Source organism: Paramormyrops kingsleyae, chromosome 11 (assembly GCF_048594095.1).
Source record: "Paramormyrops kingsleyae isolate MSU_618 chromosome 11, PKINGS_0.4, whole genome shotgun sequence".
In the NCBI taxonomy this organism is placed as follows: Eukaryota; Metazoa; Chordata; class Actinopteri; order Osteoglossiformes; family Mormyridae; genus Paramormyrops; species Paramormyrops kingsleyae.
The window spans coordinates 21,910,906-21,978,667 of NC_132807.1; the positions used below are offsets into that span (position 1 = coordinate 21,910,906).

General features: G+C 48.7%; 2 protein-coding genes and 1 long non-coding RNA gene across 3 annotated transcripts in view; all 3 read left to right on the forward strand.

Annotated features, from left to right (window-relative positions):
• LOC111832966 (uncharacterized) overlaps nucleotides 1-1,193 on the forward strand; it is a 4,884-nt gene extending 3,691 nt beyond the window's left edge. The window contains exon 3 of the long non-coding RNA XR_002835626.2: nucleotides 1,079-1,193. This is a non-coding gene — a long non-coding RNA (uncharacterized lncRNA). The remainder of the gene's footprint in view (nucleotides 1-1,078) is intronic.
• Nucleotides 1,194-22,108: 20,915 nt separating this feature from the next.
• acsf3 (acyl-CoA synthetase family member 3) lies at nucleotides 22,109-46,357 on the forward strand. Its single transcript, XM_072718242.1, has 10 exons — nucleotides 22,109-22,670; nucleotides 23,862-24,639; nucleotides 26,846-27,001; nucleotides 29,680-29,834; nucleotides 30,353-30,498; nucleotides 35,062-35,159; nucleotides 36,265-36,391; nucleotides 44,302-44,436; nucleotides 44,522-44,633; nucleotides 45,870-46,357. The coding sequence occupies exons 2-10, from the start codon at nucleotides 23,926-23,928 to the stop codon at nucleotides 45,985-45,987; spliced, it is 1,761 nt and encodes a 586-aa protein (XP_072574343.1). The 5' UTR covers nucleotides 22,109-22,670; nucleotides 23,862-23,925; the 3' UTR covers nucleotides 45,988-46,357.
• A 9,829-nt stretch (nucleotides 46,358-56,186) lies between these two features.
• Nucleotides 56,187-67,762, forward strand: part of cdh15 (cadherin 15, type 1, M-cadherin (myotubule)) — an 18,700-nt gene continuing 7,124 nt past the window's right edge. The window contains exons 1-7 of the mRNA XM_023790751.2: nucleotides 56,187-56,405; nucleotides 63,823-63,987; nucleotides 64,473-64,628; nucleotides 65,907-66,051; nucleotides 66,247-66,428; nucleotides 66,765-66,893; nucleotides 67,285-67,470. Coding sequence (XP_023646519.2) covers nucleotides 56,352-56,405; nucleotides 63,823-63,987; nucleotides 64,473-64,628; nucleotides 65,907-66,051; nucleotides 66,247-66,428; nucleotides 66,765-66,893; nucleotides 67,285-67,470 — 1,017 coding nt within the window. The 5' untranslated portion in view covers nucleotides 56,187-56,351. The remainder of the gene's footprint in view (nucleotides 56,406-63,822; nucleotides 63,988-64,472; nucleotides 64,629-65,906; nucleotides 66,052-66,246; nucleotides 66,429-66,764; nucleotides 66,894-67,284; nucleotides 67,471-67,762) is intronic.

The following is a 67,762-nucleotide window of genomic DNA, read 5'->3' on the forward strand; positions in this document are numbered from 1 at the left end:
CCTCCAAAACCTCAGCCAAACTCTTTCTATCGCTCCTGCTGAGACCCACATAGCGGTTATGAGGTTTTTGCAGCGTCTCTGGTGGCCTCCTAGTGGCAGACAGGACGCCTCCTTCTGAGCTTCAGGGATATCGCCGTCCTTTTTTGAGCCCAGCTTTTTATGGGGAACCCCAGCTCTGATCCACAGTCTGGCCTCACTAACCTGGCAAGAGGTACCAGCAGGTCCACAACAATCCCCCGGCCTCAGAGGTGCCGTCTCACCTGTCAAGAAAGGTGTCTCCGTGTCTAATTTGACACACCTCTTAGCAGAACAAATTAAATTTGTCAGCTGGAAGTTACAGCTGGAAACGCAGAACCAGCTTTTGGGGACTCGTCAATGTAATGATGTGAATTTTTTGTGGCACCCAGACGCACACGTGGAAAGAGGAAGATTTCGATGGTTACCTGTGCCTGCGCTTGTGAGCGTGTATGAGAGAGTGAGCGTCCAGCATGTCACCGTGCATGTGTGCGTCATTTAAGGCAGTGTTTCTCAAACCAGTCCCTGGGGACCCCAGGATGATCTACATTTTTGCTCCAGCCCAGTTAATCTGAACCAAACAGGCAAGAACAAACCAAGCAATCTAGAACGAACCAAACAGTCATGAAGACCTGGTTCAGGTGGGTTGGGAGCTGGGAGGACTGTCTGGGGGTCCCTTGGGAATGGGATGAGAAGCACTGATTTAAGGGGACATGTGTGCATGTTTCTATGTGTTTAATGTGCGTTTTTTTCACATTTGTTAGTGTGATGTATGTTTGTGTGTACACTACTGAGAGAGCATCACGCCTGTGTGTGCACGCATGTGTTTATATGTGCATTGGGGGCGGGGCTTGATGGTATGGGGCTCCACCATTGCTTCTCACTCTCCTGATTAAATCAGCAATTCAGATAAATTGTTGGTCTGTTTTCACAGCAGAGACAGCGAGTAAATTAAAAGCAGGAGCTGACAGAGAAGCATATGGTGCGAGTCTCTGCAAGAGGGGGTGGGGGGGGGGGAAAGCAAAGATTAATTGATAATAGCTGGCTCCTTCACCCCCTCCAGGAGGGTTTGGTGTATGCCATTGGAATTTTAACAGCAAGCCAGCGTGTGGAGACCCAGAGAGGGGAGCCGGATAAGAGGTTCGACACGCCAGATCCGCCGCTCCCGTCGGGACGGAAAATCTCCATCCGGAGAGCGACATCAGCCGTTCCCGTCAGAGGCGGCTGTGCCGGCCGCTTTGGGCAGGTGCTTTTCACTCTCAGAGGGGGGGACGGCACAGAGCTTTGGTCACATGCTTGCATTTGGTTGTTGGTATTTCCAAGCATTACAATTTACATTTTATTAATTTTGCAGATGCTTTTTATGGAAGCCGAGAAAGGCCAAGAAATATCATTACTTTTTAAGACTCTTTTCTCTTTATGGTGGACATTTTTTTTCCGAGATCTCAAGATAACAAATGCCGGTTTCTCATGATAATGGAATACAGTAATTACAAGGATTAACATATAGCCTAGTGCTCAGAATATTGCAGCCACAGCATATCATGGGTGGAGTCATCCTGTTTGAAATTACAATATATTGATCAGTACATCACATTTTTTTTAATCAAGGCTTGATGCAGGCTGAAATAGCTTTATGCTTTATTAACAGATCCTGTCTCTATGTTGCACCATGATACTGGGAGACTTAAATTTGATGTAAAGAAACAAACCATCACACCAACATTCAAATCTAAACAAATTGTTTGAATCGCTGGAGGTTATTCCTCTAAGCAAAAATGTGCTGTAGTGAATACTGTTCCATCTGCGCAATGGCGGACATACAGAGCAACCCTTAAATATCTGAACAGTGCCACATTTTTTGTTGCTTATGTTCTGCCCACCCAGCAAACTTGAAATGAAATAATGGCTCTGATGTTAAAGTATCAAATGTTAACTTTGCCTCTGCATTTTAATTGAACTGCGCAATTTAATTGATGCTTCTTGTTACTCTTCTATCATGAAAAAAACTACGCTCGTTTTCTCAAGATCTAGAGAAAATTATTCCATTATCATGAGAAAATGACGTTTTCGTTTTTTCAAGATGTCAAGAAAAGTCGTTCAGTTATCTTAAGAAAAGCGTATAAAAGAATAGTATTCCATGGCCTTTCCTGGCTTCTGTACCTTTCCGCCAAAGCAAAATACATAATTTTTGAGGAGCTGTTCATATGTTAATTTCATGTAATAAACAGGACCTACATTAAGCTGACACATTCCTCTTGTTTATGCTAAATTACTTTGTTTACATTTTTATCAATACAGAAGTTGCTTTTATCCGAAGCGACATTCCTTGAGAAAGTAGGACAGACAGTCCCTGGAGCAATTGGGGGTTAAGGGCCTCGCTCAGGGGCCCAATGCTGACATCACTATGCCGACCCTGGGATTTAAACCAATGACCTTCTGATCACAGGTATAACATCTCAACTCACTGACCGCGCAGGCTGCATAGAGATATAGAATAGCTACAATAGCCCACAGGAAATAACAGTGAGCACCTTGAGTGAGATATAATCATAATGAAAATAATCTGTTATAGTTAGTATTGAGGTAGAGGGCTTTTTAACAGGAATGGAGGATGTATGACTAAAGAATCATCATGTTAGCAGCATACAATGACATTTCGGGATGCTTCATGGGAACAAGGGGACACAGACCTTTGGCTGGGGGATATGCCCATGGAATAAGGCCAGACTGGGACGTCAGAAACTGGAAATAGAGGTGGAGATGGGGGCGGGGGGGGGGGGGGGCGGGGCGCCTCCACTGATGACCCGGGGGCGGTGAGTAAAATAAATGAAGGAGAGCAGAGGGGCTGCTGTCAGTGTTACCTGATAATCTCAGCATGAATGGCATTGTGGGTGATGGGGGGGGGGGGGATAACATGGCCTAGATGGACGGACTCTTAATTTGCACTGATGATGGATCGGAGCTGCTGGGTTCTCGAAGTGGGTAGAATAAATTTGAGTGTGGGAAAAACCCAGAATGGCGATGTTAAAGTGCTCCTCCAAGACCACCACCCCCCCCCTCCCCCAGACTGCCTGAGAGAACCTGCTTGGGGGAAATCAGAACACTCAGCTCATAAACATATTCATCATCAGGGCTGACAAGCGACTCACTGCATAAATATGAGCCTTTCCGCAGAACCACGGGTACAGAAGCAGGAACCCGGTCCAGTGGGTTAGAACCCCAGCTAAAGGCTGCGGGCCCTGCTTCACTGCCCCAGATGCCTGGATGGTAGGAGGTACTGCCCAACCTCAACAATGGAGCTTTTGCACCAGAGAGACACCCTCAGCTGTTTGCACTATGGTCTTTGTCATGCCGCTCATACAGAAAGCAGAGGAATGCCGGCCTTCCGGAAAACTCTTTGTACACAGCTGCTACTCGTTGTGCTTGGTTTGGTGACACAAAAACGAGGCTGGAACACAGAAGCGGGGGCATCCGGCCTGGTGTGCAGGGGCTGCGGGGAGCACCCAGAACCATTTGTGTCAGCTGGGAGGCAGAGCTGGCCCCCCCAAGCTCGACCCGGGAGCGGGGAGCACTGACGTCGTCAACACAGACCGCCATTTGGCGGGGGGGCTGGGGGCTGGCAGCCTATAATTAGGGCTCGCTCTAAGTACCTAGTGAAGGGTGCCGGGTGGAGGGGAGGGGAGATATTAAAATTGCACCCATAAAATCCCCCCCCCCACCCACAATCATCATGACATCTTACCATTTCCAAAAAAAAAACAAGCACCAAAAAGCTAATTTTCACATCACAGCCAGTCTCTTCACAGACATCACAGAGAGGGGGAGAGGAGACAGCAGGAGGGGGGGTGTGGGAGGGGCTGTGGGGAGGGGTGTATGGTGCGGGGGGGGGGGGGGGGGCACTGGTAGACATGGGTCAAGCTGCTCGTCCTGTGAGCTCCACGATAGACTCATACATGCACAGGTAGCCTGAGCAAGACCTATGTCAGGAGGCTGTAAATGAACATGGGGGGGGGAGCGGGTCAAAGTTTACGACGTGTCAGAAGCATCAGTGGTGCGGGGGGGGGGGGGGGGAGTAATAACGAAGTGGCCCCCGCTCTCGCCCGTTTGACAGGCGGCGGGTCGCATGACGGCCAACACGTGTGCGTACGCGCTAACGCCTTGCCCTTTGTGTGCCACACTGTTAATTAACCCCCACGCTGTCCGCATTGTTCCCGCTGATGTCTGCGCAGTGCAGTCGACGACTTGCATTTCACCCTCCGTCCTAGATAAGGCCATAGGTTACCGCCACCATGTGGCATCAATCCGGTCCGGTCTCCCGTTGCCAAGATATTCTAGAAAGGCATCGCAGTGCATGCGTTCACAAGCCCGTGCATGGGGAACACAAAGCTCCCTCGCAGCTCTGCAGGCTGACAGCCGCAGCTAAACCCACACAATCGACTGTCCTCCACGTTTAATAATATTATGTGTGTCATGCGAGGCAGCGCGTCTGTTTACGCGGCAAGACTGCCTGCTGCTGTTATCCATCATCAACACTGGCTCGTGCCACATGTGCCATAAGCATTATAATAACAGACCGTGTAGTCAGCCGGCAGTGTGTGTGTGTGTGTGTGTGTGTGTGTGTGTTCAGTTCACAGCTCGGTGTGTTACAGATGGAGTGTTTCATTGTCAAGGAGTATTTTGGTGAGTTTGATGGTGACTAGAAGCTGGCAAAAACGAGTGTCCCATCCTCCAAGGAAATCAGCATGAAGCTGTACACAGACACACACACACAGATAGATAGATAGATGGATGGATGGATGGATGGACGCTTCATTAATCCCAAAGGAAATTGCAGGTGCACAGTAGCTGAACACACATATTTAGACAGTAAAAAGACATTTAAATTAATATTCACCCGGGTGAGTATCTCAGCCTATTGTATATCACACTTCACTTCTACTCCTTCACTTCTACACCCCCCCCCCCCCCCCCGCCCCTGCACACATCTCCTTTGAAGTCCACGCCCAGCCCCTGTAACAACGCCCCAATAAATTATTAAGAATGCTGCATTCCTGCTTCCAGCAGGAGTCTGACAGGAGCGGCCTGTATGGCACCAGACAAAGGAGCGGGGAGCGAGAGGGAAGTTGACTTCTGGAGGCTCCCCCCCCCCCGCGTATAAACACGTCCTCTCCTTGGCCGGCAATGCCAGTACCAGTCAGCGCGCCGAGAAGGCCCAGCACATCAGCCACGGTCTCGTCACCTTCCGATTACAAGCCCATCTCGCGCATGAAATCTCCCTTGCATTCTTCTCCCAGATTGACGGCCTGTGACCAATTGGCCAGTAGGGGGAGTAGTGGTCATGGAACCCGACTTGTGAATAAAATGCTAGCTCCTAGAAAGGGTACTACTTTGTAATCTAAAGTGAGGACCTGCAGTAGAACATACAGATATATAAACAACTGTATAAAGAAAAATTACTAGGCAAAATTACAATAAAGAAAAGCAGTGTGCAAAGACATAAAGTAGAGTGTAAGCAAAGATCCTTTCCCTCTCGGTGTATTTTCCTTGAACTAGCAGAACAGTGCTGTGTGGCATAATGTGTTCTATGCAGGAACAGCTCCAGGCTCTCTCAGCCCTTTCTGCTGTAAAGACTTTTTCTCCAACTCCCAGATGCCCTATACCCGTGTCCTTTTGCGCCTCCCCCTCGACCCCCCCCCCCACTGCCCCCATCCTCTCCGCTCCCGGTCCCAGCTGGATCCTCAAAGACATTCCGGTGCAGCTAATGACAAGGGGGACCTCGGGGACGGGCCTGCTGAGACCCCGCCCTCCCTCCATGGGCCCCCACCTCAGACTCTGGGAATGACACAGACGGGGGAGGCGGGCTCAGGGGGGTGCAGGGGGGGCACTCCAGGTGGTGGGGCCGCAGAGGGAATTGCAAGTCATGAATATATGAATTCCAATATAAGTGATGAGGGGGAATGAATTCAAATTGAATTATGTCGGCTAAGCTCCGTACTGCCGTCCCCAGCGCTGCGCCGGGTGTTTAGGTCTCGGAGAACTCCGTCTCGCTGATGCGCGGCGATAAGACCGGCACCGCGGCGGACGGTGGACCCTAGATTCCCGGAGGCCGGGGTTAAGCGGGAAAGCAGGCCAATGAGAGAGCCTGGGCGGGAGCTGGGGGGGGGGAGTCACCACTGCTGCCCCCGTAGGCAGAACAAAGAAGGACGACAAGCAGGTAAGGACATCTAGAGGTGAGAGCACACACAGCTGTCTCTCTGCCCCCCCCCCCCAAAGACCATCCTGTTCCCTAATTGAGGGCGGAGGGGGGAAGGCGGAGCGGCCTCGGGGAGTGGGCCAAATACGCAAAGCCTCAGGCTCCACCCTTCTGCTACTTTGAGGCACTGGGGCAGCAACAAGGAGTGAGAGTGGGGGGCATGGGGGGCAAGGGGGGCTGGAATTAGAACTCTGAGGGGAAAATGTCTCTCCTCATGGGGGCATTGGTCCCCCATAGCCAGCGGCAAAACAGTAATGACTCCCCCACCATTGTTACAACGATTCCTCGGTAAACAATCAGCAACTTCCAGCCTGCTAAGCAGCGCGTGACAGCAACCAACACACCAGAGCCGGCCAATCAGATCGCAGCGAACGTGCATGCGGCATTCAGATTATTATTATTATTATTTTCCATCACCGCGAAGTGCCATTTAACAGATTGAATATCATTTCCTCGTAATTCCTGCTTTTTTCCCCTCCTTTCAGCTTTTCTGCTCTGGGCTGTTTTATTTATCCTGGAATAGTGCAGCGCCCTGGCAAACAGCCCAATCAGACGGAGGCGGCGGAGAAGCGCGCCGGGTTCGAGAGGAAACGAGGCGACGCCATAAGTTTTCATCAAACGGCGTAATGCATAATTGACAGGGGCGATATAACACGCGCGGAAGCGCCATGTATGGCACACTGCCTTAAGGCACCCCCAGACCCCAGACTTTCTGCGTTTATATGACTAGTTAAGATGATACGGATTAAATAACAGCCCGATAAGGAGCACCGGAACGCGTGTCGCTTTTAAAGATGTTATCTCAGCTATCTGCTGTTCAGATAAATAATGTTTCTTATGCAGGCTTATAAAAGCCCGCAAGCCCTTTAAGGAGATGTGCCTTCTAATGTTACGAAGGCCGACCTGTTCGTATAGGGGGCTCTAGCTAACGGTCTCACTGATGCTAACGGGATATGGCAACGTGAGTGATGTTTGGGGTCCAGATCATCCTGTATATATATATAAAATTATCGCATATATTTCCTATCTTTCACAGCAGTCAGGAGGATGTCGTAGTTTGGTATATCTAGATTAAAAATTACTTTTCAAGGGGGAATATAGTTTTTGTTTGTATTTTTATGGCTTTGTCATTCATTGATTAGCTGCTTTATTATATTATTAATTCCTGTATTTCGGACGTGTTAGTTTACCGTGAAATAGGCTGATATTTACAAAAATAAAAAATAAAATGCTACCGAGGCTCCAAAGCTTTTACGCCACCCTATTTACCCATTCATAATCGCAGCACAAAAACACCAGATGAAGGACACCTTCCCTGCATAGATGCTGGCTTCACTGTTTAAGAAATAATTAATTACGAGCGCGGTTGCCGTTCTTAACAGCCTCCAGACAATACAATCAAAATGAAATGCCAGGGTAGTCATTAGCGGAAGCTATGAGGGCTTGAAGGACTGAATGTTGCAGCGCTGCTCAGAATAATCGCTGGGATATGTATGATAGGACCTCATGGCTGCATATCCTTATTTCGTAAACGTAACTGAATAAATGCTTTTTTTTAGAGATAATGAAGCCTTTCACTAAGATTAAATAAAATAATTAATTTCAACAGAAAGGATGGAGCGAATTTTCTTTTGTTTAACATTTATCCTACTCTGAGAAATCGTAATAGATTTTAAAATATATATCTAATATTTTTGAGAGAAAATTTGTATTTGCTCCACTTGCATTGATAGAGCTGTCCATGTTAATACTCAAAAAATAACCATTCGCTGAAGAGTTGGACGCTTTTCCCTAACATCACGAAATTACTATGTGACTGACAGTTTATTCATTATTCAATCGCACATATGTGGTAAGACATACATTTTGGTGAGCCATGAGGCTCATACAATTGAGTGGGGACCATTATAGTGCCCTTAACAATATTTCCATTATCCCTGAGGCATTGTTTTTTCAGTTGTTTTCATCAGCCCCCAAAAGGCACATTTGGATACCACCTTAATGCTGCGTTTTATTAATATGGATCATTTTGAATGAATGAACTCTTATTGAATGTACTGTGTGTGTGTGTGTGTGTCTGGATTCTGTTTATATGTTTATATCTTATATGTTTATATTACATTGTGGGGACCAAATGTCCCCCACAATGTAATAAAAACCTGTTATTTTGACGTTGTGTGGACCATTTTTCAGGTCCCGACAAAGATTTGTGAATGCAATCAAAAAACTGAAAATGCCAAAAATCTTGTTTCTTGTTTGGTTATTTATGGGTAAGGTTAGGGCTGGGTAGGGGTTAAGGTCGTCATAGTTGGACTTGTGGTTACACCCATAAAAATGGATGGAGAGTCACTATACATATATAATTATGTGGACTGTGTGTGTGTGTCTGTGTGAGTGTGTGTGTGTCTGTGTGAGTGTGCGTGTGTCTGTGTGTGGACATAGTAGCTTTTAGGGCAGATGTGTCCCCACAATGTCAAAATCAACCTTTATCCGTTGCCTGGAACCATTCCACTTAAGGGATACAAAAATGTTTTGTCATTTTAAAATGTTTTGCATGTCAATAAGCGAAGGGATGCAGGTAGCAGGGAGGCCATGTGGAGTGAGGAAGACTGTGGTACTGCGCTGAGGGGAGAGACGAGCTCGGGGCTGGGGTGACTCGGGGGGTGCAGATTAGAAGGTGCGAGACAACAGATGGGTATGTCTAAAAACGGCATCTCCGCACAGACCACAGGACGACGATTGGGGGAGAGACCGTCCTTCTTGGCTGGTGGGGGAGGGGGTGTAATTGGAGGGGGAAGGGGCTGGTCGTTAGAGTTTAGCGAAAGTCAAAAAGGAATCAATTCATTAACTGCAAAGGAGGTTTACAGTGTCACTGCAATTACTTTAACAAACAGAAAAAAATGGTCTCTGAGATGTTTGGGGAAGAAAGACTCAAATATTTTTCTGTGTAAATGTAGAGGATGGCGGTTGCACTATGATTAACCTTTACTGGTAATTTACATTTACTTTCCATCTTGTGTGGTTTACTTTTTTCTGGGCAGGGGTTGTAAAACATGCATAGTAGTGTTGACAAAGGGGGGAGAAAGTCATGAAACAGAAGCCAAATCACTGGTGGGGGGGGGGGGGGTCACCCATAGAACAAAAGCAACAAAGATTTATGCAAATGACAGAGGGAGAGGCGATCAATTTTAATTTGAGAAATCATGCTTTAAGGATCACCCTTTTTTTTTTTTTGTTGAGATGAGGACAACATTTTTTTTCAGGGTCTTGCCCACATAGCCAGTAAACTGCCCTGCTTTTGACCAGATGCCAGTTTTCTTGACAGAAAGGCTTATCACATTCAAAGCACAAAATAATCTATGGGGATATGCACCCTCCCTTCTGCCAATACCCCCATCCCCACTGTACACTGATCCTAAGTCACACTGTATCAACTGAGCTCCATTGAGCATAAATGTGTTTAGAAAGGCATTCTTTGCCTAAAGCCAGAGAGAATGAAAAACCAGTGAGGTGTAAATGGTTGCTTACAGAACACAATAGGGGTGTTCTCCCTCTGTTTGTTTCGGCGTCATTTTATTACCTGCGTCAAAATTTATTGACTACCAAATTCCGTCTGAGTGACTCTATGTTTCCCAGCCCTTGGGAAAGTTGTCATGCTATTTTGACATCTAGTGAACCTTAGCAGCCAAGCCCTGGTTTTACTGATGGCTAAAGGAAAGCTTAGCATTCTGGTGTGGGGGAAAATGGCATGAGTCAAAGACCATGACATTGGAGCTATGAACTTGACATTCGTGCTCGTTCCCTCCAGCTAATCACCCCACGATGCATGGCACCCAGTGCACAGGTGTGTGCCCAGTAAGTCCGCGACATTTGAATGCGTCCGCTATACCAGGGCTGTTCAATCCATGCATGTGTACTGTCACTTTTCTGTTGTTCTTGGAAGTTTTTTTTTAATGCCAATTCCAGCAAAATGCAAAAACAGGTGCAAACTGATGACTAAGAGGATGGCACTTTTTTAAGTGGATAAAGTTTCTTGGGTGGATACTGATTTTGTGGGGACACACATGACATACGCGAATGCAGAGTGGCACCCAGTATATTATAAGTGATGGATTTTGCTGAGTGCTCTTATTCAGAATTAATTAACAGCAGTACATGTTTGCATCAGAGGTCCAGTTAACTGTTTATGCACCAGTGTTTTCCTGCTGACATCACAAGGTGGGTGACCATCCATGGCAGGAGAAACTGCAAAAGAGGGAATACATTTTGCATGTGCTGACATGGATACAGTTGGGGATTGCAGTGCTTCACTGCGTCAGTGCATCCGCTCTTGAAGCACATGACATTGATTTGGGTGGATTGTATGGGCCTGTTCCATATATCAGAGTACATGCTTTTGTTCTCTATTTCCGGGCTGGGACAGCGTGTCGTGGGCACCATGGTCCTTGGGTCGGTGGGGGAGGGAAGATGGGAGGGCATGTCTCGGGGGCAGGGGCACGCAGACGGTGCAATCCTGCACCACGGTGTCTCAGCTTCCAGATGGGCCTCAACCCAACAGGTGCTCCCAAGGGTTGGGGGTGGGGGGGGGGGCGAGGGGTCTGACATCTGCTGCCCACACACTCCTAACCCCTTCCCGGCTTGCGCAGACACACGACACATGTAGACGCACAAACACATGCACGCAGCAGAGCTAACCTACACCCCCAATCTCCCGAAATGCAGAGATGTATTCAGACGTTTTACCCAAAAGTTCCGCTCAAATAAGCAGGGAGTCACTATCAGCTATCATGCATGCGGTAATTCCAGCATACAAACAACTGCTGCCTGGCACACGCGTACATACAGTAATTAGCTAATGCACATTATCCCAGTCAAATGTGAAGACCTGTACTCCAACGTAAACAAACATTTACAAATAAGCTAAGTCATAAACACAAACACGCAGGCCGTACTACTCAACACCGCAACCCATGTCACCTTCAGCTATCGGCATCAGGACTATGCAAACGAACCAATGTGTTTGTTTGTTTTCCATGCCACTAAAAGCGGAAGCATTACGGGCCCCCCCAGGGATGTAAAAGTGCGTAGTTTTTGCATAGCTTTTACATTTCTCATTTCCACAAAGCACCGTTTAAAGTATGACAGGTTTGATGTCACACCCAGAGTGCTACATCAGTTCTTTTGTTTGTGATAGTCTCACAAAGTGCACAAGTCACAAGTGCACTGTTGTTTTGCACATGTAGTTTTTCGGTGCCATGGAAAATCAAATCATCCTCTTGGATCACAATTTAGGCAGCATTGTCAATTAGCTTGGTAAAATATTTGACATTAAATACGTTCAGGACCGTTTACTGTAATCTGCATTTAGAGTAGAGAACCTCCAGCTACATTTTTTGTGTCATACTAACATCTAGTCCAGTTACTGTAACCCCAGAATGTCAAGAAGATGAAGCTCCTTTAGGAGAAGTTTACATAATATTCAGTTGTTTGTAAAGTAAAACCAACAAAGGTGGCTGGGACTGAGGAAAGGTACCTACTGGATGTTATGGGTTCAATGTCATGACCATTATACCATGACCATTAGTCCTTCAGTTGGCAACTGCCCCCCCCCCCCCACCTCCACCACTCAGGAGACCGGAGCTCATTGTATCTACAGTCCAATCCCAGGACACCTTCTTCATTTCTTACCAAGTGTGAATTAAGGGGCGTTGCCGTGGATGATATCTATGGTCTTTTGTGGACGGATGATTCAGACTCAGTTCTTCAGCTGTTCTCAGAAACAGTTTCCTTTTCTTCTCTTCCATGGTACAGCTTGCAGAGCCAAAATCACATACATATGCATGAAGAATGTACAGATTTACCATGGAGCAGACGGTGCTGCTTCCACATATGTTGACTCCTTCATTAGCAGTGTGAGGCTACAGTTAAATTGATGCTGTCTCTCCTGCTATGAGATGATCACACCTGCTCTCCAGGGCCCCGTGCTCAAGACAGCTGTCCGTCAACAGCACTGCTGGAGCCCTGGGAGAACAATACGAGGCCGGAGGTCCGCCCACTCAGCGCAGAACCCCCCGGGTGCCGGAACCGCTCGGTCGGTCTTCAGCCCCAGGACCACTGGTGACCCATCTTGGGGATGCCGTGCTTTCTCCGCACGAGTCGGATGGCTAATCCCCTCATTACAGGACTGCAGAGGGGCTACGTGTTAGGGGGGGGGGGGTTAGGATCTTGAGGAGGGGGGTGACAGATGGCATGTGGAGTGTGTTCTGGGGTGGAGGGGTGTACACAGGGAGAGAGAGGTTTTAAATAGACCACACTCATGCCTAGACCTTTTGGCTGGAATTACATTAACCAGATCAATAGCACTGCTGTCATGGGAAATGGAAAAAGAACCTAACACTATAGGTAGAGTTCCTCAGGTTCCGGAACCCCTAATTCCTGTGCCACTTTTCCTGAAAACTCAAGTTGAGTGCAGGTCCCTGTATTGGTCCATATTGATCTGTTGCTAATTGAGCTGTGGTTTGGGGGAGCTGTGTGCACGTCCCCCAAGCCTATGGAAACAAGGGGAGTGCAAAAATAGAGACATCACGGGTCAGGGGGTCATGACCTTAAGCTGCGCGCTAGTGCGGGAACCCTTGGTGTCACTGCACCCTCTGGTACCAGCTGCCCAGGCCGGATGGCCGGCTGACCTCTGGGTTGTGTGACGGGCGGGCAGTCGCTCCCGCACCGGGGCCCCGGAGCCCCACGCTGGCCTACTCTCTGCCGGCTTTGGCATCAGGATCTCTGGTTCACATTCTGGGTCACTGGGCTCTCGCTTTGGACACAAGGACAGCCCCGGTGAATGTCATGCCAAGAGACAGAGAGAGCCGGGCTTATGACCGATGGCGGAGTGTGTCGTTTATGATGTCACTGTCCCCAGACTGACTGAGGACATTATCTGAGAACACAGAGCTTGTGGGTGGGTCTTATGAGAGGAGGAGGAGCCATCGCATGATACAAACAGCTTGTGAGGATGGGAAGTAGGGCTGCCAAACACGGTATTTTCAGAGTAAGGGAAAACACCAGAGACAATTCAGTTATTACTATTTATTAAAATGTATTAATCATGGTTGAATTTAGTTTATTTACCCTTCACATTACACACTTGGGGCCCCGGTGAAAATGAATTCTTAACGGTACATTTCTTTCAGTAAATTTCTTAATTGTTAATATGAGCTTTAAGTGGAGCAATTTCACTAAAATTCACTGACATCTCGAAAGGTTACCCGGGAGACACAGAAAAACACACCAAACACGCAAATTAGAGGAGTTCAACAAAATAATAAAATAACGGTATTAACATCATAACACAGCATCCAGTTCACTGTCACCCAGCCCTTGTGGTCGTGTGTTTGTCATCTCTTCCAGCACACTTGAAAACATGATTGCGATTCTGGAGCTCACAGCTGGACATCCGGCAGAAGACGAGATCTGACCGTGAGAGGACTTACCAGTTATGTCTGGGAGTCACTTATCCTATTATGGACAGTCCCTGAGGCTCATATCAGGCAACCAAAACAGCATCTACACTTCTGCATGTTTATGCCCCAAAAAGTAAGATGTGGCTTAAATCTCCTGATGATCTTCCTACAGAGGGAATTAGCCGTCCAGACACACAAAACTGTATTTCAGTAAACTTGGTGTTTCACTGGTGTTATCTGTGGTTGTCAATTTATTCCTTGGTACAGTGTGAGAATGGTCATTGTCTTTTCACTCACGATGCGGTTCCTGGTAATTCTCCAGAGGGGGATGTTGTGAGGTGCTGCTTTGATCCATGAGTAGGCGGGAATCAGATGTTTGTGAAACGTTGATTTTATCACGCTTTGACTTGGAGGGACATCCTTAGAGGACTCTTGTCAAAGAGTACCCAGCTTTGAGAAGCTTGAAGTAATGGCAGCAAGACTGGCATTGGTTTATAGAACAAGACTAGTCGTGTTATAGAACAAGACTAGGTCTCTCTCTGTTCTGACTATTTTAATCAGAACAATAGGGAATAGTGTCTATTCAGGCCAAGGAGCTGGTCATTTTCATCAGAAGAATACATTTGGAGGATGAATTATGGACTACATATTAGAACTAGGCATCAGCTATCTATCACCATCCAGGATACTTGTGACGGTTTTATTGATCGATCCAGTAATGATACTACTCTATTGTAAGACGTCTTCCATGCAACCGCATACCGCAGAGTTGTCGTAAAACATGATCAATGCAGGACTGGGTTGGCCGACGACGATGCGAAAGCCGCAAGAGCTTAAAGTTAACATCCTGCGCGGCAGGAGTTCACGGAAATACATCCAGCAGCGGCGGGTGCTTCAGACAAGCAGGTCTGCCTACAAAGAGGAGTGCAAGATCCTCGGTGAGGATCTACGTACAGTGTTGTTGGGGCAACATAACCCTCCTGCTGCAGCGAGCAACAACAATCCACCAGACTAGCTAGCCAAAGAGAACCACTTCACCTGCGGTCAGAATCGTGCAGGCAGGCCCTAATTTCCCTTGTGTCGTGGCTCTATCATTCTCTGTTCCCCCCCCCCCCCCCCCATGAAAAACACATATATCCAGGTGCTCTAGATATTGACCATATGTCACCAATCCAGCATAATGAGAATCATCTCAATGTTCATCGGGGATACTATATGTTCCCTTGCTATGCCTAATCTAATTCATGTGCAAGGCATGATCTCTGTCTGCTAAAAATCTGCCAGGAAATAATCACCTCTGCCAGAATAATAGTCATGCCTCGCACATTCATGACAAAGTAGAACGGTACCGGTTCATTTCCTTAACATGGCTATTCTTCACGTCATCACCTAATTGCAAATAGTTGGGCTTCAGAAGACTGAACAAAGGTCTGGGAATGACATCTCGCGTGTTCAGTGGTTTCCAATGTCTAATAACTTGATTTAGACCATGAGTTTCAGCCAGATTCCAGTAACATCCTCGCCTGTGGTCCTATTTGATGTATTTGATCTATTCTGTTCTTTCATAGTACTCATCATTTGTTAGTTGACGCTTTACGTGAAAAATTTGTGAACACTACTACAGAAAAGTTCCAGAAATCCAATTTAAAGCTGCTTAAAGTTGTTTTCTGGGTTTAAAATATTTGTCTTTTGTGGATGGAGACCACAAAAAAAAAACATTTCCATCAGCTGTGGATGACAGCAAACCCTTTGCTTTTAAAACTGAGATTTCGATCGTTATTATACAGCACGCAGGGGTGGCACTCTTAAGGTGAACTTTACACAGACAGTCATCATCTGGAATGCAGATGCTAACGCAGAATCTGCATTTGGAATTCATCTGGCGGGGTGTTTTTTTTTTTCCGAAGTGCCTTTAATGACATAGAGGAACAGCTCTGTGGAAGTGACCTTCCTCACCAGCGAAGCCAAGCTTTTAGTGGCAAGGGAGGTTCAGCCGAAGCCATAACATGAAGAATCCAGGAAAACAGCGAACTGCAGGCCGGGGGGGGACAGCACGTTTCCTCTCTGTATCCGTCTGTTTTGATAGCCGTATTGTTAGTGGGTGTCTCATTGTCCTGAAGGCATCTGGCAGCGCTGGGCTATTGTGCCACGGCTGCGTCACATTCGTAGGTTTCCTCCAGAACGGCGTGTTTTATGTCCCCGGCACGATTCTCCAGTAACAGCACCAGCTAAGCACATGTTACGCTCTTTGAAGGGTCAATAGCCAAACTGCTCTCAGATTTCACACACTATAAATAGCTTACGTTCTGCAGGTCTTCTGGAAAACAGAATCGGCGTCACGTTTAGCAGGATGGGGGGGGGGGGGTACATATAAATACTTAAAGTGTCGACAGATGCATAAGTAAAATGTCTGAGAAGACCACAAATGCACCTGCGTTGCCCCACCTCCCCCCCCCCCCCGACACGCAAGGCCGCCGCTGGAGGCTGTCTCCATCTCTGGGCCGCTCATTAGCGGTCCCCGAAAAGCCTCCTTCCGTCCTGGGTCCCGCCGTGACGCTTCCCCTCAGCAGATCCGCTCGCTCTTCCGGGCGACTCGTGGGACACGACTGATGCTTCTGGACTGGAAATGGAGATCCCCGGTGGGCGATCTGCGGGTTCGAGAAACGTCATGCGGGAAGTGCAGAGTGGTGGTCGTGTAATGAGAGGCCAGACCGTGAGCTGGAACCAGTCTCCTCAAAGAGGAACCATGCGGTTATCCCGGCTCCACATGCAGCCCAGGGGCCATTCTAGGATTTTTTAAGCTGGGGGGGGGGGGGGGCATAACAAGAACTATAAGTGATACAGAAGGGCCAGCCTTACTGTTAGATAATGATATGTTTAGAATCGGTGAGTGACAGGGCTGAGGGGACCCTGGAGACCAATCAGCTTTCAGGTGGGGCCAGTGTCCTTGTGGCCCCGCCCCTACCCCTGACAGAGACAAGCGGGCACTTATATGGGCAGACTGGGAGCAGGGTGACGCATGGGGGCAGCTGACCTCACAACCTCTGAATAACAATGGACTTCAACTCAACTTGGCCCTTTGACCTTTGACCCTGTCTCTGGAGCACTGGCCTATACGATCGCATTTACAAGAGACATTACGACATTTACCACACTTAATGGAACCAAAAAATAATTAAATCCACCATTAACTTTAAAAGCTAGGCCGCTACTTATTAAAATGGAGAAGAAATTACTTTACCCTGGTGTCGTTCTTCTTTTTTAGATTTTTTTTTTGCTTAGCTATGTACATTGCATTAAGAAAAAAATGACAATAAAATGAAAGTAAAGATTATTCTAATCATCATAATCATGACAAATGGTTGCCGACAGTACCTTAGAACAGGAGCGTGCAAATGTATTACCTTGCCGCACTGTAGAAGCAACTCTTAATCTGCTCACAAATGTCACGGCTTAAGAACCGCAGCTAATTAACCACACATGAAAACAGGAATACATTTTAATATTGATCTTTCCCTCCCACTCCCCAGCGGATTCAGGCTGTGCGTGTATGATTATGAATATTTTAGAAGCGCATTTAACACGGTGAAGACAGGCGGCCTCAGAGGGGGATTTGGGCCCCACTCTTCAGCTAATGACCCAGGGCACTTCCAGCAAAGCCTCTTCATATTTTAAAGGAAGTCAATAAGCAGTGGAGCCCCGTCAGCATCACTGGGATTCATGCAGACGCCACGAGACCGGAACAAAAAAAAAATTAATAACACGCGTGCCTAACAATTCTTCCCGAGACTTAGCTGCGCATTAAAAAACCTCCTTGCTTGAAATGCAAAGTGGCGACATAGACTAGGGAAAGACAACTTTGGAAACCCCCCCCCCCCACTAAGTAAACGCAGAGAAAAACAATGTTACAAACAATAAATTCTGTTATCACCCCCATCTTTTTTTGGCATTGGGAAGAAGGCTTGGGGTGAGATGGCAGCGCCAGGTCCAGACACAACACTGCCTCTTTTCACCCCCTCTCCCCCCCCCCTGTGGTGAGCTGACATAAGCCACGCCCCCATGCCCTCTGACCACAGGACCGTACTGGGAAAACCTCAAGGCCAGCTGGGAACTGGGGTCACACCAGCCCCACAGAAACCTCCGTGTTTCATAAAAGGGGAACAAAAGGATCTAGATTTGGTGCATTGGCTATGATATATATATATATAAAAATCAAGTTATTAGACATTAGGACACTGTGCCTATGATTGGAAAGTCACCGGTTCTAACTCCAGGGTTGACATAGTGATGTCACCATTGGACCCTTCAGTAAGGCATTTAACCCCCAGTTGCTCTAGGGACTGTCTGACCCTACATTTTCAAAAATGTATGTTGCTTTGGATAAAAGGGTCTGTTAAATAAGTGAAATGTAATGAAACCTAATGGCGTTGGGGAAACGGCATGGGGTCCTGATGCGAAGAGGGGGACGGATGTACCTGACCCCCGAATTGGCCCCGGGCCCCGGGCCCCGCGGTCTTATCGCTGGCGCTTCCCAGGGAGCCCAGACAGCATATGGCGCCGTCTCCGTGTGAACACACCACCAGCGTAGTGTGACAGACCCACGCTGTCGCTGTGGAGACAGTCGGTGGGGGAGGGGGCGGGAAGGGAGGGGAGGGGAGGGGGAGCAGGGTTGCAGGAGAGACTGACAGATGTCAAGCTGTGAGCCCGAAGAATAGGAAGTGCTGGGAGGGAGCAAAATCAGCCTCATGTGCGGAAACAGATGTACGGGGTCTGGCTGCTTTATTTTGATGCCGGAGACGGCAATTCCCCGCACCACTCTCTGATTGTTCAGAAAAACACGATCACATGCAGCACGAGGTCCCCGTAAACAAAACGCGTGCATCGCAACGTGCAGCTTTGGCGGACGCCTAATGAGTCTGCCCCGCCACCGAACACATTTCGTAACAGAAAGGATGGATTATATTAAAGCATCAAAACGAACATCTGGATGCAATACAAGACGATTAAAAAGAATTAAAGTCTGAAACGTTTCCAAGATCTAATCTTCTGGGAGCCCGCAGTAATGTGCTATTTCTTAAAAAGCCGGCGCTGCTCAGTTCATTTGGTCTAGATTTTCTGTCATCTCCGATCCACTTTGTACGTCTCCGCGGAAGATTAAGGACAGGGGTTCAATAATTCATCGCGGGGAGAATGAAAACAAACCGCGCTGGGCCGTCTTTAGACCTCAAGTAACCAGGTCAGGGCCAAAAGGAGAGAGGCCATCTTTGCAGGGACAGTCAGCCTCTGCCTCGGGGCACTGTGGTAGCCCCGGCCTCTCTGGTTGGGGGAGGCAGCGCTTAGAAGCGAGGTCAGAGGAACAACCATAATGTCGGCAAACATGGGTGCCAGGGGCTCGCCTCGTTGCAGTTCTCCGCTCATTAATAACGCGGCATCCATATGGCCACCACACGGCCCCTGGCCCCAGTGGACGCGGCTGCATCCATTCCCCGTCCAAAACGAGGTGTCGGGGAAACCCTGCCAGCAATCGGCGCTCTTCAGCTCTCCAACAATGAAAGGTCGGGCGGTATCCAGCTCTGGTTCTTTGTCATAAGTCGTCCAGGGCAGCAGCTGCCCCCCACCCCCTACCCCCTCGATCAACGGGGCCAAAAATAAACCAAAAAATACAGCACCTGCAAAATCCTGCTGGCAGTAGCGAGCGGCGTTCCTCCACAGCCCTACCAGGAACACGCCAGAATTCTCCTCCCACACGTCTACCTCCGAGGTGTGAATCCGGGGGCGTTCTTGACGTTCTCCGAGGGAAGAGCGCAGCCACACTGCGGGTCCGGTGTCATATCGGCAATATGTGTTTCCCAGTCCCGCGCGGCGATGATCGCTTATCCCCCCGCCAGCGCACATATGTTCAGGACACGGAACAGTTGGACGTGGCCGTGGGCTAAACTGGGTCAGCCTGCCACAGATGGAACCAACTCCCAATGGGTCACTCTTTGCTGGAAAAAAAGCTTCTCTAAATCTTCACTGCAATCATCTGTTTGCCTACAAAAATCTGTTTTATTGTTAAAAAAACACCAGTTTAGAGGCCTAATTAAGTCACAGAAGCATTACTGCAAGTCTAGCCAGGGGTCCAGAATTTTTTTTTTTTTTAAAAAGATAAATCATGGAATCCATTTTCTGTGGCATCCGTGAATTTCCATGTCATGTGCCAGGAACCATGCAGGTGACAGAACTCTGTGTTCAGGTCCTTTTGAAAAAAAAAAACCAGGCTCATCTGACAGACAATATCTTCATAACCAAATTGTATCCTTGGAGGCTAATGTATGTTTTATAATCACCTTAGGAAAACTGCACACCCAGGCTTGGCAAATTGCAGGCTTTGGGAGTTCTCCCAGAAAGGCAGCATTTGGGACTCTAACAGCAGATATTTTAATTAACAGTGTGGTGTAAAAATCACAGGTTTTCGCACAGATGGGTTACATTATGCATCACTGAAGTCCCGTTCAAGTCTCGTCAAGAATGTAGAGCAGTCCTAGTCCAAGCATCGTGAAGCATATTTCAGACTCTGCAAGACCTCCGCTGGAAAGAAAGGTGTGAAATCGTTGTACTCCAAATGTAGCAAATAATATATTTTTAAAAAGTCCCTCAGGCTTGAATTATATTTCAAACTAACTGCTGTTTTTGTTTTTGAAAGGGCAAAAAAAGCATTTTCCACATGGGTAAAATTGTGAAGATATCACCCCTTTTTAGAAAATCGAATCCATTTCAAAGCATTATTCAAGCCGTCATCGCAGTTGACTGTAGAGTAGTCCCAAATGCAAATCATCCAACAAAAGACTGCGTGAATGAGGCTTCTGTTTGATGCAACCTTGGCAGTGCCAGGCAGCAACTAAACCGGTATCCAGTAGCTGCACAAGCTAACAGAAGTAGCGTTAGCTAAGAGCAAAAACACCAGCTATTGGCTTTAGCACCAGCTATCGTAAAACAGCAATCGGGGGTAGCGGCAGCTAGCAGAAACGACAATATCTAACAGCACTGGTTAACAGTGATAGCATCGGCTAACAGCGACGGCAACCTCGAAAACGACGACAGCACGCACGGCGATGCCAACTAACAGCGGCGGCGGCTAACAGCAATAGCGGCAGCTTGTTAAACACACGGGTGGCACGAGACAGCCCCCGTGTTTACCGTACTGTATCTCTTGGAAAGATGTCAAGTTTGCAGCTGCAGTACAGAATTATTCATCGCCCCCCTGCCCGCCCGGGAGAGCCACAGGTAGTTGATGAAGTGGCAGTGCCAAGTGTCCCAACTGGCGAAGATAAAGCGCAGCTGCTGAGAGTCAGCGTGGCCAGATGCCGCCCGACGTGCCATGTGTTCCAAGCAGGGCACGGGGGGAGCGGGGCGCTTGCCAAGACACTCTCATCTGGTGCCAAGTCGACACATGTTCTGGCACTCCGACAGTTTCCACTCCCGGCTCCCGTTCCCCTGGCGGAAGGACGGGCTTCTCTCTCCCCTCCCGTTCTTGCCGTGTGCTCCATCCTAGCTGGACCGGCGCCTGGCACCCGCTGCCCTGCCACACAGTCTGCCTGCTCCGTGGTGCTATGCGGCAGCCCGAAAAAACCGGGTGCCAACCATCAGATCAAGGGGTCGCTCCCTGCCATGCGGGCATGCATTCCCGTCCGAGTCCACCCCGGCGGGTCCGTAGACACCATCGGGATGCCGAAGCGACAGATCTTCTGCCTGCTGAGGTTCTGCCGCACAGGTAATAAGCAGATCTCGGTAGCCATTATACAACCATGCGTTTCTCTGGTCATTTCGAATGTAAATGTTGATTAGCAGATTGTTCAAGCACTGCGAGGAAAATACCACAAAAGGGAGAATCCTTCAGTCCTCTTTTGGGGGTAATATCGTAGCGCGACGTAATGATATGGTTAGTTTTAGCACTAACCGTGGTGCCAACGTTGCCTTTTTTGCGCAGCAATCTCTGCAAGGAGCGAGACTGTAGTTGAAGATGCTCGCCTGCGTGGCGCGTCCCTGCTTATGGAGTGATTGCTCTTTGACGATACTATTTCTCCACTGCAGGGGAGTTTCCGAGGGAAAAAAGAGCCAGGTTCACAGGAACATCCCATCCTCGCCTGCAACATGGGGGTTCGGGGACGTGCAAACTTTTTGAACGAGTGCCATGTCTGAGCAATCCTTATCTGAGGCCCGCGAGTGCCAGCTGGCGGCTGTGTGTGCCCGCACCGCAAGCCGGTGCCAGAAAGCGCTGGCGTGCCTGGGTCCTGGCAGGAACGATCTGGCAACAACCCGCTTCCAAGGCACCTTCCCGCTCATGCCTAGCTCTGCTGTTCGCCGTTTCCGTCGAGGTGACATCTTGTTCACCACAGGACAGAAGATGCTCTGTGGCTCCAATTTACTTTGTTTCAAAAAGTACCAGGATTAGGGTACTTCAACTTATTCTTCATAATAAATGTGGTTTCTTGGGTATTATTGCAGAAATGGTAAAGTAATATATTCAGATGTCTATCAGTAAGAATACCTTCTTGTCTCCTGCAAAACAGATAACATGTATTTTATAAGCATACAAATAAAATATAAATGTATTCATTTATATCCAAAAACGTACGTGTATCAGTTGTTTTTCTACGGATAGCTAGGGAAGGGCGATCATCAGACATTACCGTTATGATACTGCGGTTTTTAACAACTAAAATTCAACCCAAATGCATAAATTCAATTACAATTAATAAATGTGATTAAACAGACTATGAGATACCGGTGCATGTTAAACTTTCGGTTTTGGAAGCTCCGCACTAAACAGCAAGTTCCCATCCTATTCTCGGGATGGGTGTTTTGACGCGGGAACTGTGTGATGCCCGTGCCGCGGTTTCCCTCCGGACGCTTTTAATGCCGTACCGGGCTCTTATACGTACGATTGGAATGACTTCAGGGTAAGATGAAGTGGACAGAAAGCATATTTAATCAATTAAATGCTAGTGAAATACTTGATATTCAGTTTTTCGTTATTATTATACCGACGTAGAGTATTGTAATTGTTAGAAATTGTATATTGAATTTGTACCGGAGAAAAAAAAGGGTGACAGTTGTCCGCGGCGAATTTATATGTGTGTACTAACTTATGATTGCTTATATATGTGCAATAAATACGATGATGTTATTACTAATGCAGTGTATTAATACACGTAGTATGTTTTGTTTAAACTTCAATATAATCAAAGGGACTATACCCGAAATGTTTTAAATATTAATTTGTTATGTAATTATAACCAGGGGCACATTAATTATGCATGAATGGTGATTATTGTGTTATCTTTCTGGAGTACTGGCCTCAAGGAGGACCCACGTTCCCAGCTTGGTATTTTTTCATATAAAAACTATTAATCTCTCGGTCCTAGTCCATGCTTAGTCCTGTGACTTTATGGTAATCATTACTCAAGTCCAATTTTAAGAATTATTCGCCCTGATCTCGTTTATTGCAGTTATTATCCCTTAACCTCCCAGCTCGTCCTGCTTAATTAAAACGGGTGCAGTCCGTGTCAGGGGGCTTCTGTGGTGAGAGCAGGTGTGAGAGCGACTGTGGCTCCCAGTATCCCTCGTCGCTGCTCAGTCTGTGCCTGTTTGCCTGGGATTTATTCCTGTCGGGGGACTTGACTGTAATCCCACAATGCTGTCAGCCCGTATTCCCGGTCTGCTCCTGCCTTAATGTTGTACAAGAGCCATGCAGAACCGCGGGGTCTGAGTGTATGCTCACATTGAGTTCGTTTAGTGGGTAGAAAACGAAATTAAGTACTGTACATGTGCAAATCAGCTCGAAAAACAAATCTTTTTAAAAAGATCCACCCGATGGACAATTATAATTTAAAAATCTAATACAAATTTAAAATATAATTTATAAGTTATGGCAGTCTCACAAGTCTTTGTACTTTGTGTACATTATTTAACCTTTGGACTCTAGCTCTGTAGTTAAACATTTCTGGAATTTCTTTGTGCATTATCGTGCTTGGTATTAGAAGCAAATACTAGTCTTTAGAAATACCTGCATGAGCATAGATCATAGACTTTATCGTAAAAATTATCAGTAACGTAAAGCCACTAATTTCTAGTTTATTTTTTTATTGTAGTTGCTGCTAGAAGCATGAGGCTTTGAAATTGGCGTCCTGGGAGGTGCCTGAGGGAAGTGCACCAATGCTGCTGGGAATTGCTCTCCGTTCAATGCACAAGGGTCCTCTGTGCATTTCAGGCCTGGCATGGACACACCGGGAACCTGGTAAGAAAGCAGCCAGGTGGCTCTTGAGAAGCGGTCCCAGGAGATGGTGTGTCTCCACGGGCACGAGCCAGTTAGCTGGGACGAGGAGGGTCACTCCCGTGTTCACCAGAGCTCCAAAGTTTGGGGACAAGCTGGCCATTTTAGATAGCAGCGGTGGCCACAGCTACCGTGACCTGTATGACAGCAGCTTGGGCTTAGCGAGGAGGTTGCTGGAGCAGCTGGGTTGCACCTCTGGGGACGTGCAGGGGAGAAGGATCTCCTTCCTGTGTGCTAATGACGCTTCCTACGTGGTGGCGCAGTGGGCGGCCTGGATGTGCGGGGGTGTCGCCGTCCCCCTCTACAGGAAGCACCCACCCTCAGAGCTGGAATACATCATCACCGACTCCCAGAGTTCTTTGCTGCTGGCGGGGGACCCTTACGCAGGCACCCTGGGGCCCCTGGCTGAGAAGTTAGGCCTCCCTTGCCTAGAGCTGCCTCCTTCTTCTGGCCTGGCTGAGCTGAAGACCGCGGAGACTCACGCAGACCTGCCGATCGCGGACTGGGCCGACAGACCGGCCATGATCGTCTACACCAGTGGCACCACGGGCCGTCCCAAGGGGGTCCTCAGCTCACACAGGAACCTGCAGGCCATGGTAAGGGGGCCTTGAGGTCAATTCTCTGCGGCAATCAGACTTACTCACATGGTTCAGACCCGCCCAGTATCTAATTAATTTATTAATACAGAGCCAGTCAAGAGTCTGGACACACCTACGGAAAAATCATTTGTTTTTCAACAAGATACCGAGGTTGGTCAGGACTGCTGGAGAAGCTAATCGGGAGGTCTGCAATGCTGTCATCAAAGCGAAACGGGGCTATTTTAAAGAGTCTAAAATTTTTAGATGTTGAACACTTCTGTTTGTTGCCGTATTTGATAAGCATTACATCACTATCTTGAGGGCCTTCTGTTATGACGTAAATAACACTAAAATCAAGACAAATGCAGATGTTTCCGGACTTTTGACTGGTACTGTATATACACAAGTTCGGTACAACCAGATAATTATTTACAGTACTGTGCAAAAGTCTTGGTCAAAAAGATAATGTTTAAAGCTACTTATCTGGGTAGTAAGTGAATATTTGCTCAAAACACAATTTAACATAATAAAATATGCAAATTAAGAGTAATATAATAAAAACATATAGGAATTTCTTCTGCTTTCCAAAAAGTTACTGTCATCTTGTTGGACGGCTAGATGAACACCGCTTCAGTTCCTAAACCCCTCCTCAGGGGCACCTCAGCCATTCCATGTATATGGTAAATTTCACCAACTCAATTAATTATTGAATTAGTTATAAAAGTTAATAAGGTATTAGGTATTGATTAGCCATATGAGTGTGCTAGTGGTTGAGTCAAAAAATATATTAGTTTATTGGATAGTTGCTGCAAATACTGGGGAGGACATTTGAAATGGCTAAGCTGACACACTTTGACAGACAAAATATCATAGTTTTGCACCAGGGATGGCCAGTCTTATCCCAAAAGGGCTGTTATGTTTTCATTGCAACTCCCTAATTATATTACTAATTAGAGGACTGATTGGCTGAAGAGTGCTCACACCTGGGTTTGAACAGCTGACCTGCAGGTTATCCCAAAAACCAGCGTACACACCGGCCCTTTGCAGATATGATTGGCCTCCCTTGTTTTTCACCAACATGAAGATTATTTAAACATCATTTTTGCTTGACTGCCTAATGTATTGCAGAGTACAGTGTTTCTCTTTTATTTTTATTGGTCTGTTGCACAGCTTCAACCTGTTATACCGTTGTCTATTTAATCTAGTATTTGGTTATTATGTACTTTCTGTGTAATTTTTATTTATTTTAAATGATTGCGACTGCACTGAGATATCATGCCAAATTCCTCGTGCTTGCAAATGTACTTTGAGAGAATAAAATTGAATCTGATCCCCCTTATCTTGAGCTCAGTGCTTTGCGCTCTTTTTAATAACTTCTCCACATTCGCTTTAACTCCCCGGCTGAATCTGTGGAGGCCATTATTAAACATGCCCGATTAGACCTGGATTTGTTCACCTGGATAATGTGGTCGGTTATTTACGGCAGAATTCACCTGGAATGTCTCGCCATTGTGTAACTCAGTGGAAACTCCTTTTCCAGCTGGTTTTAGTGGCCGCTAACGATCCCTCTTGCTGGTAGATTGCCTGCCAGTCGCTGTGAGCCAGGATTTTAAAAAGAATAATTTGATACATATTCCAAAGAAAAAGTGAAACCTCTGAGAAAGTCTGGAAACCTGAAGTTTTTGGGTTTTTTTTTGTTCTCTCTTTTTCTGGAATCTGAGACTTAAGAGCCATTATATGTCACAGCTATTCATTAATTATATGAATTCATTTGTCCCACGGGGTTATTTCAGATGAATTTGTTCATTGTTATTTGTTCTCATACAGTGATTCTGTGGACAGCGCTGTGGCTTGACGTCTCAGGTTATGGGTTCGATTCCCACACGCGACTCAGTACATATGAAGTTTATGTGTTTGGGCAGGTACCCTGGCTTCTTCCCACCGGACATAAACATGGTGTTAAGTGAACCAGTGTCCATGAATAGCCCCCGTGACTGTGTGTACGCCTTGCGGGGGCAGACATACTGTCCTGACTGTCCTGTTTCAGCCCCAGTGCATCCAGAGACAGGTTTTACCCTGATGGTGAACCTGTACTGAATTAACAGTGGTGGAAGATGGATGGATGGATGAATGGCTGTTTTCTCATTCAAGGTTACTTTGCTGGGGCAGATTGCTCTCCCCTCCCTATCGTCGCACTGTTAACTGTTCTGTCCCTCTCCCACAGATCCAGTGCCTCGTGTCTGAGTGGGGCTGGTCCGGGGATGATGTCATACTGCACACGCTGCCCCTTCACCACGTTCACGGCATCATCAACAAGCTGCTGTGCCCTCTGTGGGCAGGTGCCACCTGCCGTATGCTGCCTGACTTCCAGCCCCAGAAGGTGATCCCCCTCCCCCGTTTGCCCATACACGTCGCCTCGATCTCACAGAGGTGGCCAATTACCATCCCCCTAGTCAACCATTCGCCCCTATTTTTGGGAATAGTTACTGTTTGACTTAGAGAGTGTGGTTAGTCACCATGTTCGGAGTATGATCATTCCTCAGAAAGTTGGGTCAGACAATCCCAAGAGCAGTTGGGGGTTAAGGGCCTTACTGAGGGGCCCAATGGTGCTGAGTCTAGGATTTGAACCAGCGACCTTCCGATTACAGTCACCCCCCCCCCCCCCAAGATGGTCTTCTGTCACACTTGAAACAATGAAGTTGTGTGAGGGTGGGGGGCGGCTAGGTGATGGTCATTTTCCTCGGCAGGTTGTCAGCCCCCTCCGCTAATTGTGGCGTCGTTCCGGGCTGCTGAGCCCAGGCTCCCCCCACGTCGACAAAGCTGACAGCCTCCGGGCCCCTGCTGCCGAACCAGAACTGGGTGGCGGGCTACACGGGGCCGGGCAGCTGCATGCGGCGTCCCCCCCAGGCTGTCACGCTAAGCGGCCGCGTCTTCGTGATGGATTACCCTGTCTGCCCGCCTGGCTCCACTGTGAGGGCTGCGAATCAACGCCATCGATTGGCTGACACTGAGAAATGACGGGCTACGATTGTTTGGGATGAGGGGGGGGGGGGTTGAAGAGGGTGTGTAGAGGGTCAAGCTGTTGACAGGCAAGGGCTTCAGAGGACAATTAGTGTAAGCAATGGCAAGGAAGCTTGCAAATCATGTTTGCTAAAAGGGGGCACTTCTGACCCCCATGATATGGTGAAATTGGTATATTCCGGGTCATTTTCCTTGGATTTCGTCTTGGTTCGCTCTGTTAGCATTTGGACAGGCCCTTTGTGACCACGTCTGTCTGCCAGAGCTGCTCTTCTGCATCCAGGGAGGTCGGTGATGCTCGCCAGTGAGCCCCCGTTTGAGGGCGGAGAGGTGCATTGTGGGTATGCCGCGTGAGTCGATTGGCCCCGCAGGACCCTCCACGGCCTGCGGCAGGCGCTGCTCAGTGAGATGTGACCGGGAGTGTAATAGGGGGGGTCATCAGGGCAGATGCTTTCAGGTGAAGGCATGGAGGGGGGCAGTTTGGGGGGGGTGGCGGTTGGGCGGGCAAGCAGAAAGACAGACGTAATTAACTGGTGCAGAAGTGGAGAGCTTGTCTCATGTGCGGTCAAGGGACAGAGCTCATGGATTGGGGGGGGTGCATGCAGGTACGAGGTCTGGGCTCTCTATGGTGTAGGCTGATTCTTTTGAAGGGTGTAAATTGCCCCCCCCCCCCCCCCCACGCTCCACTGCGTTTGCTAGTTGCGTCCCAGAATGTGCAGAACACAGTCTGTAAATAACACTCCCCTCTGAACTCGGAACTGTGTGTGTGTATGAATGTGCGTGTGTGTGTGTGTGTGTGTGTAGCTGCTTTCCCAGAATGCACCAGTGCTGGAAGTCATCACCCCCCCCCCCCCCCACAGCCATAGGGCTTTCTCCCCCTGCCATGCAGAGAAATACGGCAATGGCAAGTCACAGACGCTCCATGGACTCATTAACTGCGGCCAGTATTCCACCGGTATTGTGCCCCGAACGTGCACCGGGTGCAATTTGCCAATTCTCCCTGCATGCTGTGCTTGTCATTTTCCATCTTTATATCACACAACCCAATTTGCTGGTGGTTTAAAGTGAGACAAAGACATTTTGTTTATGTTTTCTGAGCCGCTGGGTTGGATTGCCGGTGAATTTTATTTGCAGTGTGTGTGGTCCCAGGGCGGGCTGTGAATTTGGCGTGTGGCCCAGTGTCATTGTGGCGGGTGAGGGCAACCCCAGTGGCACGGGAGTACCATGCCCGGGACCTATCCGGCTCAGAATTCCGGGACCCCCGCCTCACCCGGTGGGAGCCTGTCCCCCTCCTCCCGCAGCTTTTCCTGTCCTCAATCGTTAATTGTCGTCGCTCGTTTGTGTCACTGAACTCGGAACGGGACTTGGGGAGAAACGGTAGCGCGCTGGTGGTGTCTGACAGGAAGAAAGATGGATGCAGGTACAGAAGGACGGGTGTGTGTGGGGGGGATGCAGGGAAGGGGGGGGGGCGCAATGAGATGGGGGTGCCAGGTAACATGTGGTGATGGCGGAGGGGGCACGATGGAGAGAGGAGGAGGAAGAGGGAGACTGATAAGAAGAGAAAGGTAGTGAAGCGGCGAATAATGAGAGTGTGTGTGAGAGGGGGGGGGCGGGGGGCGGTGTGAATATCCCAGGGGGACAGAGGGAAGGAGAATCTGCCGCTCACCTTCAATTAATTCCCGCTTTTCTCCCACTGTGTGCAGGATGTGCAGTGAGGCATGCCGTGTGTGTGTGTGTGTGTGTGTGTGTGTGAGAGAGAGAGTGAGCCAGCCGGTGAGTTGAAATGTCTACCCCCTCCCTTTCCACTGCCGTTCAGCGTCTGGGCACGTTTCTATGGCGGTGCCCGTCTGCGTCTGCCCGTCTGCGTCTGCCCGTCTGCGTGTGCTCCCTTGTTCGCCAGCATGCTCATGGTCCTCCATCTGCCTGTGTATGCGACGGAGGCCGCTCCTGCCGGTGTTGCCCCAAACCCATGCATGTTACATGTCCTCCATCCAGCTCGGCAGTTGCCCTGATTACTGTCTGGTTCCTCCGTCCAATCAGGTGTGGGAGGTCCTCCTCAGTGCCAGTCCTCCTAGGGTGACCGTGTTCATGGCCGTCCCCACCATCTACTCCAAGCTCATCCAGCACTACGAGCAGCACTTCGCCACACCCCACGTGCGGGACTTCGTCCGGGCCATCTGCGCGCAGAAGATCAGGTATGGGACCTGGCCAGCAGGGGGCGACTCCAAGCTGGTCCTCCGAAAGCATCGTGTACTTAATTTTTTTTCTCAACGTCAAGATACATAGCGATTTTCATCAAGGCGGCAGCGGTCGATTTCTGTCATTAAGCCCGTCCCGTCTCGCGTTATTAATTAAGCACTTTTAATTAAGCCCTGGAATGCTGAGTATGTCCGACTGCGGGAGACAGATTCTCCAGCGCGAGCGGGTCAGTCCAGCCATCTGTCTGGAGGTGCTGATGTTATAATTACTAACGTTAGCTCGCCCGGCTGAGCGCTTAGGCGGCACCTCGGGCTGGCTGTATCCCGCACCCTGTCAAAAATATCAGCTTGTTTACCCACTGAGCCGTAGCGCTTTTCACGATCGCCCCGTGCTCAAGTTGGAGCGTTTCAGGCAACTGTCTGCCGCGTTAGTGTTAGCGCCTAGCCTCTGGAGGCCCTGTGCTCGCAGCATTCCCCTAACACCCACCCCCCCCTCACCTCTGGCTCCGTCCCAGGCTGATGGTGTCCGGCTCGGCCGCCCTGCCCCAGCCTGTCCTCCAGCGTTGGGAGGAGATCACCGGACATACCCTTCTGGAGCGCTATGGCATGACGGAGATTGGCATGGCGCTGTCCAATCCGCTGAGAGGAGCCCGCATTCCAGGTGCCAAGTCCCGCCCTAGTCCCACCTTTCGCCCAATCACATGGCAGATGCGTCGTAATGGTGCGACACACCTGTGTGCAGAGTCCTCGAAGGGCTCTCCACACCCTCTCTCATGCCCTGCTTCTCATGGTGCTTTGGAGAGCGACAGTGATGTAAAACCGAAGAGACGCTTATTTACTGTTCATACGGTGTACGTCATGATTTACTATGTGCTAATTTCTGCTGGCATGCCTGTGAGAATCGCTGTCTTATGTTAGCATCAAATGCTAACGGAATTAACATTCGCGTGCGGAAATTCGCATTACGGATCCATTCCATTCAGCTGTTCTATTGTACTTTTTCAAGTAGGAGGTTGGAAGTGATCAAATTACGAGTTATTGGAATGCATCCGTACTTTGCAATATATGATATAACTAATCCATGCATATCGACACATATCACCGGTTCTTTCTTGTCTCAACCAACCAGATGGTGGTGATGCAAGCAGCTCAGTTTTGTCATGCTTTCGGCCCGGCTAGTGAGCAGAGCCATATCAGCATGGGTGCGGGTTTGGTACAGCTCCCATCATTTATAATGGAAAATTGTCTGTTCGCGGTACAGCTCAGTTCTTTGTGTCAGTGGAAAAGCGGCACTAAGGCTGGTTCATAGTTCTCAGAAACGCAGCACTCGCGTATCCACTCTGCATATTCGCACACGGAAATGTTCATAGTTCTCTGGTCAAGCCGCGTACTTTGCACATGCGCACAACGTGTTGCATTTATATTTTTCTTAATGATAATAATATTAATTATTATTCTGATATTCCCTGCACACATACCACAGCAGTGAGGTTTGTGTCCCTTTCTCTACGTTTTACAAATTCAGAGAGCCAGATCACAGGGTTTTTGGTCAGCTGGCTGGAGTAAGATCATACTTGTGGTCCTGGCAAGACCGGTGTTGCTCTCTTGCCTTCCCAGAATGCACTTGGGGTGCAATGAATCATGGGATTGGTCTCGTTCGACGAGGATGCAGCCGACGTACCCTTGATATTTAGGGTACGTCGTGTTTGTACGGGTGTTGAGAAACACCCATTGTTTACCGACTGTGAGGAGCTACTCAGCCATGAGGAGGAGCTACTGATAGGTGGGGGGGAAGGTGGGGGGGTTTAAAATCTTCAAAGCAATAAACTTGACGGTTGTACCCCATAATACTGTCACTGGCGCTTAATTTGCTGTTTCATTGCAACGTGTTGGAAATAAAAAGTGTTGTTTTTGCTCTTCAGAGGTGGTGATTAGGAGCGGCCTGATTCGCCGTGGCCGTGCGCTGGGCTCTCTCCCGCGGTAACGCCGGCCTGAGTCGCTGTGGCCGTGAGCAGGGCTCTCTCCCGCAGTAACGCCGGCCTGAGTCGCCGTGGCCGTGAGCAGGGCTCTCTCCCGCAGTAACGCCGGCCTGAGTCGCCGTGGCCGTGAGCTGGGCTCTCTCCCGCGGTAACGCCGGCCTGAGTCGCCGTGGCCGTGCGCTGGGCTCTCTCCCGCGGTAACGCCGGCCTGAGTCGCCTAAGTAGGTTAACGCAAATCGACATCCGCGCCGTGCCGGAGTGGGTCACCTCCCCTGCAGGGTCTTTTTCCAGCCAATTAGCAAACAGCCCTTAACATCAGAATTACCTCTCCCACATTTGCTTTAATTTGCGATTCAGTGCAAATATGTCATAAAACCTACATTTCTCAGTTTAACCCTTTTTGAATATAGGATCTGGTTAATTTTTCTCTTTCATTTCCATGCAAGTGCAAGGGAGAAAAGCCCAGATAGCAAACACAGACACAGACACACACAGACACAGACACACACAGACACAGACACACACAGACACAGACACACACACACACAGACACACACAGACACAGACACACACAGACACACACAGACACAGACACAGACACACACACACAGACACACACAGACAGACACACACACAGACACAGACAGACACACACACAGACATACATACACACACGGACACACACACACACAGACACACACACATACACACACACACATACACACACACACACACACACACAGACACACACACACACAGACATATACACACACACACACAGACACACAGACATACACACACACACAGACATACACACACACACAGACACACACAGACACAGACACACACAGACACAGACAGACACAGACAGACAGACACAGACACACACAGACACAGACAGACACAGACACACACACACAGACACAGACAGACACAGACACACACAGACACAGACAGACACAGACACACACAGACACAGACAGACACAGACACACACACACAGACACACACAGACACACACACACAGACACACACACACAGACACACAGACACACACACACACAGGTGTTCTTTTTTGGACTGGTTGCCCCCCACCCCAATTTTGGACAGCCCACTGATGCACAGCCTCGCCCCCGGCAGTGAGGATGAATTATTCATGAGGCCTAGCAGTGGTGCCCTGCCCAGCGCTGCTCATTATGGGATGCTGCTGTGCACGCCGGCACCTTAATTAGGGCCTCAGGTGGACGCGGAAATCGCGCTGCGTTAATGGCCGTCCCCACGGCAACGGGATCCGGCTGTCCGAGCGGACTCTCACTGCCGGACCGCATTCCGGCACTCTCCGTCCTAAAACCACTCCCCTCTTCCCAGTGAGAACAGACAGAATGACAGCCACCTTAAACACACACACTCATGCACACACGCACACCTGTACACGTGCCACCGTGGGGGTGTGAACTGGCTGTGCCTTCTGTCTCCACGGCGAATTCCCTGGATGCACACTCATCTGCTGTGTCAACTGACACGCATGCACTGTAACATGCGTGAGCCGAGGCGTGTACACATGCAAACACATACACATGCTTGCGATGGGGTACAGGAATAGCGGCAACCCTGCACTTCATGAAAAGACGCAAAAGGCCTCCCATTTATGACTTATATACTTCACACCTGTTCAGGGACCCTAACAGATGAGGAGTAACTAATCAATTAACAACTGAAGCAGGTGGACGTGATCCGGGTAACACCCAGGAAGCATCGAGTCGGCGAGTTCTTTTACAGCGTTGGGCCCCATAAAGGCCCCCGCCGTGCTCTTTCGCGTGGGCCTCATCTCTCCGTTGACGCTGCTTGTCGTCGTATTCGTTGACAGCGTTGTTATTTTCAGCCCATTGCTTGACGGCTTGACGTTACTTTCATTTTGCTTTTCCAGATCATTCTGTGTCTCAAATGACACGTGTAGCTCAGGCTTCACCTCTTATAAACGCGTGCGTCTAAATCGGCGAACCCATCCCCCGCCCCCCCAGGCCCCGCCCCCGGCCCTCGTGCCTGTCAGTGTCCATCGCCAGCCACCTTTGTCTTTATATTCATGTTTTGTTCTGTATTTTTTGCCTGTTCCAGTCTGAAGTGACAGGCCATTCCAAATGACCTTATGAGAGGGTGCCTGAAAAGATTCCAGCCCCACACCTTTCCCCAGATCCCGAGAGAGAGAGAGAGAGAGAGAGAGAGAGAGAGAGGGAGGGAGAGTGTTAAGCTCAGGCTCTAAATGGATTCCGCTGACATTCTGATCGAGGGAAGAAATGCTGTTTTGTCACTCTCGCTCCTGTCAACTTCGAGTGCAGAAGGGGGCACAGCAATGGCTGCCCAGAAACAGGCTCCCCATTAAGAACAAATAAATAGATTTTTTTTTAAATGTCATACGAAGACAGTCCCAAGAAAACTGGCCAGATTTGAGCTGTGTGGCCCTTGGTTTGGCCCTTAAACCCGGCTAATTCCAGAGATTACAGGCTCGTTAATAGGATTCGTTATGTACCTGAAGCAGGGCGTGTGGCCCACCTGATGTCTTTGATGAAAGTGGTGAAGAGTAACTCTGGATTCCTTTAATCCCACAGCATCAAATGATTTCATATTTACTGTTTGTCCCCCGGGCAGGACTCGGAATACAAACATTGCAGGTTTTATTTTAAAAACAAAGCTGAATAAATAGATAGAATTGCAAGTAGCCGATTAAATGTCTCTGCTAAAGCAGGAAAATAGCAGTTATTTATGGTGTGGTCATTATTGTTAATATTTTATCAGAGTCTCTTGACACGGTTTGTTGGAAGGTCCCTTCCCTGCAGCCTCAGATCAGAGTCCGGCTCCTTAACTGCCTGTTGTCTTTGCCATTTGCTGGATGGGTTCTGGCCCAGGTGTGACTGTGATGCCCATGTGCCATTTTAGGTATCAGAAGACCTTCACACCAGTAAAAAAATGTAACATTTTGATTGTGAATGAATTCAACATCAAACCTTTGACATTGCTGTAAAGTAAATGAGCCTCATTAGAAGTTGTTAAACGTGGCTCGTCCCACCTTTTCTCTTAAGCAGGGTGGTGTGTGAGGTCACGCAGCCCGCAGAGACGAGGCCCCGAAGGTTCTGCATCCATTTTTGAAATGTCATGCGGTCACTTTAAGAGGGAGACGGGGGTGTCCGTATTGTAGTGGGTCTGTGTCACTTCAAGGTGTGTTTCTCTGTGGTGCTTGCTTGCTTCAGGTGCAGTGGGTAAGCCACTTCCTGGTGTGGAGGTGCGGATTGTCATGCCCACCACCACCGACACCATTATTGCCGAGGGCGACTGCAGGAAGACACAGGTAGCACCTGGGACCATGGCACCACTTGTCTTTTGGCGCTTTTCCACTGGCATTCAGGAACCGAGCCATACCCGATCTGTGCCACAAAGACAGACTAGTTACAGTGCGGTTCCAGCTCGTTTCGGTTTTCCACTGCAGAATGGTCGGCTTGGTAAAGGCGCTGTGATAGTGAAGTAAAACCAAAGAGACGCTTATTGACTGTTCACATGGCGCACATCATGATTTACTATGTGCTGATTTCCACTAACAGGTCTGTGACATTCGCTGTCTTATGTTAGCATCAAATGCTAGCGGAATTAGCATTCACGTGCGTAAATTTGCATAACAATTACATTCAGTTTAGCTGTTCTATAGTACTTTTTTAGGTAGGAGGTTGGATATTTAAGTCCTGAGTTATCGGGAATGCATCAATATATCATAATGTGCAATATTACTAATAATGGCTAATATATATAATTATTCCCTTTTTTCCTTCATATAATCCATGCATTGCAACACAGAACACCAGTATCTCCATGCATTTCGACACAGAACACCAGTATCTCCATGCATTTCGACACAGAACACCAGTATCCCCATGCATTTCGACACAGAACACCAGTATCCCCATGCATTTCGACTAATCGGATGGTGGTGAAGCAACCAGCTTGGTTTAGCCACTTTTTCCAACCCTGCTAGTAAGCAGGACCCTGATGGTTTGTGGTTCGACTCGATTCCGGGTGGCAGTGGAAAAGTGCCGTTTGTGTTACTGGGGGAGGAGCAGGGGTTCTCCTTTCACACCAATTTAAAATATGTGATTCTAAGGTAAAACTTCAATCCTCAGCTCTTTTTGTCTTTAGTGAAGAGTGTGAGTCAAAATAACAGAATTGCATAGTTACGCCAATTATGAATGGGGGTAAATAGTTCTCAAAATGTGAAATTTCAAATATAAGCAAATTACCACAACACAGCTCACATGTAAATTGCCAAGCTTCCATATTTATGTTGCCATTTATTTTTTTCCATTGAAAATATGTGCATTTGCTTTCAGTTTGGGTAATTTGAGCAAGACTGACTAGTTGTAGTTCTAATTGGCTGATTTTTTTTTTTTTCTTTTTACTGTCAGGTCCGACCTGGTATGGATAAGAAAGAAGGGGAGCTGTTGGTCCGAGGACCTTCCGTCTTCAAAGAGTACTGGAACAGACCTCAGGAGACCAGGGAGGCTTTCACTGCTGATGGCTGGTTCAAGACAGGTATAGCGCCACCTGCTGTTTCCTCCTGTTCCAGCTCTCACCATACTTTTACACATTTACACACAACAAAACAAAAACAACTTCTGGTCAGTTTTTAACATGAATGTCATATATGGCCAATATTGGAGGAAGTGAACTTCGTAATCAAGGGTTTGAGATACAGTAAGTTATTATTAATAAATATTAATAATATAATAATATATTTTATTTCATTACAGTAACATTGGCTATATGTAATCTTCTTCCAATTATCAGTCAGCATTTCTCATCTCGATCGTTGTCATAATCATAAACTCCCCCCCCCCCCCGGTTTAAATAAGGCTTGCGGCGCTTTAGGTGTCCCGGTTTCACTGCTGGAAGCTAAGAAAATCACAGAGAAATATATCACGTTCAAGGCAGGAGTCGGCTGATCCTAAATCAGATTTAAGGGTAGCAGAGAAACAGCTTGTGGAGAGTGAATAATATGGTGAAGGGGAAGTGAGAGGGGCAAAGGGGACACGGGACCCTCCAGCCAGGATGCTTTTAATTGGCTTTAAGGAGAGTGGGGGGCTGAGGTCACTACTGTTGTGCTTGGAAGAGAACGAGCAGCCTGAGTAATGAGAGAGAGCAATCAGCGCCAGCAGGCGGGACCCCCCCCCCCCGCCGCTCCTCTAGCTGGCCGCCCCTCTCCCACCCAGCCCCCCCCCCCAACCCCAACCCTGTCCCTTTTCTACAGAAAGATCAGAATCCTGCCTTGGATGCTTAACCATTAGCATTATTAGCCAAGTGGTCGAAATGAAATGAGACGAGTGCATGTTCATTGCACTGCTTCTTTTCGCATATCACACACATACAGTTAAGAATAAGACTCGAACCAGCGACCTTCCGATCACGGGCATAGAGGCCACACACCACCACAAGGTGACATATGTGCAGCCTCCGTTAAATGACATGTACGGTGTGTATTGTTTGCTGTTGTCTGTGGCAGTCGGGGGGGGGCGTCTTGGTTATTGTGTGGGGGTTATATCTGTTGTCCCATTCGCTCTGTGGGGGTTCCTCCTTCAATAACATCCCTCCCTTGGGGAGTGACCTAAGCGGCAGACTGGTGGTTTTTAGCCCTGGTGCACTGTGATGCCGAGGGGGGGTGCTGTGGGGCTCCGCAGGGTACGATGCGGTGCCCGTTATTGGAAGGTCATCAGTTCAAATCTCTCTCAAAACAAAAACATCGCTTTGAATAAAAGCTTCTGTTAAATAAAGGTGTGATGAAAGGTACTTTACCACTGAAAACATCCATCTATCCATCCATCCATCCATCCATTTTCTTTAACCATTTCTCCTATTCAGGGTCGCGGGCGGTCGGGAGCCTATCCGAGAGGCTACAGGCAGAAGGCAGGGAATAACCCGGGGTGGGGCACCAACCCATTGCAGGGCACAGTCACACGCACTGAAACAAACTCCTCTGTGCAGAATGAATGAATATAAGAACTGGAAATAACTCTGAGTTTGGTATACAAGTGAATTTTGGCCTCGTAGCTTTGGATTTATCGGGGAAAATGGTCTGTGTAAAGAAATGAGCTGTCGCTCCTGCCTTTGCTGGCCCTGCAGACCCACGGCGATGCTCTCGTCTCCGCGAGGTCAGGGACGCCGTGCGCCGGATGAGATTAGTCCGAGCGCTTGGAACATGTCTGGGACCAAGGGTGGAGGTTTTAATTCATTATGCAGCCCAGCTCTGATAGAAACGTATAATTAGATTTCTCACACATTGATTTCCAGAACTGGAGCTTTTCTTTGGCTGTTAAGTTTTTATGTATCTGTAGAGTAAAACTGACCCCCCCCCCCCCCCACTTTGAGAGTGATGAAAGCTTCCTGGCCGGCAGCTTTGCTGAGGGTGGAGTTCCGCTGCTCATAGGTCCTTTGCCTTGACTCCTACCCCACCTCTCTGTAAAAGCTGCCCCAGCACTTTTGTGAGGATGTAGCTGTGTTCAGCCCCATCACCGCTAGCCTGAAAGGTGCCTCCTTGCCTCCCATCGCCATCCTCATTTTTGCCGCCAAAGCCAACCCCCCCCCCCCACACCCTGATGGTTTTCATTAACGTTGTTTCTTCCCCGAGCGCCCTGGCTGTCCTCCCCCATGGTCATGTTCACACCTTTACGGCTGGCCTCGGATAATCACCTGGCAGAAGAACACCAGCCGTTAGCTGAACTCTTGAGCCGTCTGGCCTGGTCCGCTGCGGAGATCTGTTTTTAATGTTACATACGTTCAAACAATGATTTTTGCAGATGCTTTTTTAAAATGAACTTATCATCTTGGTTTTTTTTTCATAGAATGAGACCAGCAAAATTTCTAGACCAGTAATTCTTTTTCCATCTTGGGTTTTGCCCAGGGACCTTTTGACGACCTGGATAGTTTTTTTGGCTGTTACCTCTTTTAGGGGACTTACAGTAAAATCACAGCAGCTGTAGTCATTTGACTGATATCGGCACAAGCAGAATGACCCGGACCACATGACCTGAGGGCTTCTGTGATGTCCTACATCCAGGCAGAAACCACCAATCAGGGCTCTGACAGCTGCTATGGCAGCCTGATAGCCGTACAGATTTATCAGACCCCGTCAACCGTAACCTCTGACCTTCTGTGCCGTCTGGGGCTGCCAGTGTCAGAACGGCGCGCTGTGAAATGCGGGTCGCCGGCGGCGATATGCGCCGTGGATGCAGCTAATAAGGTTCCCCCGGCGGCAGCGAGACCTTTAAAACACAGTGGTGTAAACAAGGCCATTATTTTTATTGTGTCGGAGGAACTATGGGGCTGGGGGCGCGGTGGGGGGGCCGACATGGGGTTTAGCCATTCCCTGATCTTCTGGTGGGACGGGCACCACTTTCCGGGAATGGATTATGTAGTTAAAAACAAAAAGGGGAGAGAAAAAAAACTAAAATGCATTAGTGGTGTTCCGAGTGCTGCATGAACATAGTTATGAATAATGGAAACATCCTAAAAATTGCCAGAGCTCCAGTAAGCATCGTTTGGGGACCACGCATTAGCCTTTGTGCTCATAAATAAGGGAGGCATGGATGGTGCTGTTGGGGGGGGTGTTAACGAGGATAACTAGGCTGAGCTCCTGCAGGTCCCCCCCCCCTCAGCTGTGGGGTCAGAGCACAAGGCATGGAGCCCCCCCACATATTTTTTTAACATTGTGCTGCGTGAGATGAGACTTGAAGAAGAATGGCACTGTCCCCTGGATTATGGCTGGTGCCAGGGCCTGTGTGTGTGTGTGTGTGTGTGTGTGTGTGTGTGCTGGGGACCAGTTTTCCTCCTCAATTTAATGAAAATCTCTGACTGCAATGAAAAAACTAAAAATGCAAAAACTCTTGTATTTTGCTTGATTACTTATGGTCATGGTTAGGGTTGGGTGGGGGTTAAGATTGTCATAGTTAGCGTTAGCATTTTTCCCATAGAAATAAATGAGCAGTTCCCATAAAGATATGTTTACCCGACGTGTGTGTGTGTGTGTTTGCTTGCTTGCCTGCCTGCGTGTCGCCTATCCGGTGGCAAGGTTGAATTCTGTGGCATTCTGTTGTGACTTTCACATCGTAATTAGCTCAGCTCTCTCCAGTGTCCCAGGTATTACTATATGTTCCCTTCTAATTTAATTCCCTACCCCCACCCATGTGAAACCCTGGGCCCAGAAATAATATCTCCACCCACCTCCAACATCATTCCCAGAGCTGGGAATATGCAATTAAAATTGTCACGGCTTCATACTTCATCACCTTGTACCACTTTAAAAACAAAAGTCTTTTCCTGTAGCACGTAAAGCCGAAAGCTTCGTAACACTCAGCAGATCTGCTTCTTCATTCAGGTGAAGGTGTTTTCAAGAGAGGCCCCCTCTCCCCCCAACAGACCAACAGGCCGGGGGCAGGAAGCCAACTCTCTCTAACACCCAATCCTCATCCAAGACCGCTGGCAGACCTTCAGATCGGCCAGCTGGATGCGGTGTACTTGTGTTGTGTTTTTTTATTTTTACGCGTTGGGTATTATTTCTCGAACACGAATGCCTGTGATGGACGAGGTTGTCGACCTCCCCCGCTTCTGCCTTGCTCATATTCCCCTTTTTTGCCCTGTTAGACATACAAAGTATCCTGTATCAATTTACGGGTGGCTTTCGGAATCCGGCTGATTCCCGCAGTGCTGTGAGAAAAAACACGGACCCGTCTGTCCTTCATCTAACGGATCTGCGCCCGTAGCTCAACAAGTATAGCTCTTGCGCCGATGTCGCAAGGGTTGTGGGTTCAGATCCCAGGGGGCAAATGTAAATTGTAACCCTTCCCTCGGCTGTAAGTCGCTTTGGATAAAAGTGTCAGATAAATGAGTAACTGTGTGATGTAAATGGATGGGGGTGGGGGTGCAGTCAGTAGATAAGCGGGTGAATTCACTGAGATGGATTCAGGGTCCTTTTCGTCACGCACGCATCAGACGGATTAGATTCCTCGCCCGGCAGCGAGATGCATTTATTTATGGCCCTGAGTAGAGAAACTGAACCGCGACAAAAGTTAAGCGTGATAAATGAAGGCTCCTCCCTCCTCGCAGATCCGTCCTCATTAGACGTCCTGTTTAACTGTCTGCCTCTGAATGGGAGCTTTGCTATTAATGGTCCTGAGTGGGATTTGGTTGCTGGTGTTTGTAGGAAGCGGTTGTTTAAGGGAGCTCTTTGGAGACTGAGGTGATTCCTTCAGGACGGTGAGGAATTATATTCCCGTTTATTTATTTGGCAGGCACTTTCCAACAAAGCAATGTAAAAAAAAAAAGTTCAAAATGATGTACAGCTGAGCTGGGTAGGTGAGAAGCTCAGGTAGGAGGGCTGTTAGGCTGGACTGTCAGCGCTGCACTGTAAACGAGGGCAGGATGTGCGTTTGGAGAAGAGCTATACGGACGCTGCTCGGAGGCTGCGCTCTGGAAAATCTTTATGCACAAATATCGCCCAAGAGAGAACCCAGCGAGAGACCAAGTCTAAGTGCAATCACCAAAAAAACGCAGAAGAGCGCCTCCTAGTGGCCAGCGGAAAGTGCGTCGATGTTGGAGAGCTTTTTCAGGAAGACGTAAGTAGACAATTTTAGCAAACTGCACCATGTCAGGTGGTCCAAGAGGGTTTAAGACGACCTGTATAGCTCTATGAAGTTGAATTCCTATTTCTGATGATTTTTTAAAAAAAAAAAAGTTAGTTTTCTCTCTCTCACACACACACACACACACACACACACACACACACACACATGCAAACAGGCCCGCGGTTGTAGTTAATACTCTGTCAGGCCTGCTTGTCAGCGTGCTGCCACACAGTCAAGCTGCCCTTTTCAAAATACCCCCACCCTAGCCGCTCTGCACCTTTATTGCAGGACCCGACCGGTCCATTTCAGCCAGAGCCACGTGTTCTGTATGAGTGGAGATTCCCGGGACGGCCCGGAATCAGTGGTGGCATGAGCTTGTGGCCACAGGAGAAGTAAGCGAGGCGTGCTGCCACCCGTCCGGTCGTCACGGCGGCGGGACGTGTCGGTCAGGCTCAGAAAGACCCAGGTTATCTATAGCGGTGCCAGACATCGCTCAAGGAAAAACTAAATTAAATGGTTCTGTGCGTCTTAACCCGCGGTGACTCTGACACTCATTGTTCCCGCGTCGTAAATAGCGCTTCCTTCTTGACGCTCGCGTTTGTTTTAGTTTGGTGGTTTTTAAATGAGCCGCGCGGCCGTCAGAGCTGTCTCCGGTGCCCACCGTAATGCCGAGCCAGAGCCCCTGCGGCCCGACGGGGATTTATCACCGTGAAGGGCTTCCCTTGCCCATCCGCATGCCCTCTGGCCCTCTGGCTCTCTCCCTCTAATGCCATCGTTATTGGTTGAGTAGCCATTCTGCATTAAACGCTACACGCAGCGCCGCACGCGCGCCCCCTAATTGTTCCTGCGCCGTCGTTTTCCTCGCGTTGCCCTGCTTCTTATCGCTTTAATTAAGAGAGCCGCCCATCCGTGTCGCGGCTGCCACGCTGATGCCATGTTGCCCGGCCCCCAGTGCCAGGCAGAGCTGGGGCCCGCCTCCACGGGCCACCCCTTGTGTGACGTGTGGGTTTGAAGTGCCCCCCTCCAAAGGTTTTCCGATTTCCTGGCACGTCATACATAAAGGTGACCACGCTTGCCGTGCAAGAAGTACCACGTCTGCGAGTCTGGGCCCGTGGATCCGGGCCTCCTTCAAGTAGAAAGCGGGGCAAACTCTGAATACGCCATTAGTGTTGTTAACACTCGTCCAGTTTATCAGTGTCCTGCCCGACCCCCCCCCCCCCCCACCCCGAAAACCCCCCATTACCACAGCCTATCAGTGTGGAACAGTGCTCTGTGAAGAAATTCCCAATATCTAAATTTACACACTGTATCAATCTTGTTTAATAGACTGGAAAGCTTATTGGGCGGCTGCAGAGCAGCCAGTGAGGGCAGCGGTGATGAATTACTCCGTCGCCACGACAGCAGCCCGTGATGTATAATGAAATATTTATGATTTATCCCGGCTAATAAACTGAAATGAAGTGCGTGATGTATGGCAGCAGATGGGCACTGTATTGACGAGGAGCTCCTCCACAGAGGGAGAGAGAGAGAGAGAGGGAGGCAAGAGAGGAGAGGGTGAAGGTGTGAATGGACGAGTGGATCGACAGAGGGCTGATGGGGCAGTAAAGCGGGGGAGTATGAAAATTTTAATTATTTCGTGATTTAAGCTTGTGGCCACCTGGGTTACCACTGTCCCGCTGTTTGCCTCGACGTTTCCGTGGCATGTTTGTGCTGGTTATTTACCCCCCACCTGCTTTTTTTTGGCCCTGGGAGTCATGGTGCGGCAGCGACTCAGCTGCGAGGAATCACCTACTCCTGGGCAACAGCTGGGCTGGAGAGCATCCGCTGTGCTTGCACGCACCCGCTGTAATGCCCTCGGGTCACCTATGCCCCCCGCCACGCTGCAGGGAGACCCCAGGAGGTCACCCTGAGAGCCTTGAGCGTGCGCTGTCCTGCAATCCTGCTGTCCTGCAATCCTGCTGTCCTGCTGTCTGTCCTGCTGTCCGTCCTGCTGTCTGTCCTGCTGTCCGTCCTGCTGTCTGTCCTGCTGTCCGTCCTGCTGTCCGTCCTGCTGTCTGTCCTGCTGTCTGTCCTGCTGTCTGTCCTGCTGTCCGTCCTGCTGTCTGTCCAGCTGTCCGTGCTGCTGTCCGTCCTGCTCCTGTTGTGGCGGCAGTCCGGTGTCTACTCAGCGTCCAGCCCCTTCTCTGGAGAAGACGCCGAATGTGTTATGAAACGGTTAAATTGTGTGTGTGCGTGCATGTGTTCGCGTGTTGGGCCCACTGGAGGAGCGGCATGCACCTGGGGGGGGTGGGGGTGGCCCCAGAGTGGGACGTGGGGGTAGTCATTAGCGTGAGCTCCAGCTGAGCAACCCCCTTGGCAGCTGGGATTGTGGGAAGCGGAGAGCCAGGTGGCCCTGGACACTGCTGCGGGAACACAGCCCCCTCCCGTCGGCATTGCTTTGCCAGTGTGGCCCCCATCAGCAAACCGTCTGATGTGACATCTGATCTGATGCTGTCAAGGGGCAGGCCCACATGGGGTTTTGGCCTTAGCTGTAAGCTGATTGGCCGTTGGAGTGCCCCTCTCCTGTCACTCAACAACTCAGAACATAGCATTGGCTAATGAAAAGGCTGGCTCCTCTGTATGAATTATAGCCTCTCTTATGCCCCCCCCCCCCAAGCTATCAGAATCACCCCTGATGTTGTCTGTTAGGTGTCAAAGTGGGGCTGTTGCCAGGTGGTTGTTGTGTAACCTCTTCTTTAATTCTGCTTTAAGTGCAGCTTGTTAATGGAGACATTGTAACATCGGTGTACATTCCAGGCCCAAGCTGTCCGTTCCTTTGTCTTCCTGCAGGGGACACGGCAGTTTACAGGGATGGGTTGTACTGGATCATGGGGCGAACATCGGTGGACATCATCAAGAGTGGCGGGTACAAGATCAGCGCCCTTGAAGTAGAGCGCCACTTGCTGGCTCACCCTGATATTACAGGTAAGGAGTCTGGGATGGCTGTTCCTCTGGTGAATCGGCAAAACCAAAACTGGAAATGTGCTTCACATCCATTGGTTTCCCTCAGATGTGGCTGTTATTGGGGTGCGAGACGCCACCTGGGGCCAAAGAGTGACAGCTGTGGTGCAGTTGAAGCAAGGGAAGAGCCTCACTCTGGAGGAGCTTAAGGCCTGGGCCAGGTATGATTGTAGTTCCGGGTCACTGTTGTATGTGGTGCTGACCCCTAGTGGTGGGAGTGCAAATAACCGTAACCAGCGACGTTGTTTACACTCCTAGTCATGTCAGAATGTCAGGCGATTTGTGGGTTCATTATTTTTTATATGAAGCTCCACAAGACTTAAGGGAAATCGTAGGAAGGATGAGTGGAGCAGCATAGGAGATGGGAAGAGGGGGAGTGAGTGTGTGTGGGGGGGGGAGGGTTACTCGGTAACCCAGGAGGCATAGTTCAGGCCCCCGTCCATGTGGCCGGCGCTGCTATTTTTAAACGTCACTCACATTCGCTGTGTCCATGCTGTGTCACATGCAGACCATGTCAGGGAGCTCATGTCTCCGCAGGCAGCCGCTCTCTCTATCCCTGGCGAAAGCATTGGCGTGTGCACCGGCCAAAGCAATGGCAGGCCACACGTGTAGCTGCGTGTGCTGTTACACATACCTTCAGATGCGCTGTGGGCCTCCATCTTGTTTGTGTCAGGGGGCGTGTCCTGGGGCGGGCCCACAGGGGGCACTGGCCTCAGCTGAAAGCTGATTTGACCCCTCAACTGCCCCTTCTCTGTCACTCACTGATTCAAAACATATCATTGGCTATCGATAAGGCCGGCCCCTCAATAAGAATTATGGCCACGGACGGCGGTCGATCATCCCGCGAGGCATCTGTGCCAGCGACTTGCCACCCTGGGATGAGCAGAGTGGGAGTTGGGGGGGGGGGGGGGCAGTGGGGGGTGTTTAACTCCTCGATGCTCACTCATCGGTGAGGACCGGAGAGATAACTGTCAGTCTGCATATCTGTCAGACAGCCCCACGCCCCTCTGACGAGAAGGGAAACAAACGGAGCTGCCTTGTTTACGTTCAGACCCACATAGCTGACTGGGGAGAGGGAGGGGGGAGGGGGAGAGAGAGAGAGAGAGAGAGACAGGCGGGAGGGTGAGTGAGCGAGACAGCCAGAGAGTCAGACACAGAACCCTGACTTGTGTTTGTAATAATACATTTAAAAAGAGAAGGCGGGCGTTTAATGACGGCTCGTCACTCCACGTTTTAAGGCCCCTTATTAGCCTCTCGTGTTACTGTTTGTGCGTTCAGCGCTGATTAGAGGAAATGGCCTCCCATGTAGATGCTTTGCATGGACGGCATGAGGCGTTCATTTATCGCACATGGGCCGCCGGCATGGGGACCCGTGACTGTGCACGCTCTCCTTCCAGAGAGAAGATGACCGCCTACACCATCCCCACCGGCCTGCTCCTGGTGGACGAGATGCCCAGGAACCAGATGGGAAAGGTCAACAAGAAGGATTTGATCAAGCGGTTCTTCCCCGCTTAGGACCGCCGGGTCCTCTGTCACTTCCTGTTAGCCGGACGGGGGGGGGGGGCTCGCCCCAGTCGGAAGGAGGAAATCGCCGGGGGAGGTGGACTGAAGACATTCGGGTGGGGGCCGCATGGAGTTAACCCTGGAGAATGGGCGCCCCCCCCCCCCCAGAGACGACTGCGATGTCTGCAGCATTTTTATCATGACCGATGTGTTTTAAGATGACTTCGAGATCTGTGTCCTCTTCTTCTTTAATGATGATGATGATGATGGCAGTAATTATGATGACTGATTGCAATGATGAGGGGTCAGTGTAGTGTCATCTCAGGGTGTGACTCTCTACTCTATGGAACATGGTGAAGAAAATAAAAGGCTGTGAATCTGAGGGGCTTTGTTGGGGGTCTTGCGGGGGGGACTGCCTCTAGGTACGGCCGCGATGAGGCTTTGGCTCTGGCGGAAGCTTCTGGAAATGGGTGAGTCATTGGCGTTTATGAGGGCTTGGTTCTTCCACCGTTCCTCTCCCCCTGGGTGACCCTCTAATAAAATGGAGTGGCTTGAGAGGGGGGGGGGGGGGGGCCCAGCTGAGCACAATCAATGCCGGTGTTAAAAATGCATTCAGAACGATTGATTTTTAAGCTTTACCTGTCAACATTGTTTTATACTGCGGCCCAGAGCCCAGCACAGACCTGTGGAGAGGCCTGACCAGGGTAGGATGGAGAGTTTGGGGGGGGGGCAAGCCTCTCAGAGGTATTTAGATCTTCAGATCTTCAGGAACCTGGACCTTGTGGGTGGTGTGAGGCATCTCGTGGTCCCTCTGATTAATGTGCCGGACGATGTTCTACAGCAGGGCTCTGCGAAGGGGGCGACGTGTGTGTGTGTGCCTCAGTGTTACGGGGTACCTTGTATAAATTAACTTATAATATGGAGGCCTTTCTTAGCCATAAATCACCCAATTACACCCAGTACCAGCTGCGTCGGGCACGGTGCCAGCAGCGGCCGGCTGCCCATCCTGCCGGCGGGGCTCCCCGGATCTCACTGCTGCAGGAGGAAGGAGCGGGGGGGGGGGGCTGACCGGGGGGGCAGGGGGCTGCTGAAATGTAGAGGGAGTGGGGAAAAAAAAATAAAAGAGCATAAACAGGCCCAACAGAGCAAGAGTGAAAGTATGCACCCCCACCTCTCTGCACACACCACATCTCACTGCCCAAAGCCCCCAGAGAGCTGATTAAGAGAGCAGGGCTATGGATCCTGGGGCTGCCAGAGCAGGATGGATGGGGGGGGGAGGGTGGCGGTGGCACTGCTGGACAGACTCGCCGCTCAGGCTGAAATGTGGGTGTGTGGCGGGGGGGGGGGAACAGTGGGGACACTCCAGGATGATGGAGTGCATGAGGTCTCAGTCAGACATTCCTCCAGCCTCCCCCCCCACCACCCCCCCCCCCCCCACCCTGTTGCCCGCTGGAGTGAGGACATGGAGGCTGTCTGTATCAGGCAGCTTATTGGGCCCCTGGGGGGTCGGGGGGGGGGCGTATTTGGATCTTTCTCCAGCAGTGTTGAACGCTGCGAGGGAGAAGATGGGAATTTGTGCGCCGTCTCGCGACAGCGAATTCAAATTAGCGGCAGTGGTTTAATAACTATGCCATTCTCGCCTTTAAATTTCACATCCCTCTGTTTGCTATTGATAACTCCCTAATTGGATGCATTGTTCAAGGTTTTGTGTTCTAATTGTATTGTTCGGCTCAAGGTGAATTTTTCCTGCACTGTTTCTGTTCCCCCCCCCCCCCGCCCCCCCCGCCCAGTCTTTATGTTTTCAAGTCACATCACACATGAAAGCGGTTCATCATAAATGATTCAGCACGGGGCTGATATCGGATTTGTCTTTGAACAGTCTGAGCGCTTGGTTAAATAGGTCCCTTTGTTTGAAGTTACTGCAAGACATAAAAACAACAAATGTTTGGAGTAAATTGAATTAAAATGCACGGTTCTGGGCACGGGCTGGCGAGGCTGGCGTGTGAAGAGGGCAGCCTTAGAGAGATCGCCACCGTCGCTAATCAATGCCCCCAACTCCCTTTTCGTGTTTGCCTTGTCTGGCCCCGAGACCCATTGCGCAATTTGGACGGTCGATGTCAATACGGAAATGAGTTTTCGCCGTGCTCAGGTATGTATTTCTTCAAGAAAAAAGAAGAAGAAGAAGAAAAGAGGATTTGCTTAGAAGGTACAGAGACACACTGGACCATTCTTGATTTTTCTTTGCCTTGGATGATTTTGATCGACGAGGCTGAATCCAATGATCTGGAGGTCCGGTGGAATGTGCTCGGAGGTGGGGGAAAGGCTGCCATTGGCCCGAGAAAGAGATCAATCTCTTCACGAATCCCCCACCACTCAGTCAACAGGAACGTGTGTGTATGCATGCATGTGTGTGTGTGGGTGAAGCTGCGGCAGCTTTTATCTTTAATGGACTGAAGATCTGGTTTAAAACTTTGGAGGAGCAGATCAATATTAAATTATGTCCCCGTGCTCATAACTCTCCGCGCTCTCAACAATGTAGAGAGACAAGGTCATGGGCGAATAAATAGCAGGCCGACTGGCTAATGATCTATCATTCTGGACAAGTGCAGGCACCCCGGAGCGGTGTGGCTGACAAGATCATTAATAAAACCTGCTGGGAGTGTGATCGATCGCTCTGATGGATGATCAGAGCCACAAATACTGTAAAGTACCTGTGCATTGTGTCCGGCTGGGGTGAGCCGGGTGGGGGGGGACTGGGAGCACCTAGTGGTCGCTGTCAGAAATGCGGTTTGAAAGACAGAACATTTTCACACAGTGAATGTTCTTATACCCGACAGGATTTTAACCTCAGATCCTTATTTCCTTTAGTGATGTAATTTGGAGCGTTAGGTTTGATTTCACTGTAATATAGGTCGGGCTGCCCTTTGAAATTGTTGTTCTTCATTGATTAGAAAAAAAAAGGTGTGCCACAAATCTGGACTGAGATCAGCGGGCTTGTGCCGTATTTGACTTGGCGTGCCGTCAGTGAGGCGTGTCGGTGGTGTTTAATCTTGATCTGCTGCCCTCCATCCTTGCCTCGCCCATCCCTGGGGAGGGACAGGCCGTGTGCTCTTTCTGCTTGGATGCGTAACGTTGTGTCTCCCCATTGATCTGCTGCTGCCACCCCGCCCCCCCCCTCCGTCCCACCTCACCATCCATCCTGGATATTGATTATTTTTTGTGGACGGTGGGGACAGATGGGCTCGCCTCCAGTATCTTGACGCTGGTCCTCCAGGTGAGTGCGTCAGGATGGGTCAAAATCTAAAATCCCCATTATTATGGGTCGATTTTGGGGGTGGGGGAGGGGGGTGACTGGCAGTTGTTTATTGAGACTTTATCCCAGAGGCTTGGGGGGGCTGACGGAGCGGGACATGGACCCCGTTTGCACTCGGGGCCGAGCGTTTGGCTTACAGCTGTCCTGGGCGCCTGCTCATCCATCAGTCAGGATCCACACACCACACTTAATTACCAAGCTGACATTTAAACAAGACCGGCCGTGTTTCACAACAGAGGGCACCGGCCCGGGATTTAAAAGTAAAGAATTGTCGAGACGTAAAAGGCATCCTAATGCCTCGTTAATGGGCTGCGGTATTAATTATTCAGGCCTGCCCATTTTATCTGTGCATTAAGAGGGCACCTGAGGGGGAGAGATGGTGAGAATCTGCAGCGCTGTACTCTGGCTCCATGATTACCGCTCATTCTCAGGATCTAGGCCTGTCATCTGGACCACTGTCCTGCCCAATTGGTGGAAGGACTTGAATGCAAAAAGAGAACATTTTTACATTTGCGTCTTAACTCATCTTATTCAATTGGGCAGGATAATTCTATTCTGTCTGGATCCTCACTGGTCGGTTTTAGGTTAAGAACCTCTCTGAAGCTTACCCCCTTCTCTCCAATGGGACTTGAACCACCGAGCTACAGGTTGAGTCTTTCTTTAACCCTTACATTGCCTGCTCCTTTTTGATAATTTACAAGAGCTTAACATTTTTTATTTTTATTTTTTTTATTTTGAACTGGTTTTGACATCTTCCTTCTGATGTGCCCCTGCATGGGCTTCCTGTACTCAGTCCGACGGCGGAGATGGGGAGGATCTCGTCACCTCCGAGGTCTCGCTGCCCCCAGATGCCCGCCGTGCTGACAGTGACGCGCCTGGGGGGGGAGAGGAGCATCAGCGCATCCTGCCATCCTGCTCGGCCTCATCCGTCAGCGCCAGCACCGTGATGCCGCTGCATTCATAAGTGTTGGGGAACAATTAAAATGCCTTTTTGGCCCTGTGCCAGTGCCTGTGATCAGCGGTAATGACAGGATGGGTGGCGGCACAGAAGCGGCCCCCACCGCTAATTGATTTGACTTGATGTAGTTCTCCTCTTTTTTTACCAGCAGTCAGACACAAAGAACATAGACATGTTTGCCTGTATGTGCACTCACTCACACACACACACTCACAGACACACTCACACACACACACTCGCACACACACACACTCACACACACACTCGCACACACACGCTAACAGGTAACATCTGTGCCTCTGTACCCTTACCACGGAGGGTTACAGTCAGCATAGGGTGTTCAGTCGAGTGGCCTGTCGTGGGGGGGGGGGATTCTCCTGGCTGTCTCCCCAGGTTTTGCTGGGGGTGTCTTCCTCGCTATCCTATTTCAAAGCTTATCTGTATTTATTTATCTGGGGGGGGGGGGATTTCTACATGGTGATTGTACATGGTACTGTCCAGTTCTATGGCGACGATTAGCCTGGCCTGTCAATCACGAAAGCAATGGGTGGGGGGGGGGGGGCAAACACGGGAAAACAACGCTCCCGGTCCATTTTTGGGAGGGGGGGGGGGGCTGTGTGCACTGAACCTGACTCAGGGGCATTTATCATCTTTAGCCCTGGTCGCTTGTCGCCGGGCCGCTAAGGGCAGCATCCCGCTAACAAATAGGACAGTCAGGGACGAGATGGGCAGGGACCGAGCGGCTCTCTATTCGCCAGACAGGACACAGCTTTTCATTTCTGTTTGCAGGCGCAATAGGGGGAGGCATAGCGCGCAAGGAGAGACCAGCGGTAAGGAGAGACCAGCGGTAAGGAGAACAGGCCGTGAATAAAAAACCTTAAGGAAAGTTGTACGATTCATGCAGCGCTGACAGATTGACAGAGCTCTGCTGTACTTTGCCTACAGTTACCTCTGTCTGTAATTTTGGAATTTGCTCATACTCTACCTCAGACCAATACTGCATTAAGCTGTCGGTCAGACTACAACTAGCCCACACTGTCTGCCTTAATCCAGCCCTGCATGTGTTTAATGATCTTCCTGTTCCCTTAAAACTGTGTAAAAATAAAAAATGTCCCTGCAGATTTATTGGTGATGCAGAGGCAGCCACCTTTGGCGTGCGCAGTGTGCATCCAGCCCAGCAGGGGGCGATCTCAGGCTGCCATAGGTGTGATTGCTGTCCTGATTGACGAACAGCTTGATGCCCTCCCAGTGTGGGAATGACAGGAGGTCATCAGTACTGCCTCAGGCCGCGCTATGAATAAACTAATCTAATCAACATTTTTCCTTTTTATCCTATGGGATAAAATTAATGTTCTTGGGACTGCAAGTTTAATAAAAATGACCAGACCAGAAATGCAATGCAGGCATGTTTTAAAATTTTCTTTCACCCTGCTCTTGGGGTATTTATTGGGGCAGAAAAAAAATGTATTCTCTCTCAACCCGCCCCCCCCCAAAAAAAAAATCCCTAGGGTCAGGTCAGGCAGGCCTGCAGAGAGGTCGGGGGCTGGTTGCCCCCACCCCCCCCTTTGTCATAGCCCAGCATATGTGGGCTGACAAGCTGACATTGCCGGTGGAGTGAGTGGCGTGGTCCTGACGTGCCGTGATCTGACAGCCGATGGTGCCGATTAGCCTCACCGTGCCGGCAACTGTCATCTCTAAATGCTCGCCGCTGCTTCCTCCTTGTCATGAGGGAAAGGGAGGAAGAGGAGGAGGTGAAGGCGTGACCCCCACAGCGTCCTAGTCCGTGTCTTTTTTTGATGTGAATTAAATTATCATATCATAAATGCAAATTGCTGTGATTTTGAAGATTCAGCTGTAAAAATGAAAAAATTCTATTCATCCGATTGTATCATTCTAGTTACATTTTGCACCAAAAGTAATTTAAGTAATTCAGGGCTTTTTTTCTTATTTTCCTCCATCATCACAACCACCCTTGATAAGGGGATCTTGGAATAAACCCTAGGCCACATTGCCATGTCACGGAGATTAGTCTTTGCCGAAATGCGCTGATGGGATGGTGAGCACTGATGGGTGAGTGTGTTTTGTATCCATCCATCCATCCACCATTCAGTCATCTTCTAACGAGTTATCCAATGCAGGGTCAGGTGGCATTGGCCGGGAGTCTTTCCCAGGCAGCCTAAAGGCTGATTTATACTTACACTGCATAGAATCTATACCATCAGTAGCTGCGTACCCTGCGCCGTAGCCTGACGTTGTGCTGTAGTTACGTCTCCGGGAAGCGGCGTCTGGCCGTCAGGGTGTGTGACTACACCGTACCGATAGCGGAGATTCTGTGCAGAAGCATAAATCAGCCTTAAGGCGCAAGGCCAGAGAACATCCTGAACGAACTGCCAGTCCATCGCAGAGGACACACACTCTCACACACAGTGGGCAGTTTAAGAAACACCAGCATTTATGTTTTAGGACTTTTGGGACCAAAGAAGAAACTCTCAGGAAATGGGGACAGGCGGACCCCGCCCACATAGGAACAGAACCCCCACCCCTGTGTGTTTGTCAAATTACGATTTTGCTTTAACAGCCTCTTTTCTCCCTTTTGATGGTTGGGGTTGCAGACATGGACTGTGAGCAACTCCTTGTGCCCGTCTCCCGTAAACGCCAGCCTGTCTCCGAACTGCCATCGCCCTCCATGGCAACTGTGAGGGGGGGGGGGGGGGTGGGGGAGCGGACGCACTCTCAGCACCCCAGATTCGGTAGGGATCGATTCAGTGTGAAGCGCCCATTATCTTTGTGCAAGGTCAAAGCGGTGAGTCAACGCCACAAGCTGCCATGGGACACTTTCCGAAGAAGAGCACGCTCAGGGGTCTTTGGTGTGCCCTGGGCTCCGTGATCTTTGCGGATTTGCTCCAACGTCGACGTAGATCAGAAATAATACACCAGAAATAATACGCACCTGTCTAAGCAAGGCAGTCTTTTCTACTGATCCCAGTGAAGGGCTTTTTAAAGAGACACAGCACATAATTAACTGATGCCACACCGCCTGCATTTTTTTTTCGGCTCAGATTAAAGACTATTTCCCCGGTGCCCCCCAAAGTCCCTGTGCCGTTTGCAAAAGCAGTTTGCTCCACATGGATCTGTGGTCCGTGGCTGGAAAGCTGGGTTTTGATGGAAGTGACACCATGAAGATTTTGATAAATGTTTGTTTGTCTTCTGGCACCACAGTTCTTACTGACAGGTTTGGTTTCGCTGTCTGACTGAGGCAGTAAAGAGGACTTGGTGGGAACACATTCCCAGGACTCATTTTAAATATCCTGTAGAGATTTTTATACGTATCAATTTAGACCTGATGTTTCTCCAGAACAAGGTGTGTTTTAAGCTTGGCTGCACCCAAAGCATTTATCACATGCCCACACTGTGCATTTCTACGACATTAAACTTTCTGTTTATGCTTTTATGGGAGCGAGTGCTCGGCATTTTCAGGAAAGCCAAAATTATTCTATTTAGATGTAAAAGACAAAAACAGCATCCCCTGAAATAAAATGCACCAATAAATCTGTTTGCCATAAAGTAAATACAGGTCCCTCGGCATGCCCTCCCCTCAAAGGGACAGGAATCTGAAGGTGGTGCTCTACTGCCCCCTGGTGGCACTTGCTCAAGTTTCCCTTTTCTGGTGTCCAAAACCCTCATTTGTTTTTTTTTCCTTTTTAAATTAATTTTTTGTTTTATTTCTTCAGCAAGCGCTCTGGTGTGTTATTGTTGAAATATAAACAGGACTGCACTGGAAATTGCCTGACATTTCGTTGCCACCAGGGGATTTTGCCTGCACCTTGAGGGTATAAAGTCAGAGAGATGCATACACCAGTGAGTTTCTGCAGCTTCGGAGTCATTTTTCTCTGCAGTTGCAGCTGAGAGTCCGTTTGGGCCTCCTGGCACCGCAATAGCAAAGCGGGTTACAGCAGCCTGGCCATCATCACCCCGGTATGGTCATAATGAGAAAGAGAGCTGATGTAATAGGCACCCATCTGTGGCCAGGCTGTTCTCCCTATTAGCACCTCTGGGGGGCGCTAGGCATGCTGGCAGCAAACACAGCAGCAAGGGGCAGGGGAGTGGCAATCAGTCCAGGGAAAGACCTCTCTGCAGTCAGTCAGCTTGTTTTTATAAGCAAATATAGTCTTATCGTGGCTTCTTTACAGTGTCCAATACAGCCCATTAATCTACATTATACTGCTGGTCCAGGCCCTTTAAAGTAACTTATTTATGTGATATAAAATTTAAAATAGCTAAGTGCTGTCTAACACATTTGGATCCGTATCACTCAGCGGCCACTTTAGAGGGTAACGAGACAGAGTCGTTTTCTTACCCGCTTCAACCACGAGCCATTATTTCTGCACTTGTGCCCTTTCCATTCACTTGGACGAGTCTTGCCGTTCTCCTCCTGTCATTAACAAGGCATTTTTGAGCAAACAGACCTGCCCCCGATTGGATGTTTTGTTCACTGCTCTATTCTCTGTAAACTCTAGACGCTGTAGTCCGTGGAAATCCCAGGAGGGCAGCTGTTTATGAGATGCTGGAACCGGCACGTCTGGCGACAATCACACCGCATTCGAGACCGCTTAGATCACGTATCTCAGCCTTTCTAACGCTCAGCCAAACTGTAAGTGAACCTCTTGACCCTGCCTGCTCGCTGAATGTATTCAGTTGCAGCCACATGATTCTCTGTTTGGAGGAGAAGGCTGTTTCCATTAATGTGTGAGTGTATCTAATAAACTGGCCCCTGAGTATGTGTGTGTATACTTACAGGGCACATATGTGTCAGTAATATTTAATAAATGTCTTAAATTTGGGATGTATACTCTTGGGAGCATCTGAAATTCAGTTAAACCGGCAGCCACCAGTAGTGGGCAGTCACGTCCCCTTCTTAGAGGGAATGCGCCCCCCCCCCACTGCACACGCCACCCTACTTTTCCCATCACTGAGGAATGTAGGGGCTGGCGATATTGAGCAGGGTGTGGTGCCACTTTTAGGCGTGGGGCAGCGGGGGGGGGGGGGGTTACCCGTGCCACCTGCCCCGCCATGTCACACGGACAGGTGCCGACCCGCTCCAGCGATAGGGCCTGGACGCCGGCATCCCAGTGGACCTCTGGTCGCAATGCCGGAGAAACATTGAATTAAAATTCAAAAGTAGCTGTCAAAGTGTTATTCAAGAGGACTAGGCATTTCACAGACATAATCTAACCATCACCAGTGTGGTGACTAGGTCACAGCCCCTACTCTAACTGCTTTTCCTCCAAGGTTGGGGCCGTTCCGGAATGCAATCATCAATTCCAATCCAAATCAGGAAATGGAACTTGAGTTGGAATTTAAATCTCCCTGATTTGGATTGGAATTGATGAATGCATTCCGGAATGTCCCCAACCCTGCTTCCCTCCTGTTATGTGTTGCTGTTGAATGACTAGCTGGAGAGTAATCTGCGTTGACTTTTGACCTCTGTTGATGGCCACCAGTAGACCCTTCTGGGAGTGCCAAAGCCAGAGAGGTCCCATTTTCCAGCAGAAGTTTTCTGAATGCCATAGTACGTTTGGCATGAATCCAAATACGCAAGTCTAGTGAGGTATCTCTTTAAAGAAATCACGAAAACGACGGCTGTCATCTTTATTTTTTTGTTAATCCATAGTCCAGTTCGGCGTGACCAGCATCCCGAATGGCATCTTTACTGGAGTGGATGCTGTCTGGACCTAGTTTTCAGGAGGAGGGTGGAGTTCAGTAGGACCAGTGGGCCCCTCTGACGCTGGGAACAGCTGCTCCATGTCTCTCCCTGGGCTTGGTTTTGCCCCCCTCCACCCCACTCCCAGCCCCAAGCCGGTGTGTGGACGTCAGGCTAGGGTTTCAGCCCAAACCCTACACGCTCCAGCACACATGTGCTGTCACTCATCTGCCTGTCGCTCAGCCCAGTTGGAGAGAGAGAACGCGGCACTGAGCGAGGCCAAGAGCGACCGGTTCACATGCTCTGCTCTGCCCCTCCGTCCTGCCAGGAATCCCCCAACGCTCCACCACCAGACCGGTGATCTCCGTTGCTTCGGACGTGTCGGCAGTGCGAGGGAGAGGAAGATGGCCCCCCAGGCGTCACTGGGATTCTGTATGCTGGTGGCTGTCGCAATCCAGGTAAGAGGGTATCACTGGACCAGCCACACCAGCTTACTGGTGCAGGGGGGGGGGGGGGAGCTTTCCCAATATTGGGATTTACCTTCCCCAAATTGGGATATACCTTCTCTAAGAAATGTAAGGGGGACATATTAACAGTTACTTAAAAACACCCAGCAAAGCCTTTGCGATGGTTCAAATTTTTTTTTACTTTACATTTTTTTGTGTCTTGTTAGCATATCCATCCAGGCTATTATGAAAAAATTTAGACGACGGCCTTGGGAATGTAATGAGGCTGCTAGCCGCTAATTAAATTGCTATTAGAAAGTGGGAAAGGCTTTGATTCGCATCCAGTCCATTCTGAATAAAAGTTTAGAGGAGAACCTGTGATTGTTTGGTGTGTGCTGGGTGCAGCAGACACCGCAAATAGCCCCCAAAACAGGCTCTGTCCAGCCAAATCAACATTTGGTGTTCCTGAGAAGAATGAAAGGGGCTTTTCCAGCTGTTAAGCATATTCCTTGCTGGATAAACAATGGAAATAGCCAGTCTAAACACTGACTAATTATTAACGAATATGCAGTAATGAATATTCTTGATTAATTAGTCAAACTCCACATAAAACTTATGTTGGATTTTGTTTATAATTGGGTGGAAGACAAACACGACAGCATGTCATCAACGCCATTATAAAACTTTCTATCAGTGCTGATTATGAAAACAGAAACATTCAAAGGTAATTGCAAATGTAATCAATTACTCTTGTGTGTTTATGACGCTAATGCTGCACAGACTCCGTGCTGAAATATGTGGCCTTCACTTGCCTTTAATGAAAAGACCTGCTGGAATGGTACACGATGATAGAATGAACCAGGGGGAAACCATGATGCTCGCCGACGTTTGTGAGAAACATACAGGACAAATAGCCCCGCTTAGCAAAATGGCAGCAGAGCGATTCATCCACTCGTCAATCTGACTCATGCAGTTAGTCTTATGATGGAAGGTGTGGCGACAGAACATCTTCCACCCCTGTGATTTCTTTGGAATCGTGAGCTAGATAGAGGCAGACACCCTCACGAAATAGTAATCACCTACTGATGAATTAAGTATCTCTTCTCTGGGATCTCTGGGAACTGGAATCGCTAAAGGATCACTGAGGCCCCAGACATGTTATGTGAATTGTGGATGGGAATGTGATGTCACATTGTCACGATGTCATAATGTCATGATGTCATATTGTCATGATGTCATATGCATACACAGACATCACTCATTGAATGGTTACATGTCAAGCAGACACATCTGAACTTATAGGGGAGCTAAATCAGCTGGATCAAGGCAGTTTTACATTTGTGGGTGAAAGGCAAGGCTTTCAAAGTAGCAGCTTGGTTTTGACTGGAGTGAAACATTGGCTTGTAGCTGTGTTCTCTTAAGTGATTGGAGGTGCCGCTTTGAAGAATTTTCATGATCATGGAAGGGTGACAGGACTTTGCAAGAACCTCGCAACCCGTACCAAAAGAAAGTCATAGGAGACCGAAGAACACGTGCTTTACGGGAAGCCTGTTCCAGTGTGGGCTGTTTGATGGCCAGTACAGGCTAATGGCAGGCAGCTGTTCCCACAATGACGCCTCAGTACATGTGTTGTTTGTCCGGTCTGTAATCCCAACAGGGTGAGCAAGGAGACTGTTGCTCCTAATCCATGAAATCGGGGATAAATGCAGCTGTATGGACCACTCAGTGCACAGTGAAGGATCGCCTGTTGGAAACGATCACTCAGTCTAGAGAGTGCATGCCCTATTCACATGAATTTTCCCCTCCTCTTGGCTTCTGGGGTCCTGAGAGTGGCCTGTTTTAAGCAGCTCAGCTGTGCTATCCACAATTAATGCCGCTTTTTTTCCCTCCATATTGTCCTCTTTCTTCCGTCATTTTTAAAGTGCCCCTATATTTAATCTCTTTCTCTAAAAGTCCCTTCTGGCCCGTTACTTTCTGCAGGCAGAATTTCCGTTTTCATCTGTTCTGTCCAAGGGAGCTGTTAAAGTCGGCGTTTCGGGTTGGAATGCTTTCATCTCGCGGGTCTGCATCGTAATCGCTGACCTTGGGCCTTTCATCGCTCAATGGCTGGGCCACGTACAATTTTTTCCACAATTGTCCCCTCAAAGCTGCCATTGAATCCAGGAGAAAATAAATGTCTATTACCAAGGCTGATTGAATAAAAGGCCGCAGGTTGCATCTAAATTAGTAGCTGGGGGCCCATATTTCAGACCATTATTCTGACTTTGCATTGGTGCAGGTGATGGAATGGCGTCTCGTAGCACATGGACGGTAAGTTAGTGCTTCTGGGTGGGGGTTCTGCTGTTTTCTGCACTGTACACTGAAGCGGTTGCATGTTGCCAGGTTCTAGAGCTGTGGCCAGAACTCTTCTCCTGTGACTTGGGCTGAGAAGGTGAATAAGGAGAGGATAGTGGATGTCTGATCAGTACCCAGGTGTGAGACATTGGTCTAATTCACCACCACAACATGGCGACCCACTGGCTGCAGCTCCCACCCTCATATGCTGGGTATTCGGGGTATTTTCTCTCTCAGACACACAGCTGTTCTCAGAAACAGTGTCACCTCCGTGATTATGAGATCAAATTTTCTGGTGTCCATTGAGTCTTAGCAGATTCCTGCACACGGCTGGAAATAAAGCCTGCTCCCTCAGCTGACGCAAGTAATTTAGATAAACAAACTGAGCACTAGCCTGCTGGCTAGTAAGAAAATTGCATGCCGGATAACTTCATTGAAGTAGCCCAGTCGGCTAGTAGCTAAAACTCTTAAGTTAAACTTCTGGTCCTACATTCTTACAAGATGTTTTGGTGGGAAAACCTGCAACAGCAGAATGTGGAAGGAATGATGAGAGTGGGATAAATTATGATCCCCCTTCCTTCCCCATTTAGATACCAAGGCCTCATGCTGGCAAGAGAGGAGGGGAGGCGATGCCACCCTGGGACTCATCGCTAGGAACCGTTAGCATATCCCATCCATCCAACCATCCAACCATCCATCCATCCAGGGGTGTAATTTGAGGGGAGGAGACAATCCTGTACTCCACACTCTAGGGGCCCCTTGCCAATATAAGCATTTTTTAGTAACAAAACACATACATTAACTGTCCATTCCAAACCATTTGTATTTTGATAAAATATGATAATATTGTTGGAATTTGTCCTCCTGATTGGTCCCCACCATGATCCCCCCCCCCCCCCAAATGAGCATATTATTGATGTTCCATCGTTTTTAATTCCCGCTCCTTAATCTTTCGGCTCCAAAAAATATAGCTCAAGCAGTCCACTTGGGAGCCCCCTACCCATGTCAGCCTAGGGCCCCCACAGTTACTCCATTGCTGGATCCATCTTTCCTTCCATCCATCATCCACCCCCCCATGCACAGGCTTGTGGTTCCCTATTTGATTTAATAGTGTGTAATTAATGCTCCCATTGAGGCCACAATTGCCTTGTGTGGAATGATACTGAATTTGTCTCGGGCTGCAAATAACAACTATTTTACCGATTAGTCGATTAATCTAAACCTCCAGATTTTTCTCCAGAAAATCAAATTGACAGTTTAATTTAAGTTAATTTTATTTTGACAATAACAGACTATGTCATTGCAGGGCTTTAGGTAATGGCTTTTCGGCGCTATCCGGACATTATTTATGCCTACAATTCGATAAGAAGATTAGTAGTGTGCATAAAATATTGTGACATCGATGCTACAATATTAATGAGATGCACAAAAGTTAGTAATCTGTATAAATTTAGTGTACCCTTATGCTTATTAAATTCGGTTAGCGGAGCATGTCGCATGCTACTGTTTTGGTAAACAATGGAAGCAGTAGGTACTGAAGTCATGGTGAAGAAAGGGACAACTTAGCAAATACGATATCTTTTAAAAGAGGAGAAAGACGTTGGTTGGGTGGCGGTATTTTTTGCTGATTAAAGTCCAACCCGTTCATTTGGTAAATATAGTTTTCATTTTCATTTCAGTTATTGATTTTTTTCATTAGTTTCTGTTTTTCTTTCAGTTTTAGTTCCAACAAGCCCGACACGCAGGAACACACACACACTGGTACCACTAATGAAGAATAAAGCCCTGATTTTAGCTTAAACATTTTCTACAATGCTTATTCAATGGAGATTCTAAGGTCGCAAGCAGACAACTTCATGGTTTTAATTATGAGTGTGTTTAGCAACTACAAGGACAAAAGATATTACAAAGCTGGTAATTTAATGAACATAAATAGATAACACTCATGGTGGAGTTTTGCCTGTTTTGGCGGTCCATCGTCCAGAATAGCGCATGTTCGTTTTCCCTTTAGGTGCTTGTGTATTCTGCATAGCGCTAGTTCCGCGTGGCATCCATCGGAACTGGGCGCGGTGTAAACCCACCTTTTTGTTTCGTGATAATTTGATCTACTCCCATAATTAGTGATGTTAAAGGAAAACATTTGTTATAATGAGTCGAAGCCTTTTAGAAGTCAAAAGTTATTTCATAGATTCAAAAATTATTTAAAATACTGATGTCGTCAACGCCTACGTCAACCAATTGCGGCAGCCCTAAATTTGTGTCTACAAGACGTTTCATTGTCTGTCTTATTGTTTGTATCGACTGGAATGAATCTCTGGACTTGACATACACATTTTCTTTTATCCCCGGTAAGCATTTCCAAGCCATATTGCTGTTCCCTGACCAGTTTGTATCTTGGGGGACTCCAGACAGGATTGGTTTTGCTCAGATGGCTTTATTTCATAAGTGTGAGGAATGTGAGAAAGGGGTAACGGCTGGGGGTCACTGAGGTTATATTCAGAACCGGCACCCAGAGGAGAGAGTCATGTGACCCAGGATGGTATAACCTACTGTGGGCGTCCGCAGTCACTGCGCTCTGAGTGGGATGCAGTAAGGTGATGTGACTCTTTTTTTAACATCCCTGTAAATAAGCACTTTCCCTGCCCTCAGTAAAATGCCCCGTTGTAGGTCCTCTCTCCACTGTGCTCCCCAGGGAGGCTGAGGTTAATGGGCGGAGCAAAGCGTAAAATCCGTCACGGAATGCCTGGGGGCAGGCTGAGGCAGGGATAGCGGGGAGGGTCCGGCCTGCTAGCCCCCGCCTGAACTCCACAGCACGCTTTAGAAAATCTGCAGGCTGCGTGTGTCCTTTTCTTGAAGCCTCAGAAGACCAGTAGATACAGTTCCATCTATCCATCCATCCATCCATCCATCCATCTAAGTCTACCATTTTCGGGGGAAAACTGGGGAGTCTTGGGGGGAGGGGGTGCAGGTGGGAGGGTTGCACATTATGGGGGCCCGGTTGAAGGAATTTTGTCCCAGGCCTGGGAATTATGCATGTCAGGCCTGCGTCCATCCACTCATCATTTTAACTAGTTACCCTGGTCAAGGTCGTGGGGGCAGATAAAACTTCCAAAAAAAAAAGGTGTTTTTGGTTGAGAATGGCTGTTAGAGCACTGAAACCCAGCCCCACGTCTTTCGTTTTGTTCCGTCACGGTCATAGAGGTCAGTACCCCCCCCCGCCCCCGTGAGTTTACAACTGTCCAAACACGACCTTCTGCGAAAGGCCACAGGCTGCCGTCTGAAACGGCCTGAGAAAAATCCCATGAAGCGCTTAATGTGTCACAGAGGCCACAGACAGGTGTGGGGTTGGAGCTCCAACTGTCAGGCTCCCCCTAATTAGTAACCCCCCCGACCCCCCCTGTTGGTGCAGCCCCAACCTGACTGAAGTTATCCTCCCCCTTGTTCAGCTTCTTTTAAATTTAGTTAGTTCAATTTATGTTTATATAGCGCCTTTGACGAGACACTTGACAAGAATGTGTGGCAATATTTTATTACATCGTTTATTTAATCATAAAAAAACAATAAATCAGACCGTGGGTATATTACTGTGGGCCTGGGTGCCTGCTTGTGTCTAAGATTAGCCCGCTAACTCCCCCTACGAGTGCCAGCGGCCACTCGTGACCCCCCCAAGCATGCCGGACGATGATGGTGTCATTCCCGCCTTGCAGCCCCCACCAGGTGGCCCACACGCCCAATTCTGACACACACTCCATGCTAGCAGGGGCCCTGGCCTGGTCCTTATCCCTCATTTCTAATGCGCCATGAATTCTAACCTTGCCATAAATATGCTCCTTATTGTTTCTCACGTGTATTTGGATATATGCAGTAATAACTTAGGTGCCTTTCCTGACGTGCAGCTCTGTCTGTGTCAGTTTGCCGCTGCACCAGTTTTTTTTTCTCCTAGTGACTCTAGGGGTATGATTCTTGCTTTGGGTGTAAGAGATCCTGGGTTCAAATCCCAGATGAGCCCAATGTTCTTCACATGCTACATGTTCTGGGTTTGCCTCTGTAGATTCCAACTCCAGGTTTTGTCCCCATGATCAATGAAGCATATCTTTTTATACTGATCATCTCCTCCGCGAAGTTCCTTTTTTCTAGCTGAATTTCCGGTCGTTTTTGGCAGGCAGAGCTAGGCAGCAGGCAGACGGGGATTTGAGGCTGTGAGAGAAGTCGACGCGTATTTTAATCGCGGCGATGAAAGCAGGATCTCTGGGTCGGTGCGGGGAGGCATATGGGTGATGAAGCCTGCAGGAATTCTGCAGCATCAGCAAATCCCAGGGGCCAGGTCAGGTGGACAGTGGTGTTCGAAGGGGCCTGTTTGCATCCTCGCACTGGCGTCTGGTTGGGGTAATTCGGGCCCCGTTCTGGGGTCAGGCAGCTGCTTGGGGGTGTTGCATGTGAGTAAGTGTGTATGAATGCATGTGTGAAACTTGAACCCTTGGGCTTTTCACCCACCCCGTCGCTCAAAATGCCCAGACCGGCATGCAGATGCCACATTAGGGATGGAGCCAAAGGTCACTGATCCTCTAGGATGAATGGGCGAAGTGCTCCCCCCCCCCCCCCCCACCCCCCTCGAGCTCACTCCAGCCATTAGACGCTCTAGAACTCACGGCTAAAATTAGCCTCCATCATAATTCTATTATCATTGGAGGTTTACGGCCAAATTCTGATGGCCTTAAAAGTGGAAAGCATTGGTACGACAGGGAAGTCTGACTTAAGCTGATGCTGTGTGTGTGCTCGGGCTGCAGATGGAGAAGAGGAATGATTGATTTAAGATACGGAACAAACCACATTCCACTTATGGAGATGAATGCCGCGGTCGTGACTTGGAACCCTACCGCAGGGACATGTGCGTGGCATTGCATAATTTGCCGATTGTCTCGTTTCATCAAAGGCTTCCGAGTAATATTACGACAAGAGTTTGCATGTGTGGTGTGCAGAGATGTAAGCAGTTGCGTTGGTGTGCTGGGAGACATGCGGCCGCAGTGAGTTGTGCGGAGGGCTGGTGGGAATGCATGGGCCAGTGTGACCATGTCATCATGTGTGCATCTTTCAGGCATGCTGTGCTGCCCATATGGGCCAGAAGAACGCTGACGTCCTGCATCCATGGAGGGGGTTCGCAGCGGGGAGTGCAGGTCGCACCAGGATGAAGAGGGACTGGATCATACCTCCCATTCGGATTTCAGAGAACAGCAAGCAAGTCCCAGAGAAAATAGTTCAGGTACCTTCACTGCAACGTCTTCCTGTAAACGTATTATTCCTGGTAGAGGTATCTGCTGAGCATGAAGGTAGCTTTGCTATATTACTCAAGCCTCCTGCGTAGCTGGCTGGGTCAGGTGACCTGGGCCTTGAAATGAAGAGGTTTTCACCAGCCGGTACAGAACAGAGTAAATAAGCCACATTCCACTAATGGAGGAGGGAGGGACTAATTGGCCAGGGAGGCCTGTGGGCTGCTACAAAGTGGCTTTGTTGGGGTGCCAGGGGGGGCCCCGCAGCTGCTGGCTGCCAGTCACATTGCTCCTCCAAGCTGTGTTGTGTGAACAGACATTACACATGGGGGGTGGGGGGGGGTGTGTGCAAAAAAATGTCATGTATATGATATGCATACACCTAATAATCCAATCAAATTGTTGTGTTACTCTTTCTGGGCGTCTTCGCTGTTGCAGACTAATAAAAATGTCTGTCTGTTCTTATGCCCTTACTCAGATCAAATCAGACAAGGTTTACACCGGCAAGGTCATATACAAGCTGGAAGGTCCGGGGGTGGATCAGGATCCCAAAGACTTCTTTGAAATCGAAGATACTACGGGATGGATCAGGAGTAAGAAACAGCTGGACAGAGAGAAGTACAGCCGTTTCAATGTGGGTGTCTATCTATCTATCTATCTATCTATCTATCTATCTATCTATCTATCTATCTATCTATCTGTCTATCTGTCTATCTATCTATCTATCTATCTATCTATCTATCTATCTATCTGTCTATCTGTCTATCTATCTATGATTAAGAAGATTCAAGATAAAAAAAAAAATCGAAAGATTTATTATTTGTACTACAGTTTCTCTCGATTGCTTTGACGCATTTCATGAAACGTGCTTAACGTTCTCAAGACTATAAGCGCATCTCTCAAAACATATATATAGCATATAGCACAAATGCATATAGCACAACACTATGATTTAGCCACAAAAGCCTGCAACTTACCCAAAACAATTAACTCATGTCTCAAATGCAAATAGTTCCACCAATGAATAAGTCAGTGCCACCAAAATGAAAAGAACAATCAGCATCGTTTTAACCACGAGAGTCAAAATGCTTAGATATATTGTCAGTGTAAGTCTGCTCCTGAGCTCCACAATTCTAAATGATAGTCTATTCCCACTTTGTCATTGTCACTGACTGATCATTTTTCATTAGCAAACTGATACTTATTCATGTCAAAGACAGCAGTTTCAACATTGCGCGGCTCTGGATTACAGTATGTAAAGCTGACCGGCTAGAGAAAGCACTCACATGCACATGTAACGTCTTCAGATATCAGGACACAGCACAATAGCAAACAAAAACAAGTCACACAGCACTATAACACAACACAGCAAAATGGCAACAAAATCACGTACTGTGGGAACCAAAAACACAGCAATATCATATCACTGCAATTTATGGAATATGTTTTTTAATCATTTTGAAGGCTTGGTTAATGCATGGGGTGGCTAACACGATGTGGTTTTGGGTGTAAAACTATTACAATGGCAAAACTGTAGATCCTTTTTGACCGACAAGACTAAAGCATCTGAAAATTATGTCAACTAATGACAATCGTACGAGACTATTTGCATATATGTATTAAAACGTTTGGAAATTTGTGTGAAGCAATGAGAAATGATGTTCTGCTGTGCAGAAGCGACATTAGGGTGTGGGGATTACACTCGTCGTTATGCAAATGTTAATTGTCATTCGAGGAATGCTCTAAATCAATTGAGAAAAACTAATAGCAGGACATTGGACTGGGGTAGAATACTTGAGTAGAATAAATATAGATATGAAATAGATATGTAAAAATAAATATGAATATGGATTTATCTCTGATTATCAGTTTTCAGTAAGTGTGAATTTTCCGGAATTCTGTGTTCTTCTAGCTTAAAGCCTTTGCCCTGTCGCCCAGCGGGGAGCGGGTAGAGAACCCGTCCACCATAGAGATCATCGTGATGGATCAGAACGACAACAAACCGAACTTCACACAGTCTGAGTTTGTCGGCTACGTGCCTGAGTTCTCCTTGCCAGGTGAGGCGCATGCCGGCTTCCAGGACCACGCCAGCTACTGAGAAACCCCGTCTGTCATGGATATTCTGGCACACTGTCACAGAAGTGGCTACGGCACAACCTGTCAAGTGTCCTTGTGTCAGGTCAAACACCAAGTCTGCAGTCACGTGCATGAGTCGGACTGTGACTGACAGCATGTCGATGTGATCTGGACAGGAACCGCAGTCATCAACGTGTCAGCGACGGACGCCGACGACCCCGAAACCGAGAACGCAATCCTGAGGTACTCCATCATCATGCAGGAGTGTTTCCCACCTTTCAGCGTCAACAAAACCATGTTTGGCATCAACAACGTGACGGGGACAGTATACATCAGGGACGTGGGCCTGGATCTGGCGGTGAGTGTGCGTCTCTATGGGTCACCAGGAGCAGACGCCTGTACTGCAATGGTGCAATGTGGCACATCTGTAGATTCATACTTTTTCTCTCTTTAAACACTGTGTATGTGGCTCATTGGGTCACAGATCTGTGCCCATGTCTGGAAGGTTGTGGGTTCGAAAGCTGTGACCGACAGAGTAATCATATCACTGACTTGGTGTTCTGGCCTCACTGCTACGTTGCTTTGGACCAGAACATTGGGTAAATGTCATATAATGGTGTTGCAGTGCTTTGGCGTCGTCCTTCCACACCCCAGCTTCATGGTACGTTGGTGCTGTCCACCTTCTGTGCTGCAGGTTGTGAAGTTCTTCAAGCTGAAGCTCCAGGTCTCCGACATGTCTGGAGAGGGGCTGTCGGATTTCGCTTATGCTACCATATACATCACCGACATCAACAACAATGCCCCCCAGTTCCCAGTGGACCAGGTATTGTGTTTATGATGGCAGTGTAACGTTTTCAGATCTAAGAACCATGTAAGCATTTCCTCCTAAACAATGGCACACTATCATTCACTCCTAGCCTTACACTTCATCCGGATTCATGGGTATAATTGCAGCTATCAAATCCTCAATGAGGTGTTTGTGTTTAATTTACTATTATTTAACATCAAAAGGTTACAGCTGGACGAAAGCAAACATGAAAAGACCACTTTGGTAATTGCGACTTCAGTGTGAAGTTTCTTTGTTATGCTTTTGATACAAAGTGTGTTTTATGTATTGTTTTTAAGTAAACAAATCCATTAGGGCAGCTCCTGCTGATGCTTTTGGACCAGTTCAAAGCAGCGAAGAGGTAAATCTCCCTTTCTGTATTCCACAGTATGCCATGACAGCCCCAGAGAACAGAGGCACGTATGAGATAGGCAGAGTCCACACCAAGGACAACGACGAGCCGGGCACGGCCAACTGGAAGACCGTGTACTCCATCATCAAAGGGGACCCTTCTGGTCACTTTGCCGTCCACACGGACCCTGAAACCAATGAGGGTGTATTGTACGTGGTGAAGGTAAGCCAATCACTGAAATAGGAAGATTTGTGTGTTGACTTTTACGTGAGTCGTTTCCTCCTCAGGTAAATTAATTTTCTGTATTTGTAGCCACTTGCATCGCTTTTGAACCACGTGCCGACGTCATTACAAATGTCTAACGAACGAGCCTTAAAAGCAGAGTGAGAGTGAATGATCTGATGATATATCCTGTTCCTCTCGGAAAACATACCTCAGTAGCAGACTGTGTTTGTGCTCCTGAGCCCATTTCGCCAAAGACCAAGAGCGAAACAAAGAAAACCCTTTATGACAT

What these genes read in the sequence shown, in the direction of transcription:
- acsf3 (XM_072718242.1), top strand. Translation starts at nt 23,926, where the DNA reads ATGCTGCTGGGAATTGCTCTCCGTTCAATGCACAAGGGTCCTCTGTGC. An exon ending in ACAGGAACCTGCAGGCCATG is followed by an intron (nt 24,640 to 26,845) that starts GTAAGGGGGCCT and finishes CCTCTCCCACAG; the next exon opens with ATCCAGTGCCTCGTGTCTGA. An exon ending in GCGACTGCAGGAAGACACAG is followed by an intron (nt 35,160 to 36,264) that starts GTAGCACCTGGG and finishes TTTTACTGTCAG; the next exon opens with GTCCGACCTGGTATGGATAA.